Source organism: Pyxicephalus adspersus, chromosome 3 (assembly GCF_032062135.1).
Source record: "Pyxicephalus adspersus chromosome 3, UCB_Pads_2.0, whole genome shotgun sequence".
Taxonomy (NCBI): Eukaryota; Metazoa; Chordata; class Amphibia; order Anura; family Pyxicephalidae; genus Pyxicephalus; species Pyxicephalus adspersus.
Genome location: NC_092860.1, coordinates 48826817 through 48898905, shown reverse-complemented (window position 1 = coordinate 48898905; position 72089 = coordinate 48826817). Strand labels below are relative to the sequence as shown.

At 37.7% G+C, this 72089-nt stretch overlaps 5 protein-coding genes across 8 annotated transcripts in view; 1 reads left to right on the top strand and 4 right to left on the bottom strand.

Annotated features, from left to right (window-relative positions):
- The window catches only part of INIP (INTS3 and NABP interacting protein), an 11917-nt gene extending 9461 nt beyond the window's left edge, over positions 1 to 2456 (bottom strand). The window contains exon 1 of the mRNA XM_072404503.1: positions 2324 to 2456. Coding sequence (XP_072260604.1) covers positions 2324 to 2402 — 79 coding nt within the window. The 5' untranslated portion in view covers positions 2403 to 2456. The remainder of the gene's footprint in view (positions 1 to 2323) is intronic.
- A 13369-nt stretch (positions 2457 to 15825) lies between these two features.
- On the top strand, positions 15826 to 40602 carry SNX30 (sorting nexin family member 30). The gene is made up of 9 exons (XM_072404502.1): positions 15826 to 16307; positions 26401 to 26589; positions 27125 to 27235; positions 30620 to 30778; positions 32272 to 32467; positions 35329 to 35528; positions 37168 to 37254; positions 38122 to 38274; positions 39734 to 40602. The coding sequence occupies exons 1-9, from the start codon at positions 16131 to 16133 to the stop codon at positions 39791 to 39793; spliced, it is 1332 nt and encodes a 443-aa protein (XP_072260603.1). The 5' UTR covers positions 15826 to 16130; the 3' UTR covers positions 39794 to 40602.
- A 4471-nt stretch (positions 40603 to 45073) lies between these two features.
- LOC140326145 (solute carrier family 46 member 2-like) lies at positions 45074 to 58391 on the bottom strand. Of its 4 annotated transcripts, none has more exons than XM_072404500.1 (6): positions 51804 to 51848; positions 49295 to 50421; positions 47792 to 47875; positions 46331 to 46487; positions 46119 to 46206; positions 45858 to 45967 (listed from the first exon to the last, which is right to left on the bottom strand). In XM_072404500.1, exons 2-5 carry the CDS (start codon positions 50325 to 50327, stop codon positions 46137 to 46139), a joined length of 1344 nt encoding a protein of 447 aa, XP_072260601.1. In that variant the 5' UTR covers positions 50328 to 50421; positions 51804 to 51848; the 3' UTR covers positions 45858 to 45967; positions 46119 to 46136. The 4 variants fall into 4 exon arrangements, 3 of the variants coding, with proteins under 3 accessions (XP_072260600.1, XP_072260599.1, XP_072260601.1); XR_011919789.1 differs by having other exon boundaries at positions 45949 to 45967; positions 46119 to 46237; XM_072404499.1 differs by lacking the exons at positions 46119 to 46206; positions 51804 to 51848 and adding an exon at positions 58255 to 58391 and having other exon boundaries at positions 45074 to 45967.
- LOC140326146 (solute carrier family 46 member 2-like) lies at positions 57706 to 64512 on the bottom strand. Its single transcript, XM_072404501.1, has 4 exons — positions 63128 to 64512; positions 62135 to 62218; positions 60578 to 60734; positions 57706 to 58403 (listed from the first exon to the last, which is right to left on the bottom strand). Exons 1-4 carry the CDS (start codon positions 64188 to 64190, stop codon positions 58349 to 58351), a joined length of 1359 nt encoding a protein of 452 aa, XP_072260602.1. The 5' UTR covers positions 64191 to 64512; the 3' UTR covers positions 57706 to 58348.
- Positions 64513 to 66323: 1811 nt separating this feature from the next.
- LOC140326144 (solute carrier family 46 member 2-like) overlaps positions 66324 to 72089 on the bottom strand; it is a 6260-nt gene continuing 494 nt past the window's right edge. Inside the window, exons 1-4 of the mRNA XM_072404497.1 lie at positions 71267 to 72089; positions 69609 to 69692; positions 68433 to 68589; positions 66324 to 66493 (exon numbers count right to left, since the gene is read on the bottom strand). The exon at positions 71267 to 72089 is cut by the window's right edge and continues 494 nt beyond it. Of these exons, the coding sequence (XP_072260598.1) occupies positions 66442 to 66493; positions 68433 to 68589; positions 69609 to 69692; positions 71267 to 72089 (1116 nt within the window). The 3' untranslated portion in view covers positions 66324 to 66441. The remainder of the gene's footprint in view (positions 66494 to 68432; positions 68590 to 69608; positions 69693 to 71266) is intronic.

The window sequence follows — 72089 nt, the reverse complement described above, 5'->3', positions numbered from 1 at the left end:
AAAAAAAAAAAGGGTGCAGCACCGTCCTCCAATTCTCGATCGCCTAGGCGATCGGGAATGAATAGGAGCGCAAAGCCTCCCGGGATACCTGCGTCACGCATCCTGGGAGGCTCTTGGGAGCTCCTTTTTGCACAAAGAAAAACAAATTGCTGATCTGACACATGCACAGTGAGATCGGCAAGTTTTTTTTCTATCCTAGATCACCTGATCTCTCGCGTGTGTCGGGTGACGTAGGATGAAAAACCTAGAAGAAGAGACAAAGATGGCCGGAGCGCCGACTCCAGGACGACGCGGGACCCGATGCAGAACATCCCTGAATGGATCGGGCTGCCCTGTGAGATTGAAGGTAAGGTAAGGTATTTTTTTTTTTGAATTTCAGTTTAGTTCCTCTTTTAATATTTCATTTTTGAAATATAAATTGCATTTACCTGCTTCTCTTCACAAGCTGTGGGAAAAACAAAGAATGTTTATAAACCTCAAAAGCTTGAGGTGAAATACAAAGCTGGCCATCATTGTTGTGCAGTCTTACTATACTCTATTTATAAAACATCTGACATTTCCTGGTGGGAATCAATAACTGCCATTGAAACACATGGACCTGGAAGATTCCCACCAAAGAATGTTTGAGGGAATGTCTGATCCCTGTTTTCTAAATACAGTCCTGTGAAACATGTGCCAGGTATTAAATATCTGTGAAATGAAGATTTTATATAGAGCAATTAGAACAAAGGAAAGAAATGGAACTATCCCCTCCTATTGTGTGTTACTTCCACCACCTCCTAGATTGTAAGCTCTTCGGGCAGGGTCCTCTCCTCCTCCTGTGTCATTGTCTGTATTTGTCTGTCATTTGCAACCCCTATGTAATGTACAGCGCTGTGTAATATGTTGATAGAATAGGATATAAATCCTGTTTATTATTAATATTAATAATATTAACTGTAACAATGTAATTACATGTGAGGCTCAGCTGGCAATGTACAAAGCATGGATGGAAATTTTGATGTCTCATTTTCTCCATGATTTACACCCATGTGCAGGGTTGGACACCAAACTGAACATAAAGCATACCTATACTCAGAATTTTCACTTTACATAAAAGGGTAGACAAGCCCAACAAAAATTCTGTTTTTTCTTTTGTTTTTTTTAGATGCAACACCTTTAAAAAAAAAAAAAAGGGTGCAGCACCGCCCCCTAATTCTAGGTGGTCGAGAATTAATGGGAGCGCAAAGCCTTCCGGGATACGCATCTTGGGAGGCTCTTGGGCGCTCATTCTACGCATGCCCAAGCATCTCAGGCATGTGCAGAAGGAGCCTTTTTGCTCAAATAGGAAAATTTGTGCATCTCACGTAAGTGCAGTGAGCTTTAGCAATTTTTTTTTTATCCTACATATCCCGATCTTGGGCCTGGGTTGGGTGACGTAGGATGAAGAACCCGGAAGAAGAGACAAAGATGGCGGAGCCCAGAGCGCCGGCTCGGGACAATGCGGGACCAGATGCCGGACACCCCCCAAGTGATCGGTCTGCCCTGCGGGATTGAAGGTGTGTTTTTTGGGGGGTTTTTGAGTATAGTTCCTCTTTAAAGCATACCTAAACTCAGAATTTTCACTTTACATAGACAACTCTTTAATGTAAGTTAAAGATTCTGCTTTTTTTTTTTTTTTTTTTTTTGTGCAACTTAGTGCAGCACCGTCACTGAGAGCATCTCAGGCATGCATAAAAAAAGCACTTTCACCAAAATGAAAATGAAATTGCCGAGCTCATACATGCGCAGTGGGATCGGCAAGTTTTTTTCCCATCTATGTAGGATTGGGTGGCTTGGGACAATCCAGGCGCGAGATCGGGTGACATAGCAAGGAAAACCCAGAACGTGCCAACCCAAAGAAGGATGCCAGGACAACACGGGGCCCGATGGAAGAAGCCTTCAGGACAATCGACTGCTCTGCGGGATTGAAGGTAAGTAGATTTCTTGTTTTGGGTCTTTTTGGGTTTACGTCCTCTTAAAGCCCTGAAGACAAAGTCAGTCAGGGAGAAATCGTTTCACCCTGACAATGGTAACAGAAGACTTTCCATGTAAAAAGGAAACATGCCATAGATAATAAATGTGTATAGGATGACAGGTACGTGTGTAAACTCTTCTATTGCAGGCTGTGTATGGTGGGACTGGGGACTATAAACACTCCATTGTAAGTTGGGGTTTAAATAAAAAAAAAAGAATGTGAATTCTGAAGTGACAGAGAAGGGCTGACTGGTGCTTAGTAATTGCTCGGAGCGTCTCACCAAAGAGCCGCCCGCTGTGACCAAACTGCACAACAACTCCACATTACCTGCTGCCGGTGGTGGGGCCGCCATGTTGCTTATCTTCTGAGTAGCGGAGGGGGCGGGTTTAGGGTTGCTAGGCAACATGAAAAGTCCCTGCGAGAATGTCCCTCTTCCCAAAATGTTTAGGAAGAGCTACCGAAGTTAAAGCTTTACACTAATGTGAAATCTCTCTTAGCATAATTTAGGTAGTAGCACCTTTTATAGACAAATCATTTGCCGTGTGAGAATAATGCCCAGATCAATCATGGCTGCTGTGGTATTCACGTTGAACTTTTATCATAGAGTTTACGGAAACGCTCTCACATGAAACAAAACATTTTGTATTACAAGCGCCCTCTGCTGGTAGGTTGGTATTTTGTCTAATTTGTAATCTGATTTTTTATTATTATTCTTATTATTATTTTCAATAGGACTCTTTATTGAAGAGAAAGTGACATGAGATGAAAGAGCCCTGTAAGGTTCCAGAGAGATACAGAGAGATTCAAAAGAAGGACACCCAGTATAGGAGCTTATTTATCAAGAAATAACAGTGGTTCAGCACAAGGACTTGGGGTGGGTATTTTCTCCTAGATTGTAAGCTCTTCAGGGCAGAGTCCTCTCCTCCTGTGTGACTCTCTGTACTTGTCTGTCATTTACAACCCCTATTTAATGAACAGCGCTGCATAATATGTTGGCGCTTTAAAAATCCTGTTTATTATTATTATTATTATTATTATTAATAATAATAATAATAATAAAATTATTAATATTTATTATTATTATTTTAGACAAACTCAAGCATGAGGAATAGAATGAGATCTACATGATGTTATATGCAGAATATAGCAGGCTGTGGGCGACATTTGGAATTAGAAGCTCTAAGGCCTGTGTTTATAAATTCTTCACCCATTTATTCACCTGTTGGATTGCGCACAGCCATTCCAATCCCCCATGCAGTACACTTTTCAATGTATATTCTGTCATCTAGTGGCCAATTATTAAAAGAGCACAGAAGTTCCAAGTGTAAACGCTTTATCTTTTAACGCGTACGAAGTAACAGGGGAATAATTCATACAGCCCTGAGTGTCTGTAATGTTAATCCTGAGTTGCTCCGACAGGTGGTAAACTCTGTTGGCACACTGCTAGGTGTGTCTGGGACTGAGTTTGCCAACCAGGGTTTCTCCGGAGGTTTCTAGGGGCCCTAGAGCTATGAGCAATTTGTGCCTCTCAGGTCAGTTTCCACTGGCACTAATGATCTTTTTAGCTATCTGTAAGGGGCAATCTTTTCATTAACTATCATCCAAATGTACTGCGATCTGTGGATATAGTAAGGGGTTCCCCAAGATCTTATAGTTATATCAAGGGTTCTCCCATGCAATGATAGAGTATATATAAGAATAGAGAAACAATACCTTCTCTAAGTAGTGTGTAAGCTCCCAGGCTGGCAACTCCTATCAATATTTTTACTGATAGCCTCAAAACTAGGTTACAAACAAAAGCAATAAATATTTAGGCTTTAAAAAACAATAATTACGGCACTCACAACCAGTAAACTACTGTGGCATGCCTTGGCATCATACCATCACAATATGCCCATCTCCAGCTAAACTTTATTACCAGCACGGAGAGAAGACTTATTTTACTGGCATTGTACAAGGCCACAAACTTTGATGAGAAAAAAACACTGCTTATTTTACAAACATTCAGTATATGATTAGACCCTGGTTAGTCCCTGTCACAGAGTACTGAAGTTCCTTATTACTTGTATGGTCTGTGCCAATTCTCCCGTTAGACATTCTCTTTTTCTTAGAAGTGTCTCAGTACCTAAATTGCTGCTTCTGCATGTATAAAACTTTTTAATTTACAAGAAAAGATAAAGAGTGTTTCTCTCAATCACAATAATCTGCATGTGAGGAGCTTTGTGATTAGTTATACACAGCAAATGATAAAAATACCTTGACTCAGATCATATAGAACCAGTAAATAACTATAACACTAATAAACCAGGGATTGTTAGCTCTACATATCCATTGGTATGGGGACAAACCCCAAAGTCAACATCAAGGACAATCTTATGTTGGGGTCCCTGTGCTAAAGGTGGAAATGCATCTCAATGAAACACAGAGCACATTCACAACGGTGAACATATCTATGTGAATAGACAAAACCCCCAAGAGGGAATCTACTTAATGGGATGCAGTTTAATCAGAACATTCACAGCTCTGTATAAATAGTGTGCTTACATTTTCTCGGTCCCCTTCCTCATTTAAATCACCTACTCTTAGTAGCTGAAAAACATATGTGAAAAAATATAGAATTACATTGCCCTCATTTTTTGCATTGCTAGCTGTAACATATGTGTCCTGGAATGAATTCCTATGGAATGAAGTCAATTGGAAAAATGAATCATACACAGCAAACATTAAGACCAATCTCATTCCGAGGGCCCTACACTGATGGTGGATATGATATTGAGTATTTAAACTAATTGTGTATTAGTTCCTGTTCTCCTGGCTCTCTTTATGCTCTATCTTCTGAAATATTGGTCCTTGCTAGTTGGAGTAACCTGGTTCTGAGCTCTGATTCCTGGGGCCTTTTCTTTGTTACTGTGAGCACCAATAGCAGAATGTGGAGAAGTAGTAGTAAAATAGTAGTAATACTGGGTTAGCTGTAGTCTGCACCTTTTTTTACAGCCACTTGCTCCTGTCTGCAAAGCTTAAAGAGGAACTATAGTTCTGCACACTGTGAGCAGGTAGGATTCTTATTACAGGGACAGATGTTCTTCAATAAAACTTACCTACCTGTTCACAATCTTACCTGTTCAGAACCTTCATGGCAGAATCATCAATTACAATTTTAATGAAACTGCTGATCTAAAATTATTTATGAATGTTTTTGACATTACAAAATTATAGGGTAAACCTTATAAAAGGTTGGAGTGATTTGGTTTTTATCTAACGTAATACTAAAATAATAAAAGTAGGAAAATCTACCATGTAAACAAAGTCACATAAAAATTACATTTAGTTTAAATAAAATATATCTGTTGTGGAAATACACAATATTTTCATTTTGACTACACCGAAACCCAGTAATCAAATTTTGTGGTGATGGACTATTCTTCAGAAAATAGGGGGATTTATAACCCTTTCAAGTCATAGGGTGCAACAGGCATCTTTGTATTCTCTTTTGTTATTTTATTTGTTATAGTTTTCCTCTAAACTTGAAAAAATGTTCACCCTAATATCCTTATTTATATTTAGGAACTATATAGTGCCATAAGAACTGAACCCCAATAGGAGATCTTGTGGACATTTTTACAGTATCATGACCTATTGAATTAAAGGGAATTAACAAATGGATTAAATATGATACATGTTTGAGGGTGCCTGGATCCAAGGTTTATCTATTCTGTATTTTTATTTATTCTCTTCCACCTGAAACTGGTAGGACAAAACTGGAAAAACAGGTTGTGGTTCCATATTTATGCTAATCTACTCTTTAATTTGCATTTACACTATTTCTTGCACTGGTTTAATGTAAGGAGTGACAGGCTACGGTTATTTTTATCAGAGTTAATCAATCCCACCCTTTTTGTTTTCACTGTGTCAGAATGTGCCAAAAATATTTGCCTTGACATTTTCTGACAAAACAGCAGGGCTGCGCAATCTGTCACTTAGATTTTTTGTTATTTCTCAGCTAGAAATAAAAATCTGTTTGTGTTAAGGCTGCTCTTTTATTACAGAAAAAACAATATTACTGAGTTTCCTGTTTGTTAGCTTACATTGTTTTTGCTCTTTTTAGGTATCAGCTGTAAGCTAGATCACGTGCAATTACAAAACAGAGAGAACTATCAAGAACGATCCTGGAATCTTGGTTGGAATTTAGAGATCAAAGGTGCTCTGTGAATTAAACTGGGTAACAATTTTGAACAAATATTTAGTTGACTTCAATTTTTAAGCTTATTTACACTAAAATATGTATGCTGATTCTGAAAGTGAAGTTAGTTTTCTTCTATCATGTCAGGTTTTTTCTCTACCGTTTATATTAATGTGATTACTGTAGCTTGGATTTGTATAGGCTATTCATTTACACGCAAGACAGTGTGGTCAGAGGTTGTACGCTGCTCTATGTAGTGAATAAGCAAAATTTATTTTTCAATTTACACACGTATTTCCTTTCTTTCAGATTATGTCTGGCTCTGCTGTTTCTTGTCGTAAGTGCCTAAACAACCCCAATTCACTGTTCCCAGTCAATTGTGGCAATTTCACCATTCCCAGTCAAAGGGGATCATCAGCACATTTGCCTATTTGGCATATTTCAAAGTTAAACTGCCCCTCATAAGGTATGCAAACAGTGTGTTGAGGGTTTACTAATGTGGACAAAGGGAACACATGATAGGATGCCATTTGGTATACCTATGGTTTGGCGAGAGCCAGGAGATCATTTCAGTGACTGTTACTTTTGTATAGTAAAAACTTATATATTAACACAATTTAGCAAGAAAAAAAAATGTAACATAGAGTATCCTAGTTATCATTATTATTATTATTATTATTATTATTATTAATAATAATAATAATAAACAGGATTTATGTAGCGCCAACATATTACGCAGTGCTGTACAATAAATAGGGGTTGCAAATGACAGACAAATACAAACAGTGATACAGGAGGAGAGGTGAGATGCCATTTGGTATTATATGGTTTGTCGAGAGCCAGGAGATAATTTCAGTGACTGTTACTTTTTGTTTAGTGAAAACTTCAGGATATAACAAGAAAAAATAAATCTAATATAGAGTATCCTAGTCTACCATCGGCTATACGCCCAGTGGCTCATTCTGATGAAATCCCAGTGCCGGTTTGCGTTACACTACCCTCTCTTGAAGAACATGATTATGGTGATGAACTAGGTGACAACAATGATGAAGAGTTTGAAATTGAAGAGGACTCTGTTCGTAAGGTATTTGAGCAACATGAGTTGAGTGATTTGGGACTATCGAAGAAGGCTTCAGAACTCCTAGCACCAAGACTGCATGGGAAAAACTTACTTGAAAAAGAAACGAAGGTATCATACTTTCGAACCAGAGAAATTGCATTTCTGCAGTACTTTAGAACTGACAGTGGCTTTGTGTATTGCCATAACATACCTGGTTTAATGGAGGAACTGGGAATTCCAATCTATAGCTCAACTGAATGGTGATTTTTCATTGATAGCTCATAGCGATGCTTAAAGTGTGTCTTCCTTCACAATGGAAATATATTTGGGTCAGTCCAAATTGGCCATTCAGTTTCCCTTTGTGAAAAATATGCAGACATAAAGAGAGTCATTGAGTTGTTGCAATATTACCAACAAAAAAGGGTCATCTGTGTTGACCTTAAAATGGTGTGCTTCCTTCTTGGTCAGCAACGCGGATACACCAAGTATCCCTGTTATCTGTGCATGTGGGACAGCAGAGCTCGTAAGAGGCATTGGCTGGAAAGAAATTGGCCTCCAAGATCTGCCCTAAATCCAGGTGATCCAAACATTCTACATGAGCCACTTGTTGATAGAAAGAATATTATATTCCTGCCTCTGCACATTAAACTGGGTCTGATGAAGCAGTTCGATGAAGCTTTGCGAACTGAAGGAGAATGTTTCAAGTACCTCATTTTTGGCCTTTCCTAGCCATTTGAAAAAAATAAAGGCCGGTGTATTTGATGGTCCACAGATTCCACAGCTCATCAAGGATGAACATTTCATCAGGACAATGTCAGAAGTCGAAAAGAATGCTTGGTTTTCATTCAAAGTCATTGTCAAGGACTTTCTTGGAAACACACGAGCAATCTGAGCATCAAGGTGCATTTTCTGCATAGCCATCTTTCTAACTTCCCGGAAAACCTTGGTGCAGTAAGTGATGAGAAAGGTGAACGATTCCACCAAGACTTGAGGGTCATGGAAGGACGATATCAGGGTAGATGTACATATGATGGCTGACTATTGTTGGAGCATTCGGTGGGATTGTCCTAATGCTGAACACTCCAGGAAAAGATATAAGTGTACATTTTTACCTTACCTTAATGCCATAAAATAACAATAAATCCTTTTTATGAACAAAATAAATATAAATAAACAGTACATTCAATGTATTATTTCATTATTTTTTCAATATATGTAAAAGTTGTATATTTTACCTTGTATTGTAAGGTAAAATACAACAAAAATGCATTCCCCAGTGTTATAAATGATTATCCAACCATAAAATAGATTCACCATTGCCCAGTGTAAATCAGCCTTCCGAATGGATTACAAGGGTTAAGGTGCATGTATTCCAAAAGACCTACTATTTACATCACATTTCTAAAATTATTATTTACTAATATTTATATAGTGCCAAAAGATTATGCGGTGCTTCACAAAGTCCATGTCATGTCAGTAGCTTTCCCTCAAAGGGGCTCACAACCGAATTTCCCTTACCATAGTCAAAATGTCATTACCACTGTCCAAGGACAATATTTTTGAAGGGAAGTCAACTGCAACCTAACTACATGTTTCTGTGATGTAAGAGGAAACCCACCCAAACTCTATGTAGATGGTGTCCTGGCTTAGATTTGAACCTTGGACATAGTGCTGCAAAGGCCAAAGTGCTAACTACTGAGCCACCATGCAGCCCAAAGACATCGCCATCAGGTAGCAGAGGACCATAATTAAAAATTAAAAATTTGACTGCCAGGAAAATCCATTCCTAACTTTGGTCAGCAAGGAGTGAGCACAGAAAATGGCCAGTAATGGCCTTAGATTTCACGTTTTGCCAGGGCCGGGTCATTATATTACATTACAGTAAATTGCTAAAGAAGTCTAAATCTAAGAATAAAAACAAATATTTTGCAGTTTACCAGTTTTTAGATGTGATCTCTGCATTAGTTTCTGTTTTTGTTTTTTTTTAGGCCAAGTATATTTTATTCAAATACAGAAAAAAGACCTTTTTAATTATATCAGCTTTCATAGCAATATTCAATGAACTACAGAACACCTTCCCCTATGGGATGATGAAAGTAGTAGGTGTTTTCAGGCCAAATCAGAAGAACAGCTTAGGTTGACAATGATGCACCTCCATAGATACTTGTGGTTTCCACCTGGATCCACCTCCAAGGGACTGTTAGCCTTGTTGGTGCTGCTGTCCAAATATATTACCATGGTCTAACTGAAAGGGAATAACCAAGTACTGTTTACACAACTATTTGTGCTTTGTAAACCTAAGCTATTCAAAGGGGGTGCCACAAGGTACATTTTACCAAGCAAACACAAAGAGTTAATGCTCTAATTTTTATTTACAGCAACATATGCTTAATGAGAAGTCAATCCAGATTGTAAACTCTTCAGGGCAGAGTCCTCCCCTCCTCCTCCTCCCCTCCTGTATTCTTCTGTTATTTGCAACCCCTATGAAATGTGCAGCGCAGCGTAATACATGTTAAAGCTATATAAATACTGTTTAATATTGTTATTAGTTTATTATTAATAATATTATTAATAATAATAATAATAATAATCCACCTTAACCCCCCTAGCGTTCTAATTCTGTCATTTTTTGATGCAAAAAGTGATCCTATTTTTTTTGCGTAGAAATTTTTGTTTATATTGTGGGCCTGTAATTCTTAGGATTAACTCCCGGGTATAATTATCATATTTATTTATTATTATATTCATAATATCTACTAGACCCCTATTCGGACATATTTCTGTAAGTTACAGGTCTACAATTTAAAAAAAAAAATTTCATGAAAACCTGTAACGCTTTTGGTACAGAAATCTAGACCTCAGTGTAACGCTCAGGTGGTTAATATTATTAATAATAAACTAATAAAAATAATAAACAGTATTTATATAGCTTTAACATGTATTACCTGGGTGATCAATGAACCTGGGTGATCCAGCCAACCTGGAATACATTTTCTAAAAGTAATTTGCGCTTTGATGGCAAATGTTTTCAATCCTACACCAGATTCATTCCAGTTTCACTGATGAAAGTGTTTTTTCTCCAGCCCTGAAGAACTTTAATAAATCAAGCCCAATGTGTTAACATGTAGCATGCAAAAACAGACTGATATCAGAAATTATACTACCTTTAATAGGAGAACTCTGGGTCTGAGCAGTGGGTATATCAGACCTCTATAGAGAACACACACAAAGTAAATATCCTGCATTCTGCAGTATGCTGTTATGGGACAGGCTTTTCTACTTAAGTGTTGACAGTTTCTGTAGCAAATCAACTAAAGGTGGTTAAATAATATGAGTATCGCACACACCCTTTCACTTGTTTTCCACCTTTTGTATATAGACCCCTTTGACCAGGGGTAGGCAAACTCCGGCCTTTAGGTCAGATACGGCCTAGCCAGTAGTCTGTTTCCGCCTAACGCCCCCTGGTCAATCTGACCTAATCCCAGCCGGCAGGGGTCCGCAAACCACGGCTCTGGAGCTGAATGCGGCTCTTGAGCCTCCTTGTATGCCTCCCTTACCTATTTACCACGGCCGGCCTTAACACTTCCACCGCTGGGGTAAGGGGACATTCCCTCTCCTCCGTATGCATTGAGGAGGAGAGGGATTTTCTTTCAGAGATGTTCCCTCTCCTCCGTATGCATTGCGGAGGAGAGGGATTTTGTTTCAGGGGTATTCCGGGTGGGGGCGGAGCCATCAGTGCGGGACTCGAGAGAGAGTCTGGCCTAGTGTGCTTTCTTGATCTCCCTAAATGGCCTAGTAGCCAAAAAAGTTTGCTGACCCCTGCCTTAGACCTTTGCATTTGTTGTTTTGATCATCCCATGATGTAATTGGCTAAAACTGAAAATTCAGCTGAGCTTTAATAACACAGTATATTGAATAAAGGCCAAGACATGTTAGTCCTGATTTACCAAAACTCTTCAAGACTGGAAAAAATAAATTATCCTGGGTGAACATGAGTGATCCAGTAAACCTGAGTGATCCAAAACATTAAAAACATTTGCCAAATAACACCAAAATATTTTAAGAAATCCATTCCATGTATTTTGAACTTGAGCACAGTTGATAAATAGATTGTCAACTTCTAGATCTGAAACTCTTTTTTTGCCCTAGCAAAGCTGCTTTTCTCAAAAATGTAGATTTTAGTACAGTAACTTTAGATATAAATTGTCAAATATCAAATACGGTATTTTGTTTAAAGTTATTCTGAAGAGAGATCCAATGAACAAAACCTGCTAACCATATAGTAAATGTGACTTTATAAAATAATCAATATCCAATACAGTATGAGATGTTAAAGAATTCCATTGGAAAGCGGGTATCAGGTTGATGGGTCTAATAGGGGAATTCAAGAAAGGTATTTGGATACTAAAAAGGTTTTTAGTCAAAATAATAAACTATTAAGTACTAAAATAAAATGTAATAAATATAGCTTTTAGTAAACAGGATGTTAAATGTTTTTGGCAGCTCATGGACCTAAAACATAATAAATCATCAGATTTAGAAACAAAACTGTAAGAAGCAGGGCACCTTGTTCCTATAGGGCAAAGCGTCCGGAGAACTGGCAAGGTAAGATAGCGTTAGGTTAGAGTGTAACATTTGCATAAATTATGTCACTTTGCCCTGAATGGCTGGAATTCAGAAAAGTCAGACTTAACTTGCTGTGTATGTGTAATGATTTTCTAAATTGTGAAACCATTATTAGGATGCTAGTAGGTGCATCTTAAATAAAAAATAGCAATGGCAACTATTTTTCTATCCTCATAATTTTAAAGGTAACATGTTCTTAGAGTAACAGATGACGTAACTACCTGTAAAAAATGCTAGTTGCCTGGCAGTCATTCTGTAGCTTTTTTGGCAACCCTAATACCTAAAGTCACTTACCCAGAACAGGTATAGAATAATATGGAACCAATTAGCTAACTAATGTGCAAGCGCGTAGGTAGGAGGTAAAACATTCCCAGCATGCGCAGGGGGAGCCAGGATCGTCAGGTATCTTGGCATCCACAGCACATGTGCAGCTCAGCGGAATTTGACAGCTAGGCGGCGATCAGGCAGATAGGAAGGATTATGGAAAAGGGACATTGCCTGTCTCTTTCTGCAATTATCACCTGCCTGATCATGATTTTTTTAAAAATGGAACTTTAGCTCTGCCAAAAGGTTTTATTATACACAGATTCCATAGAGTCTGGATCAACATGACAGCACTTCTTTGAGAACAGGGCCTGATTTATTAAAGCTCTCCAAGGTTGGACAGGATACACTTTCATCAGTGAAGCTGGGTGATCCAGCAAACCTGGAATGGATCTGTTCCAAGATTCAAAACATTTGCTAGCATATGACTTTCCATCCAGGTGTGTTGGATCACCCAGCTTCACTGATGAAAGTGTATCCTGTCCAACCTTGGAGAGCTTTAATAAATCAGGCCCTTTGTCTGACCATAGTTTTGCGGATTATATTGCCTTATATGTAGATGTCCACTAAAAGAAACATTTACATTGAAAAACAATCTGCATGTAAAATACCATTTCTAATTCCTGTTAAATGCACAAACTCAATACTAATGGGGACTTCAGTCTTATCTGTGTAGGTAAAGGAGAAATCCTTCATTCTTGGCATTAATTAACCTAAAGCGTGGTTCATTCATTATCATATCTGTTCCATGAGAGCTCAAGGTTACAAACCCATAACCACCTCCATTCCACTTCTAAGAATACTACAATGATTATTATTATTATTATTAAACAGGATTTATATAGCGCCAACATATTACGCAGCGCTGTACATTAAATAGGCATTGCAAATGACAGACTAATACAGACAGTGATACAGGAGGAGAGGACCCTGCCCCGAAGAGCTTACAATCTAGTAATGATAGAAGGGGAGTTGTGACTAAATAAAAGTAAGATGACATTTCTTTTTAGTAAGTGCCGTCCCGTTCAATAGATGACTAAGATGTCAGGCAATGACCAAACTTTTACCAATGGAAGCCAAACAGCATGGTGTTATAAACAATACATTCTGTATGCAGAACGAACATTACTTAAAGCATAAACTAAACTAGAGCGGTCAAAAGTAACAAGGAAATGTTCTTTTGTTTTCAATCCTTAAGTAATTGTTTTACAACAAAACTACAATCACGAGTATTGGCAAATGATCTAACAAAGGATAGACCAGCTACTGTTCCATGTATCATGTTCGCATAAATTAAATCTCATGTAATACTCAAAATCAGTCCATAGTAATCAAATTGATAACTGTAAGAAAATAAATATGGATCCATATGCACCTTATGGTTTACCATTTACCAATTAAGCAGTGTATTACGCAATGCCAAATTAAGTGCCAGGTCATTTCTAACAAGTGAGTATGGCCTGTTCCCACTATGGCAATGTGCCGCGTTTTACAAAATGCAGCGTATTGCTCTTCACGTTGGTGTGCACTCTAGGGCAGCCTGTGCTTTTCAATATAGGTAGTCCCTGGGTTAAGGACATCTGACATACGGACGACTCCTGGATATGAACAGGGCTTCCCTGCTTCCTTGTGTGCAGGATGGAAGCTTGGAGGGGGCAGTTTGCATGAATTGCAGAAGAAATCCTTTGCTAAACACAGCTGAGGTCATGGGTGATCTTAAGAGCTGAGCTGATGACGAAGACAAACTCTGGAGTTGTTTCTTTTTGCATATCAAAGCACAGCTTGCTGCAGTAATTAATATATGTCTAGGCTCCATAGAGTTTTTTTTTTCCTTTGTTTGATTAACTTATGCCGCGTACACACTTGCAATTTTTGTCGTTGGAAAGGATCTTTCACGATCCTTTCCAACGACAAGAGACTGCATGATGCATGAATGGTGCTGTACATACAGCACCGTTCATGCTCTATGGAGAGGGGAGGGGGAGAGCGACGGAGCGGCACCCTGCTGCACGCTATTCCCCTTCCCTTGCATTATGATCAGTTGTCGTCCATCGTCCGTGGATCCGGCAGGACGGTCGTCCGGGCGATGGACGACACCCACTGTACACACGGCAGATTTTCGCCCGATAATTGGCCGATGCCGATTATCGGGCGATAAAAATCTGACGTGTGTACGTAGCTTTAGAGTGAGGATTTTTTACAGTACCTGACACCATGCTGCCTAATAATATGTTGAGATAAACATCTGTCCTAATTGCATTCATTAAAATAATGTACCTGTTCTGATATACACACAAATTCAAGAACAAACTTACAGTCCCTATCTTGTATGTAACCCAGGGAATACCTGTAATGAACTAACTCAGCGTACAGCAACTCAGCAACGGTGGCTGCAGCTGTGGTGAATTGCAGCAAAGTTTGCAGAAACTAAAAGTTGCTACTGGCTGCATGGTTACTTTTCCTCCTCTGGAATAAGAACCTCACTGCAAATTCAACCTCATTAAAGTGCATGACATAAAGCAGTTATCAAATGCTGCGGTTGACACTAAATACTCCATTGTAAATAAAAAGGGATGTCTGGGAGTGGCTTATATTTTTGGACAGCAAGTCTGAAACGATCCCAACAATCTGGTCACTGGTGGCAAAGAGCCAGCAAATAGATGACAAAGGCTCCTTGCATGTAAAGTTGCCCAACTGGCTGCTCCTCGGCACCACAGGTAACACATCTACACATAATTGCAGCTTTGGTTGCATGCAAAACAATGTTTCCTAACTTCTCCTATACACCCGAATGGGAGCAGATGGTTTGTGGTCAAGTCTGCAGCAAAATTGGTTTTCACTGGTGCACTGCCCTAAGACCCTGAATGGATCTAAATGGCCCTAAGGTGACTACTCCCTGCTGCTACCCCATGATTCCCTCCCTGACCAAAATGCTGCAAAATCCTTATTGACACTGAGCAGTTATTAAGCAAAATGTTCTGGACCTTGATCCATCTCACTGCATCTGATCTCCAGCAGCTTCTTCCTGTCTGTATACAATTGTTTAGCTATTGATGGTATAAAATACTTCATATTTACTTTATTGGATACTCATATGACATGATAATACAATAGGACAATACATTAAATAAAGCTCATCACATGATCATGATGTATTATTGATATGTCAGAAAAGTTTAAACAATTTTGAAATAACATAAAAATGCAATGCAGCCTCAGATACATATCCCATTCCATAGCCAAATATCTGACCCCTTGTATGGTGTGTTAAAGGGGAGCATTATTATTAAACAGGATTTATATAGCACCAACATATTACATAGCACTGTACAATAAATAGGGGCTGCAAAAGACAGACAGTGACACAGGAGGAGGAGAGGACCCTTCCCCGAAGAGCTTACAATCTAGGACCATTACAGGATGACAACATTGATAGCACAATTGTAGGAGTGTTGTCACCCTATGGCAGCCATTTATTGAAGGTATGTATTTAATAACTGGGGAATGTGGCCTATGAGTCATGTACTAATAAAGTGATATGAGTGTGAGCACTTCCTGTATCAGGGGCCATACAACAAAACACTTCCTGGAATCATGGCTGAAGGTATCACTTCCTCTGAAGTCACACATAGTGGGAGGGGGGGACATTCGGGATGGAGGAAAAAAAGAGAAAGCGAAAAAGGAGGAGTCTCGGGAAAGCCTGAAGTGTCACAGCTGTTGTTTCGCTTGCTTTACGCCCTTCGTTCCTTTTTCGCCATAGAAGTGAGCTCCAGGGATTTGTGTAATCACACGCCTGGGGATAGGAGGGAGGCTGAATGATGAGGAAGGAGCCCCGGTCACATAGCAGTACATAGAGAGTACCTGGGGTGCAGCCATAACACCCCTCCCTCCTCCATTATCTCATGTCAGCTGGTTGCTAAGCAGTGTTTGCAGCCCTTCCTGCCATGTCAGGCTCCAGCACTCCCAAGTCCCTGCCATCCTCTGGACAGAAGTCTCTGCATGACATCAAGCATCCATTAAGTTGTTCCCCTGGGGCAGAAGAGGTGGCGGGGGTATTTGTTGTGAATGACACCCCCAGCCCAGAGTTACCCCACACTGATCCCAACAGCATAGCAGACAAGGTAAGGACATGAGCACACTCAGATGGCAACAGTTGTCTGTAGGAAGACATGTGCTGTGCGAATAATGTGCATCAATATGCTTCATTCATTGACATTCCCTGCTGCGAATCAATCAATTCCCACCAGTCTGATTCCCTGTTTTATAGCTAGTGCCCCATTTATTCTGTATTATATATGATCTGCAAAAATAATATAAAGACCAGTGAAGCTACAGGTCCAGGATGCTTTGATTATTCTCAGTACCTAGCATTAAAACATGCATGTAGTCCATGGTATTTATACAATACAGAATTTGTGTTTTGAAAACATTGGATACATTAAATATTGTAAGGATCTCTATAGTATGTTTGTAAACTCCTTTATTGTAGGCTAGAGTTCAATTTACTGGCAATCTGTATGTTTTTGCTGCTTCTGTGCTGACCAATATAGTTTTCTAGCCGGTGGTAAGGCAGATTGAAATGTATTAGAATGTGGGTGGAATATATATTTGGAGGTGATGCAGAATACATTGAGGATGTGTAAAGTGCATTAATATATTGCAGCCAAGCAAAAATCTTCTCCTAATGGATTAGACTCTGAGAACCTGAGATCTGCTCATTGCCATTGCATTACTTAATGAACAAACCTAATTATCTGTATGGATGTGTCATTTATAATATTATTCTTAATATTAATAAACAGGATATATATAGCGCCAACATTTTATGCAGCGCTGTACATTAAAGTCATATATATATATATATATATATATATGTATATGTGTGTGCGCTAATTCAATGTGATGTATAGGCAAAGGTTGCCATCTGTAAAACCATCACATCAAAATATTAATATATTCATCAATACTGGTGGCTAAAGTTAAATGCTCATCTCAATTCCACCTCTTAGATTGTTAGCTCTTCTGGACAAGGTCTTCTTCTCCTTCTGTGTCATTGTTTGTATCTTTCTGTCATTTGCAACCCCTATTTAATGTACAGCGCTGCGTAATGTATTGGTGCTATATAAATCCTGTTTAATAATAATAATGTAGGAGATGAGTGCCCATCACATTATAGGACCCATAAGCCAAGGCCAACCCAACCAAGTTGTCTGTATCATTGGATCCACAGGTGGGTTTCAATGGTGCCCTTGCATTTGTTCATTATATACTTAGTTGGATTTGTAATAGCTTTTATTTCATTGACCTTTCGAGATCTTTGCGGTCCGTTTGGGTTCTTAACTCATATATGTTGCAGTACACAACGCACACTCTTGTGTTACAATATAAGAAACCTGTTGCAATACATATGTGACCATTTTACATTGATTGTAATTGTGTTCATTCTTTTTTTGTAAATGTCCATTGGCACATTGCATGTATAAGGAAGGGACGTTATTTCTGGTTGAGCTTTTCATTTTCCCAGTAGAATTTTCCATCACCAGCATCCTCATTCTGCAAGTTCATTGTTTGTTCAACAAGCAGGAGACATGGAAAGTGTTCAAACAGGCTAGGCCAGTGTTTCTCAAACTTTTTAACTGCGAGGAACCCTTTATATAACTTTCAGGTCTTAGGGAACCACTTCTATATTTAAATATATCCACAACTCACAGTATAATAGTGTGGTAGTTAGTGGGAAGAATGTCTCTTAAGCTACATACACACGTCAGATTTTTATCGCCCGATAATCGGCATCGGCCAATTATCGGGCGAAAATCTGCCATGTGTACAGTCGGTGTCGTCCATCGTCCGGACGACCGACCTGCCGGATCCACGGACGATGGACGACAGCCGATCCTAATGAAAGGGAAGGGGAGAGCGCGCAGCAGGGTGCCGCTCCGTCGCTCTCCCCCTCCCCTCTCCATAGAGCATGAACGGTGCTGTATGTACAGCATCGTTCATGCATCGTGCACTCCCTTGTCATTGGAAAGGATCGTGAAAGATCCTTTCCAACGACAAAAATTGGAAGTGTGTACGCAGCTTTACATTGCTGGCAGATAAGAAGAATATCACTTGTACAGACAGCCAAAAAGATCATTGGTATCAGGTAAACAAATGGATGCCCCCAATGATTGTCCCAATCATGGGGAAGCAAGTCACCTGTGCCCCAGTACTTGGAAGCATTGTTCTTTGGCCGCTACAAGCTATAGGGGGTGAAGGGGTGAAGAGTTTAGGAATATTCGTTGTCTTTGAACCACACATAGTGGCTTGGTTGGCCCTCCATCACATCACACCAGACAAGCCACAAATATACCTGCTCCTGCTCCGCCAAGATCTATTGTATTCATGAGCAGTGATTTCCACTCTTCCTGGCAAAGTGTACACTTTCCAATGGAAACATAAATCATACCATGCTAATAGGAGGAGCAGACAGATGTTTATGATGAGGCTGTGTGCTCCAGTAAAGAAGAGGGAAGACCGGTAGGTATGTCATGTCAGAGGTGATGGAGCGGGACATCCAGGCTCACTAGAGTACAGGTACTCTTGTTTTACGTTTATGGTTCATTTTTTAGATTCAAAGTATTCAATGATCTCAGGGGAAAGTTTGCAGATTAGTTGTCCTGACTTTCCTGTCTGCATGCTTGTTCCCTGTCAGTATTTAAAGTAATAAAGCTAGAGACCGGGGACTAGAAATTTCAGAAGGAAGTATGCTATGACAGCTTCTAGTTTTCTATTGGCACACATGTCTTTAATATTACTATACTGAGCTATTATAAAGAAAGAAAAAAACCTTGTGTATTTGAATATGAAAAAGATGTAGTTAAGATGATGTATTTTAATCTTTATAAAAGCAAAACTCCATCTGCACATAACACTCGCATAAATAGCCCATTAAAAGATAAAATGGCAAAAATCACCTCATGGCGATTTTTTTTTTTTCCTCTGTAGTATTTATTCTGCCACTAGGTGTCCTCAGTCTGATGAACAGCATTGCTCACACCACTTCTTTTGAGCCCAGGTTTTCCTCTAACTTCAGCTCTGCTATACAATATATATATATATATATATATATATATATATATATATAGCAAGAGGCTGATATTCTAAAGGTAGTTACACTGCTTTCATTTAAAAAATATTGTTAGTGATTTATTGAGACTACAGGGCTGCATCAATTTGTGTCTTTTATATCTGCATAGAGTTCAGCTTTAATGGCGAACCAAGGGTGTGTTAGATGTAGAAACTACAAAATGTGTCATGGGTGTTTTGCCAACAGATTAAGAAATACAGATAGTAAGACATATGAGTGTGACTGTTTGACATACCATTTGGAAGGTTCCACCCTTTAGTTCTCATTCACTTAATAGATTTGTGATCTTCCGTTTTGGCAACTACAAGTATATTATTGCAGCATAATGTGCTGTTTGAAAACCCTTTCATACTGATTTCATATTGATACCTTTCATTGGAAAGCAGTTTGACTTGAAAAGCTTCCCCATCTCAATGTAAAAATATTTTTTTTTGTGCTTTGTTTTTTGTGAATTTTTTTTCTGCCCATTTTTTCGTCTTCTGCAGCTTACGTGAGTTTATTTCCTGCTGCGGGCTTCTGGGATACCTATTTTGTATATTTTAGAAGGCAGCGGGTTTCAACATTCCTAGTATCAGATCTTGGCTTGTGCATGTTCAAAATCCGGCATGGTGTCATCTGGGAATGGGCTGTGCTGCCTCATCAGGGGGCTGCCTGCAGTAAAACCAGGAAGAGACAGACAGCACCCTTGGCACAAGCAGAGGCTAAGATTACTAGATTTACATAAAGGTTCTACCTGTAGTATTTCAGGCTATATCAGAATATTTTTTAGCTGGCCAAGAAATGAATCACTAGAGGTCTTTAATACAGTATTTGTAAATATGAAGCAAGCTTTAAATGTTTTTTTTTGTCTAAAAAAAATTAACCACAGCCTTGCCATGGTTTCTGCATCAGTATAGTGTACCACTTCTATCTGCAAGTGTCCATTGCTTCTCACGGCCCCTTTGTTCAGTTACAGTTTTGAACAGATCCGCAATGAAGGTGGCTCTGAAATTTAATTTGCAGGTTGAAGGCAGAATAAAAAACCTATCATTCGTCTCTGTGGCCCTACTGAAGTAACAGTATGTAGGTTAGAAAAGTGTGCAAACGTCACTGTTGTCACCATGGCACAAGCAGATATACAAGCACAAAGATTCTGTTGTGTGATGTGCTAATATGTACTATACAAAGTGTGTGTGTATACTGAGCAAAGTTGGGAATGGTTGTCAAATGTGTATGGGTTCCCACAGATCACGTACTAACCCAGACAATGCCGTTTCCTACTTTTCTTTTTAGAAGGGTAGTGCCATATTGGGCTCTCCAGTTTCCAATATTTGCATCTTCATAAGCCAATAGAGCAGTGGTTGCCAAACCTTTCAGACCTCACAGACCACTAAATCCACGGAATCAGGACCGTGCGTGAGCGGTGTGTCACTCAAAGAGGAAGAAACTTCCCCCAGAGTGACGTCATGATGCCAGAACCCGTCCACTCAACAAAAGTTGTGTCCACAGCCCTGCGCTACGGTCCCCCCAGGATGTTTAGCAAGCAGGTGGGCGGGGAGTGGACGGGTTGTGTTCACAGAGGGAACAGAGCCACGGACCAATGGTGACTGCTGAGATAGAGGACACAGTTCTGAAAATCTCAGCTGTATTCACAAACATCAGACACAGTTATTATTATTAATATTAATATTCATAGACAGGATTAATATAGCGCCAACATATTACACAGTGCTGTACATTAAATAGGGGTTGCAAATGACACACTGATACAGAGAGTGACACTGGAGGAGGAGAGGACCCTGCCCTGAAGAGCTTACAATCTAGGAGGTGAGCCCAGCCCAAAGATGAAGCCGCATAGCCTCTGATTTGCTACAATGTACTGTGTTGCAGTTTGATCACTAGTGAAGAGGAGATGGAGGAAATGCTTCTTCCTGGCTGCAGCAAAATACTTATATTGTGTGAGCTTGGGAAAAGTCACTTGAATAAAAGGTACATAGTTTCTGAAAAACTGCTTCTGACTTGTCAGGAATTTAGGAAAGGTACTGGCATGAGTGGTTTGGAATGATGTATCCAAATAGTTATAAAACTGGCAGTTTTAGTTTGTCCCTGGATCTTCTTCATCCTTTGGACATATTTTCATCTGAAACTTGTCATTACAGACCTTTAAATGTTGTCATTTTCTTACGGCTTGTCTGCTGCAGACAGGGATCCTCCGTCAGACATTAAACTGACATTTAAGGTAATGAATGTGCTGGATTTCCTCAGCTTTGTATTTTGTTGTGCGTTCATTTTTTGTGCCAGTTTTATAAACATGTACGTGGTTCCACCTGTTATCTAAAGTTGGTGAAACCAGCTTTTGTGTTTGATTTACTTCTATATAGGTCGCCTAACCAGATGGATCAGGAACTTTAAAATAAACCCTGCCAAGCATTGAATTGAGATCAATTGAATAGAGTTTTTGTTGTCCTAAAGCATACCCTATGTGATGAAAACATTGAATCAATTCGAACAATTCTATTTACCAACATTATCTTCAGAATGTTTTAAACCATCTTTTTGTGTTATGAAAGAATATCTTGCATTTTTAATATATATGTGTGTATGTATGTGTATATATATATATATATATATATATTTATAAATATTCAAACAATTCCAAAAACAATCATATATTTGATCAACAGATTAAACACCCTGTAGACCTCATAAGAATATACTGATGTGGAGGTATCCAACCACCAAGAAGTCTTTCCTTAAAACTTTGACTTCCTTAGCATGTATCTACATTGATATACGCGAGTGAAAGACAACACCGCTATCACAGCCCCTAAATTAGGGCTACATAAAATTGGAATTCGGTGTGTGGATTAACTATAAATTGTACTTTCGATATGTGGAAAATTCAATTTATGGTTATGAACCTAAATAGAATATTATGTTCCTTATACATTCATTTGCCCATGTTTGATATAAGGACAGGAGCAGGTAATAGAGAAAATAAACCAAATAACAGTTATTGCACTTTTTTTTTATTACTGTACAGTGACATTCCGTGGAAAATAAATACACATTCAGACAACATTCTAAAGAATGTGACAGTTTGTATAGACAAAAATTATTTTGGGTTTAAAGCATATGTAAATTCTAACACTGCGTTCCACCAATTTTTTTTATAAAAATTATTTGTTGCCAAATGTTTTCAGTTGTGGCTTAGATCCATTACATGTTTGATAAATCGGGCTCAGTGTGTTCTTCATTCCAGTTGTTTCTGTCCCAGGTAATATTAAGGTGTGCAGGAACACCTGCTTTTAGATCTCCTCTGAAAGACTTAGACATAGCTGAGAATACAGAAAATACCTTAATTTGTCTAAAAAGCTCCAAACGCCCCCACTGAATCGAATAGGTGTCTGTGGGCCATTTTTAAGTGTTTATGGGTGTTTTCCCTTATTGTACCTTTTTGTGACACACAGCTTAGTTCAAAAATCCTTTGTAAAATATCATACAAATGAATACCAATGGTATACAATCATATACCAATCATAAAAATGGTAGGCTTGCAGAAAATGATCCAATTTCTAGTTCAGTGTCTAATGGGTAACTCCAATGATCCTTACCAAGCATTGCATTAAATTGTGAATCATATATGGATTAGGATAGGACAGGGGTCTGCAACCTGCGGCTCCGGAGCCGCATGCGGCTCTTCAGCCACCTTGTTGTGGCTCCCTTCGGCTGCTGCGGGGAGATCTCTGATGGGGGATCCCCTTCCTCCCAAGACACTGCGGAGGAGGGGGATTCCCTATCCGGTGTTCTAATGAAAAAAATCTACCAGTGAAATAAATCTACAACTTTTAAAAGTTTATAAACTGTGTTATGTTTTGCGGCTCCAGACTATTTTTCTTTAGTGGAAGAGGAGGCAAAATGGCTCTTTTGAGAGTAAAGGTTGCTGACCCCTGGTCTATACTATAGTTAGTTTCAAAACCACACTTAATTGTTGCATGCAGTGTTCACAGATGAGACTGACTATTGCAATGCTAAAAGTTAATACTGATGTGCAAAATACAATGTATTTATTAATTTTTCGAAATGGTCATTTAACTAGAGTGCAACTGCCCCATGTGTACCTTTACTGCACACACTGCTGGGTTCTAAACAATTTGCTACCCACATGCGAGCAGTGTAGCTATAAATAAATGTGCCAATAAGTTCAGCAGCCCTCTGCTCCGTTAATTACAACATGATTGGCAGCAGAAATCTGTGCAGTCAGGAAAATAAATCCAGCTCCTTTCTAAAACTATGCTGTCGTTTTGGAACCGCATCCAATTAATTTAGCTGGATTAGCTTAACTGGAGACCTACATTTTGACATGTCTTTAATACAACAAAAAAGCAGTTGTCAAATTCAATTTAAAAGTTTCTAGCTGGAACAAGAGAGATCTTTACTATGGGAGTTATACTTGGTGGCTTTGACTGGACCTCTTTTTGCTGTTTTTAAGCATTTGGTGGGTTTAGAACATTGAGTTTTCTATGCTGAAGATGCTGAGTACTAGACACAGGAGTTTTGCTGCATCTGCCATTTCAACAGATACAGTCAGGCTGTGTATGGGTCAGGGATGACTGAATCAGAGTTTCTTAGTAATCTTCAAGCTAATTAAGGTCATATGACTGTGATGTAATTTTAGCTTGATCTCAGTAGTGAACTCTGTGCCATTATTCATAATACATACAAGCAGTAACTCCAGAGTTTTACCCAAAAATGACAACTAGGCGAGATGACTTCTGCCCTCTACAGAATTCACAATAAAAAATGGGGTATTAGCTTGCCTTAAGCTTTTAGTGGTAATTTACACAAAATGTAATATATTGAAGCTACCAGAATATGAATGTAGTGGCTGCATTTTTTTTTCTTTTTGTTCCAGACCTTTTACCCTTAAAAACCACACACACCCACTTCCTCTTCTAGGATGACATGCTCACTCATTGCACTGTATCTAGGGACTAGGACTAGCAACCCTTTTCTCTTCTCCATAGGAAAAGTCTGTCATGTGTCCAGCAGTCAGGATACATCCATGAACAATAATTGGGAACAATCACTTTACAAGTTCAGGTGGGAGAGCACAGCAGAGTGCTTCCTTCCACCTTCCCTCTCCCTATAGAACATGATGGGCGCTAACTAATACTTGTCAGCAAAAGTCGAGAGTTTATCAGCTCACATGTTTTCTAGGAGGGTCAGCTGGTATTTTCTTGCACTGAATAAATTGGTATATCAAAAATAATTTGTATAGTTTGTAATAGACACAAAAGGGGTGCAATTACAAGACATTTATTTTTTGCATTTACATACCCTTTAAAACAAAAACATTTGTCATCCACATGAAATGTACCTAAAGTATTAGGCATTAGTATCCTGGTACTCTTATTAGTAGTACAGGCTTTTAAAATATTTTAGATGATTGACATTTACTATCTTGTTAAGCAGCCTTGTGACGTGTAATGTAACGTACAGAGGAAGTGTTTTCTTAATATTAGCCTTGGTACATTCTTTAAAGGCAATCCTTTAGCTAATATAAAACAAACAAACCAAGAATTATCATTATTGAGGACATTTTTCTTCTCCAATTTAGGTACATTTTGTAACAAAGTCTTGCATTTCCCAAATATTAGGCAAGCCTGCTCACTGGTTGTACTTAGGCTAGAATCAAGGCTAAGCTCATAGAAGACTGTTGGTTACTTGTCTGTCTCTAGGTTTAGCTCCATACAGATGTCAGATTACTGCCACCTGAAACCAACTTTTGTGATTGTTTCCCGTAACTGATGAATGAACGAGTGCTGTACACACAGTGCCGGGCTGGAGGAGAATGAGCAAGCAGCACCCTGCTGTGCTCTCATTTGTAGGGATCCACAGTAGTTGTTCCAGAACAGTCATTGATAAATCCACTGTGGCAGATTGATGAATGACATAGGTGACTTCTGTACATCTGTCAGGTTTTTTTCCCAAGAGGAGAGCAGGATTTCTCATCTTGGGCAACTATTGTCTGATTTGTGTAGGTAGCTTTAGTTTCAGCTTTTTAGTTTTTAGAACAAGTAATGCAGATCGTTTCCTGTAATGGCCCTTTAAGTACTCTGATTAAGAAGGGGAATACTTAATGGGACTTACCCCTAAGTTTAGGAAACAAAATCGGAGAGGCACATAGAAGAGGGTTTCCTGATTTAGGGAATCACTGGTACCCAGTGATACCTGCACCTTGTCTTGACAAAAAGCTTGAAAATACTGACAAACTTTATTTTTTTTATTTTGCTTTAGTTTGCTTTTAATATAAATAGTAAGAGCCTCTTCACACTACTGCTTTGTATTAGTGCAAAAGCAGTAATGTGTAGTTTTAGGGTAGCTCTTTCCACCTTTCATTTGAATACCTTGCCCAATGCAAAAACCAGACAACATTCTAGTTTTTAGGGGAACTCAGAAATGAGGAATGTTGGATTGCTTTTTAGAATGAATGGGTAACATACACTTTATGTGCATTATGGTAATGTGTGCTTTCCTGCAGCACCATAAAATAAAGGGGCTTAGGCATTTCACTGTACAGAAATGGTTGAAGTCACTTAAAGAATGAGGACTTGATATTGTTCTTTATGCTTTTCTGGCAGCCTGACACCGTGTTGTACCATTATATGTATGTCACCCTATTTCCTTCTCGTTTTGCAATGGCACAATATTTTTAGAAAAGTAAAGACTTTAAATATATAATATTTTAGATGACTTTTAATGTAATTGTTAATCTTTCTATGGTTATACAGCTATATACAAAACTGTGTGCTGTGTTTATAGTGCATATGTTATTCAAGTCTAGCAGCATTCAAGCTAAAAAACAAGCCCCCCTGTTACGGTTTTTATGCTGACTTAAGCTTTGTCCTCTCTTGTTGTTTCCTTTTAACGAACTGAAAGTAACTATTTATAAAGAGTGAGTGTATGATGTAGTGTAAACAGTGACAGGCCTAGTTTAGATACTCCAAAGAGATGGCTTTTAGCATTTGTAAGTTAATGAATATTGTACTGTTCCTTTTTTTGCATTCATCATGTTATCATTATTTATTGTCTTTGTCTCCTAGGACCTCAGTTTACCCAACGGTACCCCAGCTGATACTTCAAGTCCAGCATCATCCTCTTCACTTCTTAACAGGCTTCAGCTAGATGATGACATGGATGGAGAGACCAGGGACCTCTTTGTTACTGTTGATGACCCAAAGAAGCATGTATGCACTATGGAAACTTATATAACCTATCGTATTATGACCAAGGTAATCCAAATATATATTTAATGGCAAATAGTAGCCTAAAATCAGATTGATTGCTTTTTTAATGTAAGGGCTGTTTAAGGAGGAACTAGTAATATAAAGCCCCAAAACCAATGCCTATAAAAAAGTAAGTGTGCATTTAGTTAATGGGGCTGGAGAAATTAGTGAGGAAGGTCTCTGTGCTCCCTTTTAACAAAATAACCTTGATTCCTTTATGTCAATCCCCACTACATTGATTATTGTTGCTGGAAATATATGTAGAAATATATGTTGCTCGGAAAACTGAGGCCTTTCCTGTTGGTGGTTTAGTAATCCAGTACAGTATACAAGTATGTCTTGTAAATCTGCTACAGGAAGATGCAGGCAGTCTGCCGAAAATGTAATAAGGTCATTTTATTTCAGAATTACCGCTTGCAGAAACCCAGGGCTGAGGATAACTGGCTTCACAAATACGTTTTAAACATCTACTTTTAGGATTTTAGTAACGCCAATGGAAACATTGGAGATAATACCTAAGCTATGTTTTCCTTTCTTTCAGACAACACGGGCAGAGTTTGACTTTCCTGAGTATTCTGTACGTCGAAGGTACCAGGACTTTGACTGGTTGAAGAATAAACTTGAAGAAACCCAGCCCACTCACTTCATTCCCGTAGGTAGTATGTTGCTGCTGTTTGGATGAGCTACATAAAAGTAGTAAGCTAAGGAATCTAAGTATTGACTTGCTGATGCCGCTGCATATGTCCGTTTGTTGTGTGTGACTGTGTATTAACATCCACTACTATATGGAGCTTGGTTACAGCTATAACACTTGTTTTTAAATGGAACATTTTTCATTTGGTTTATAGCAGGGAAAGGTAAAGCCCCTCTTAAATCATGTTTGCTGTCTACACCCAGCTAGGGAGATTTCCGATTACTTTCTGGAAAAAGAGTATATTTTTTTAAAGTGAACAAAATACTGATCCTGGAGAGTTATTGCCAAAATAGGTGTTCCTGTTGGAGGATTTTCCATTAGCTATTGCTGTGTCTTTGGGCTATTTCAGAGCCACATTGAACTGCAGTGCTACATTTTGGTTTAGGAGGTGTTTGGAAGGGAATCAAATTCATACTACCGGTTTTAAAGCCTGCGAGCCTCAGTGAAAAAAAATGTTAGTCTGATTGTACGTAGTTCTATAGGAGTTACTGTATATACTCATGTTAAGTCGTTCCGTGTATAAGCCGAGGTACCTATTTTTAACTTGGAAAACGGGAAAATTGATTGACTTGGGTATAAGCTGAGGGTCGGAAATACTGCAGCTACTGGCAAGTTTCAATATTCAAAATAAATACCAATAAAATTGCATAATACTGCCATTACAGCCATTATACGGTAAACAAATACCATAGTGAGAATTTAGTGGTTAGGTAGGTATACTACTTACTGTACCCAACCACTAAATTCTCTTTAACCTCCCTGGCAGTATGATTCTGTCTGGAAAAAGTGGCTGAAAGCGGAACTGCATTCAGCCACTGTAGCCCCCCCTAGCGTTTTAATTCTCTCCGTATTTCCACGCAAAAAGCATTACATATTTCTGCATGGAAATATATTTTACATTGTAGGCCTATAATTCTTAGACATAACTCACCAAAATATGTACAATATTTATTACATTGAATAATAAACTTTAAATAAAAAAACACAAAAAAATGAAAAATATCTGTTTAAAAAAATAAAATAGTGTATAATGTAATATAACTGTACAGTAGCTTGTGTAAAATTTATATATATATATATATATATATATATATATATATAAAGATTTATTTGTATTGGACTCGATACAGCTATTTTGTATTGAATCCAATTTCCCTGGAAACCCTGAAGATCTTCTCTGCATTCGGTGGCTGAAGACAGAAGAGAGAACACCAGAGGAGCTTCGGGGACCAGCAGAAGGCCATTCTAACAAGGTAAGTGGGTTTTTCAGTACTAATCTAATGTCCTACAATGTTGTATGACAGTCAGATTGTACTGTAACGGTATTTACTGCCGTTCACTTTTTTGAATTAGGCCCCAGAGATACGCTGGCGTGTAGCCGCCGTAATTCCGGCGTACCCTTGCTGGCTTTTGCGGCCAGCGTATTTTCGCCGCAGTCTGATGGCATTGTCATTAGGGGGCGGAAACAGCTGAACTCAGCTGCCCGATCGGGTGCTTTTTGGAGGGACCCATGCACCTGACTGGCGTATAAGCCGAGGGTGACTTAAAAAGTGCTGAAAAAGTCGGTTTATACGCGGGTATATATATGGTATCAGCAAATCTGTATTTTCTAGTCAGGCTGTGCTGTGCTGTCAGCCAGATTATAAATGCTGGCCTGGCATTACAAACAAATTGCCCCCTATTAAAAAAAAAAAAGCCCTGAGCAGTAGACTGCTGCATATCCATCAGTAAAGCTTTCTCATACTGGCTGCAATTGAGAATAAGTGTATCATGCATCCTCTTGTACATACCTAATGAATAAATATAAATAATTTAGGCTATACAATATTAACTCTGAAAAATAGGTAATGCTTACTGTTGATCTGTGCTCTAGCCAATGAAGCTACTGCTTAGTGTTCAACAAGCAAAATAATACCGTTTAGATTAATCTTACATTTTTACCACTTTTCAGAAAGCTCTTGGATGTGTTCAGGGATCTGTGATAGAACATGTCTAATTACTGAATGATCCTCCTAAATCTGAGAAAGCAATATTTTATAGTCTTTATAGTATATCCGTAGTTCTCAGACTTTTCATGCTCATTTGTATCATCTTGATAGTATGGGATGCTGTGATTAAACACAAAGGTCCAGTAGATATGTTTTAGAAAAGCTTTGTATAATATAGCATTTTGATTTCCAGGCGGTTGGGTTAACATATATTGGCAACAGTCAGTTTGCGCATCGCTGGTTGTGAGTCACTGCATTTATTACCCAAAGTGAAGTCTGAGTTCCTACAATCTGACAGTTTGACAGCCCCAGACAAGACATTTATGCTGCTAGCTTCACTTTATAAGAACGGTATGTCAGACTTCCCAATTCAAGTCAAAAGGGAAATCATGGCAATGAATAATGAAGGATTATAAATATTTTCACATATTGGCTGCCTTATTCTACTCTCCCCAAATTCCTCTCCTGCTTTACAGCTTTCATATAACCTCCTATCATCATTGTAACATCCATAAATTAATGTATTTCCTTGTGAAACTATTCCTAATTTGTGGAGTTTAAATGTATATAAACCGTAACAAATGATTTATTTTTTCTGCTCCTTTTGGTATGTAAGATATACCAAAAAGGTGATCCTGACATAAATCTGAGCCTTTACTTTTTGTACACATGCTGAATTGTAATTAATTAAATTAATATTTTCAGCCCAGCGTCACGTCACTATGGGCGTTTGTTTTCAGAGAATTCCTCGTTTATCGGTGTCATCGGCCTGTTGCTTTTGTTAAGGATAATCAAACATTCGGTCGTTAAATGTTCGCTTCCAACGACAATTATTGCATGTGTGTGTAGCCTAGGTGTATTACCAGAAGAATCACCAGGTGTTAATAAATGGGAAAATGCTTGGAAAAAGAAATCTAAGCACATCTAAAAACTGGTTAGCTACAAAAATTAAATGTTAGTGCTTAATTTAGATATACTTTATGTTAAATATATATCCCAATGGTGTTATCTGAAACCTGTACTACATTTCCAGTTTTCTTGAAAAACTGCTACTTACCTACCATTTAACCAAAACAATTACAGATTCAGATCGAAGGCAAGGTAAACAGGATTGTTATATTTCCATGCCCAAACTTGGGCTTTATAGCTGCTTGATCAACATGATAACCAGGCAACTAACATATTCAGATGATGAGGTTACTAGCTGTTTTCATATTGTCTTACTAGAGGTTTGCTCTACCTTCTGCTACGTGGAAACTGTTATTGTATTATGTTGCACTGTATGTTTGCACAGTGCATATAACAAGCTTTATATGTATTGCTACATATTTGTGGTTTTCTTTCTGCATTTCAGCCTCTACCAGAGAAATTTGTAGTGAAAGGTGTAGTTGACCGTTTTTCTGAAGAATTTGTGGAAACCAGAAGAAGAGCTTTGGACAAGTTTCTTAAGAGGATTGCAGACCACCCAGTTCTCTCCTTTAATGAGCACTTCAGTGTCTTTCTCACATCCAAGGTTGGCATTTCATTAATTATCATTTTTTTTTTGGTAGCTATAGAGGTTCTGAATTTCTGCCAGTTTTATTTTTATTTTAAATGGAATAAGGAAATGGTTAGAACTCCCATTCTAGTTTTCATTGCTATTTGTTTTAGGAGCTTTTCCCTCATTACTTGTCCAAATGACAACCAGTGAGTAATGATCTTATGGGGACTGTAGATTAGAATGCCCCTGTCCTAATCTTTTCCTTACTATTCAAAAGTACAATAAATACACTGAAAATTTGACAAAATAGCATGTTTGATATTAGCACATACGCAGCCTATTTGTAGGGTCGGATAATTGGCAAACTGCAAAATGGCTTGCTGCGTCAGCAGGACCCTAATAATGGTGAAAAAGGTATTCTTACCTGTTAAGTAGTTGGAAACAAAAAGCAAGGTCAGACCTGCTTACCCACGCACATGCAACAATAAATCTAAGTGTTAGAGGGGAGTAAAGCTATAGTTAGAATATATAATCATAAAAACAATGCATTTTTTGGAAAATTCTTTATTTGTGTAACTTGACAAGTTCCTAGGTGTTGCTCTATAGGCAAACATTTTTGGTTTATAGTATATGAACAACTTGAATATATTATCTATTCGGCACTGTGAAGAGTCAACATACCTTCTATGCGTGGTAACAGGAACTAGGTTACTCTTTGTGGACTCCTCACAAAAAAAGCAAGATTCTTACTTTGATATACAAATCTTCTATTAGCCAAAAGTTTCAAGAAATTGGATACAAGATTCTGTTGCAGTGGCATGGAACCCCATAACGCCTCCATTGCTTCCTCTCTTCCATATATAATGGGTGTTGGCAATTTGGTGGAGAAGTTGGCACTATGTTGGATGTCTTCTGGTCATGTCTGGTTATAAGCCCCTTTTGGAACACTGTACAATCTATAATGCAAAAACGTATAGATCCAGGTTTCTTCCTGCTACACCACAGCACTCTTTTTCTGTTAAAATATATGGAGGGTTCATTCTTGGACACCCTATTACAGTGGCTAAATCGTGCATCCCTACCTACTGAAAATCCCTTAACCCACCCTCAGTTGGTCTATGGGTATGCAGAGTTACCAATATTATGCTCATGAAGGACCTCACAGCTTGTGTTCATTTAACTGGAAAAATCCTCAAATGTAGAATGTCATAAAAAAGAGCCAACATTTCACAGGCAGTTATATAAGAGATAAGTCCAATAAAAGACTCTTGCATCAATTAATCAGCTAGTTTGGATCTACAGTTTACAGGGAAATGTATTTGCACATATTTGTCCAGTTCTCTTGATGAATGAATATTGTTTGTTTTGTTATTATTGAGCTATTCCTGTTAAGTCATGTGCACCAAAAACAGCCTCATAGCTTTTATTTTTTAAAATGATCTAGAACAGTCATCTCATATCTTATTCTAATATATTTTATTCTAAGTAATACTTATCTGAACTAATCATGTTGTATTTGCATATAGGATCTGAACAGTCACAAAAAACAAGGGGCCACTTTGCTTTCTAAGATGGGAGAGTCTGTGCGATACGTAACAAGTGGACACAAGCTCCGGAGTCGCCCTTTGGAGTTTTCAGCCATAGGAGAGTATTTGGACATGTTTGCGCTAAAACTTGGAACCATTGACAGGATAGCACAGCGCATTATTAAAGAGGAAGTAGGTGAGTTCTCTCCAGGGGTTTTAAAACTATATATATATAGTTAACTATATATATACACATAAAAATGTGAGGAACTAAAGCCTTTTTTTAACACAATCACTTCATTTCAGGGGCCCAAAAGTTATTGGACAAATTTAAAAAGCTGAAAATAAAATGTTCATTTCTAATATTTGGTTGAAAACCATTTGCTGGCAATGACAGCCTGTAGTCTTGAACTCATGGACATCACCAGATGCTGGGTTTCCTCCTTTTTAATGTTCTGCCAGGCCTTTACTGCAGCAGCTTTCAGTTGCTGTTTGTTTGTGGGCCTTTCTGTCCGAAGTTTAGTCTTCAACAAGTGAAATGCATGCTCAATTGGGTTCAGATCAGGTGACTGACTTGGCCATTCAAGAATATTCCACTTCTTTGCTTTAATAAACTCCTGGGTTGCTTTGGCTGTGTGTATTGGGTCATTGTCCATCTGTATTATGAAATGCCTCCCAATGCCGCCTCAATGTGATGCATTTAGCTGGATTTGAGCAGACAGTATGTCTCTGAAAACCTCAGAATTCATTCGGCTGCTTCTGTCCTGTGTCACATCATGGATAAACACTAATGTCCCAGTGCCACTGGCAGCCATGCACGCCCAAGTCATCACGCTGCCTCCGCCATGTTTTACAGATGATGTGCTATGCTTTGGATCATGAGCTGTTCCACGCCTTCTCCATACTTTTTTCTTGCCATCATTCTGTTAAAGGTTGATCTTAGTTTCATCTGTCCAAAGAATGTTTTCAAGAACTGTGCTGGCTTGCAGTGCACCCTCTGTATTTACTTTCATGCAGTCTTCTCTTTATGGTAGACTTGGATATCGATACGCCTATCTCCTGGAGAGTGTTGTCCACTTGGTTGGCTGTTGTGAAGGGATTTCTCTTCACCATGGAAATTATTCTGCAATCATCCACCACTGTTGTCCTCCGTGGACGTCCATGTCTTTTGGCGTTGCTGAGTTCACCAGTGCTTTGTTTCTTTCTCGTGATGTACAAAACTTTTTTCTGTTTTTGGCAGCTTAAGGATGGCTTGTTTCACCTGCATGGAGAGCTCCTTTTTCACCGCATGTTGTCTGTTCACAACAAAATCTTCCACATACAAGCCCCCCCCCCCCTAAAATTAACTCCAGGCCTTTTATCTGCCTAATTGATCATGACATAATGAAGGAATTGCCCACAACAGCCCAGGAAATAGCCTTTGAGTCAATTGTCCTATTACTTGAGAGCCCCTGAAATGAAGTGATTGTCTTAAAAAAAAAAAAAAAAAAAAGGCTTTAGTTCCTCACATTTTTATGCAATTTTTTTGTTCAACCCACTAAAAGTCTACAGTTCAACTGCATCTGAGTTGTTTCATTTAAAATTAATTGGGGTAATGTACAGAACCAAAATTAGAAAAAGGTTGTCTGTCCAAATAGTTATGGACCTAACTGGTGTGTGTGTGTGTGTGTGTGTGTGTGTGTGTGTGTGTGTGTGTGTGTGTGTGTGTGTGTGTAAAGTGTATTTAAACCTGAAATAAAAAATGTATATTGCAGCTTACTAATTAAAACTATTACAGACATTGCATTTACTTCATATTACATACAACTATTTTTAAAAACAGAATACCTGTTGATCTTTTCGGAAATTATTTTCACATTTCTTTCGTATTCAGTTTAACAGGTTTTTAGTGAAATCCATTTTTTCCACAACATAATGGACCCACCACTCATGTTTAACAGCTGGCAAGGTGTGGTGTGGGTACACACAGTTTGAATGTTTGACATTTTTAGTATCCGTTTACTTGAAGGAGTCTCAAAAAATGCGAATGGTATTGTTTGTGTGCACAATTACGTTTTTTTTTTTTTTTTTGTTTTTTTTACTAATTCAGGTTTAATAGGCAATTTTTCAAATATCACACACAACTATATATTTTTTTACAGGTTCTTTGATATCCAAAAATAAATAAATAACGTGGGGGTTTATTGTAATTTTTTAGGTCTAAAATGCATGTACCATATGTGAAAAATAGAAAAAAAATGCATGGGAAAGTGGTTTGTTAAAGAACTGTTTTCCTAATTAGTAATCTGATTACTGGGTGACTAATTATAAATTGATTATAACGGATTATAAATACAGGTACAGTTATTATATGTCAGGTACATGCATTAAAGATAAAATGACCTGAAAATCTATGACTTGTCACAAAATTCCAATTTTTCAACATATCTAATGTTAAAGTTGGGCAGCAAGGCATGTGGACATCAGCAGCAGATGACGGTTACGTTGATCTGTTTTCAAGGATTAGATTGCTAAAATTGTATTGACTCTGCCTTGATCAAAGATGAACACTGGGATTTCTGGCAACTCCCAGTGTTGTGGATAACATTGCTGGTATTCTACAAATCTATATATCCACTTCATATCAATATCAAAAGTCCAAGAGCTTCTTTGGTGATAGGTGAACTGCCCACAACCAACAAAACCCAGCTGGCACAGATATACATCACTGGAATGAAGAAGAGCTACTTTTACAGAAATTTTAACCATTCATCTGTTATAATAATAAATATTTATGCATATTTCTAAGTACCCTTTATTAAAGCGGAAAAGGGAAGTACCATCTGGTACATTCAGGTACGAACGATTGCATTTGCTAATATAAATAAATAACCTAATATAAATATAAATAACCTGTGAGTTTCACAAGACGAGTACATTTCAGTATGTGTATTTGCTAAATATTGCATCAAAATGTTATTAATAGTGCTAACACAGTGCTGTACATTAAATAGGGGTATTTGTTGTTCATCATTGCTCCAAGTGTGTGAAGTTGTCTTTTGCTATTGTCTCTTTTAGAATACCTAGTGGAGCTTCGAGAATATGGCCCAGTCTATTCTACGTGGAGTGCCTTGGAAGGAGAGCTAAGTGAGCCATTGGAGGGAGTGTCTGCCTGTGTGGGGAACTGCAGTACAGCCCTAGAGGAGCTCACGGAGGACATGACTGAAGATTTTCTGCCAGTTCTCAGAGAGTATATCCTCTACTCTGAATCAATGAAGGTGTTTTTTTTTTTTCAGACAACAAATATTATTTCTTTATATATGCCTTTTAAATTATTCCTTTATATATCATTTACTTTAGCCTTGTTGGCTTTAACTTTTTCAAGTCAATGTGCATGCAAAAGAAGCGTAAAGCATGCAGAAGCATCCTAAAAAAATGCCTTGTTCATGAGTCCAAAAGGATAATGCAGATCAAATTTGAGTTAAACTAACCAAAATACATACTATATTTGTCTTGCCTTCTGAAGCCTGTATGCACTAGCTGCATTCTGGCCAGGCTATCCCCCAACAAACAATACCACCCTCTAGCTAACTAGTAAACTAGGGGACTGCTACAGCTTGACATGAACAACTTTTTTAATCTCTGTTGGTTTATCAAAGAAGCAATTCACCTGCTAACTTCTATAAAGCATGCACTTATAATGTTAAATACAATATTTAGTGCCATGGCCATGTATTTTTAGGCCTTAGTAATCTATTTAGCTTTGGGGAAAAAACATTAATGGGTGGCACATGTAACTTCCAATAGTTGCAACAGGTAACTCTTGCCCTTTGCTTTAGATCCTGTATTCAGGATATTTCTAAACGTCAACTTAAATATAAAGCAGCACTCTATCCTACAGGGAAAAACTCATCAGTAAAGCGGTGCATTGTTATGAGGATTGTGCTGGTTAATATGCAAATGGGTTTGAAGATATGCCTCACTCCATCAGCACATAATTATTGTAGTACATATGCTGCTAGGCTCAGCTGTTGAGGGGGGATCAGAAGCCTGGGGTGTATGAATAGCCAATCCCCAAGCACCAGTGTTATCTCACAAAGGTGAGATAACTTGAAATTGCATACTCTCCATACCATGAATGCTAGGCATTCATCTTCACTTCTAGTGGCTAAATAAAGCAATGAATGTTTAAAAGAAATGCAAGATAAGCTGCTTGTGGGGCCACCAATAAACTGAACTTTCACCTGCAGTTCTAACTAAAAAAAAAAAAAAAATCCACAGGTATTATAATATTATATTGATAATTGTGCAAGATCAGTTATATCAATCTTTTTTCTAAAAATTATCATATTTGGGCAATGGCTGTTCTCTACAACAAATGCCTTCTAAAGATATATTTGGAAAAATCCCGATTGTACTTTTTCATATATACATGTCTACCAATTGAGGTATGTGTTGCATTTTGACATGAATTACAGTAGGGCTTAACCTTTTCTAGTTTGTAGCCATTAAGGCACCTTTCATATTTGTGCTAAACTGCTTTCATGTGCTCAGAAGTGGCAAACCATGTGCATGGAAATGGGTTTGCACACAGCTGCTTTATGGTCCCAGTATAGTAACCACACATTTAATGAATTGCATGCAAAAAAGGTTACCAAGTGCTCCTATTCACTTGAATAGGAACAGTTTATTCTCAAGTACAACGCTCCAGGTCTTAAATGGCCCTAACAGTGTGTGTCAATGCCAGCAATCAGTCGTCCAGAATAAGGAACATAAACATACAAAATTATACATTTTCTTGCTCTTTCTTATCAAGATGTTATCATTTTTCTATACTGTATCTTCATATTGTTGCAAGAACACTTTCTATAAGTTGATAACTAATACCTGGTTTTGTTAACATTTATGTATTTCTAGAATGTATTAAAGAAAAGGGATCAAGTGCAAGCAGAATACGAGGCCAAAGTGGATGCTGCAGCCTTGAGAAGAGAGGAGAGAACTGGAGTGAGATTTTTATATTTGACCACATTTGTTCCAGTCATTTTTCATAATTTTAGTGACTACAGTCTTTTAGAATTTGATTTGATGAAAGTGGACATCGGTTTTCAGAGCAAATAAATCGTGGACAGGGATGCCCATCACATTGTTTGGGGCTCCCTGGTTGATGTTACTTTTCTGGTCACCAAACTGAAAGACTGAAACTTGGTAGTGAAATCTCAGTATAATTGGAATAATCCATGTCTGTGTTTTAAATAGTAAGCTACATAGTAAAAGTGGGGCGACTATTGGACAGCAACAATCTTCAGAGCATAACCATAGTTCTAAAATGTGAATGGAGTGTAGATCCATTGTAGCCTTTGTTGCCATATGTTCAATTTAAGATTTTTTTTTTTTTTAAGAAGCTTTTTACTGCCCATTCAACCAACTATGATCCCTCTAGAAAAGCACAGTGGCCCAATGCCTAAATTATGTATGTTTTTTTTTTTTTTTACATCTTGAACATTGAAAACATGGTAATAAAGAGGGAGAGGAGAGAGGAACTAGGGAGAATACAATACAAGCAGATTAACTATCCACTTTTATTTTTGACTGTTTCTCTGCTACAATTTTCATAAAAAACACATAACCAAAAAAGGGACCTATATGCATAAAAAAGAAAGTTTCAGTGAATCATTTCGGTAAACAGAGCAGTCCGAAAGTTACTGTTGATTAAACCGCTGCATACCAATGCTTCAACATTTGGTCTTCTCCCAAAGGTTTTGATTACTGTTAGAGATAGTAAAGAGTTAACCAAAATGAATGCAGTTTTTTTTTTAAGTTACTCTAGCATTTGCAGATACTTTAGGCATTCATTATTCTGTTAATTTTCAGGCGCCAACTGAAGTCGAGAAGTGCCAGGACAAAGTAGAATGCTTCAATGCAGATTTGAAGGCGGACATGGAAAGGTGGCAGAATAATAAGAGGCAAGATTTTCGCCAACTACTTATGGGAATGGCTGACAAAAACATCCAATATTATGAAAAGGTAAAGGGAATGAAATGTATAATCTGTAAATATAATTTTTTATGCTGTGAAATTTTTATTTTTGACTAGACTTCATTAGAAGTATGTGTGCAGTCTGTTTAATATCCTGTACAGGCTCAGTACAGTTTTTCAAAATAATATCACATTAGAGTGGGGAGAATCTAAAGTCAAGATGGATGCTTTTTCTAGAATTAATTGATTCACATTGGTCCCTGTGCTAATCTAAAAATACAAGCAAGTTTCTCACTAATATAATAAAATAAAGCTGTTCTATACTTATCTGTCAGCAAGTGGCAGCTCCAGTTTTTACTCTCCTGCAGAGCTACAGGCACTGCTGTTATTCAACACTACTGAATATCCTTCACTTTGCTTTCCACCTGCCAGCTACTTTGTCACTAGCAAAGTAGTGACACAGCAGCCAGGGAAAAGAACCCTGAATCGGCGGGTGGGAAAATGTCAGATAGTGGCAGAGAAATAGCTGCTGCTATAGTTCTTTACCTAGGTCTTCAACTTACTACCGATGAGTTAATTTCCACAATTTGGAAATGTGGTGTCTGACATTTGATTCGATATTATTTAACTAGGGTGGAAATTTTGGTTGTAATATGAGTGTCGTTGTATATGTGTAAATTTTGCAGTACTTGTCTCCAGAACAATGCTGACTGGTTCGGAAACTAAATGAACTAGATTTAGCAAGTCAATAGCAAATGTGGATTTAAAAATGCCTGGACTTGGCTCAAAGCAACTAGGTTTGCTTTATTACCCACCTTCCCTTCAGTACATACTCACATTTCCTTTGCTCCCTAGCTATTGCTTGTATCCCCCAGGATAAAAGGAGTAGCTAGGTTTCACAAGGAGTCAGGAAAAAAAAACCTGTGTAAGCTCCTGGTCACTCTAGCTTTGAAACAGGAATAAACAACGGCCACTACAGATGGATATATAAATGCTTTCATTTCTGAGCTGCTATAGTAATCACATGATCAGATTAAGATGATTTGTGATAATTGGGAACAGCCAAGATTGAGAGCAAACTGACAGTCAGCTGCTTGCTTTTAAAGAGGAATGAACATTTATGTTCATTGGCATATCCTTGGCTCAGGGCATTGTACTGGGAATCATTAGTAAAGATTTGGGGCAGGAAGTTTTTGGCATAACCAGTCCCATTTAGTAAAGTAAAAAAATAGGTAATTTGCACCTTATGAAAATTTGCATTTTATATTTAAATCATATTGTGAAGCACCGCTTCCTCATTTTTCCCATTTGCAACACAATTTCTCTCCACCTGGTGCAAAACATAATAAAAACATAAATAAAAAGTAAATTGCAAGCAAAATATGTTTTCTTTCTGAAATTATTTTTTATAATTTACAAAGACAAGGAAAAGTCACAAATTGAAATTTGTGATTCAACATAGATCTGTTTTCCTTACACGTTTGTTTTTTCTTTGTCCCTCTTCTAGTGCCTTACTGCATGGGAGTCTATCATACCGCTGTTGCAGGACAAACCAGAGCCTAAATGAAGACTAGCATTCTGTTCCAGCCTGTTGCACAACTTTCATACGGTGTGACTAACAACCTGAAGGACCCTTCCTTTGTTGTTACAAAGCAAATATACCAAACTTTAACTTTTCTTGACCCCATTCCCTTTTTCTAAGTTTATTATGTGTGTTGACTGCTCTTCTAAAAAAAAAATCCTACATGAAAAGCTGCTTTAAATGAGCCGTGAAAAATCCTGGACACCTGAAACTCACACCAACCACTTCAGCCTAAGGAGCTTTTCACTTATGTAACACTAAGCAGAAGAGACTTAACCAATTACAAAAAAATCCACTGAAGGCATTTAAAATCTCACAACAATGCAGCTTCCTCCTTTTCATTTTTTTTCTTCTCTAAGTGTATTTCCAAAAAAAAAAAACATTGTTTCTATGGTGTTTACCTCTTTTTCTATGTATCTTTCAGAGGACTGACATCACAAAATTTTGTGTACAGTCCTGTTGTTTCCCTTTGCTTCTTACCAGGGGATCCTGATGTTCGCATGAACTGTGTTGGTGGCATGAAGTTCCCCCTTGATGTGCTTCATTCTTTTCCTCTGAATTTAAAGCTGTAAAAACTGCAACATTTCTCATTTCTCATCCTATAGAACCAGATTGGAGAGGGAGAGTTCTGTTTACACTGGGGCCTTATCTAAACCAGAATAAAGGGAACATCTGATCCAGAACTTATTTTTTTTTTGTTACTGGTTTTGAATGTCCATGCAAAAAAGACAAAAATTTAAAGTAAATATGTTTATGACTCTTTTTTTTAAGTAATAAAAATACATCTGAAAATATCTTGCACATGTTATTGAGAATCCATATACAGGTTGCCCACCAAGTGAACGCAACAAGAAATTTCAGATGTTGAAGTGAAGAGGATTGCCACCTTCCACTATAAATAAAAGCAAATTTTTGGTTAACTAACCTCTATCTACCTATCTAGAACAGCCCATCTGTTAGAAGAAGACATGTATTGCAAAAACATCACAAATACACAGTTGTTTAAGGGTTTTGCAGGACCCCTTTTATTACTGGCAATGCTTTAAGTCGTCTCACAAATGTTATACTGCTAAAATTCAATGCTATCGGTTTTTTATATATATATATATATATATATTATTTTTTTTTTTTGTACAATGGTAACATTTTTATTGAATATGTTCTAGTTTCAGAAGTTTTTTGGAATAAAAGAGGTGGTTTTGTGGATAAGTATCTTCAAATACGCAGCCAATTTCTTGTCCAGTAATCTAAAAATAAAAGCCACCAGTACCTGCTAGGGCAGCTATCATAAATCAGCAAACATTATTTAGAAGTTGTATAAAACATAACTATCCTGATTTTTTTTATTTGTTTTTATTTTGGCACTTTCTCTCAATCAGCTAAGACACTAGTATCTCTTGTTTCTGTAACATATTCATTCACTTATTTAAAAGCTGCCTTTGTGGGTACATATCTTGGATATATCCCTTTATCACATTACATAATGTGAATCCATTGTATGTCAGGCAAAGGAGTACATTTATTTTTTTCTAAATACTTTTTTTTAGAATATATAATCATACTTTTTTTAAAGTTATTTTGGCATGCCCAAGTGGCGTTTTATATTTGCCAGTGGCAGAGACAATGAATTGTCCTTCAATTTGTTATTAACCTTTAGCTAAATCCCAGTAACTTTTATAAACTACCCTTTTCTTAGCTATTTTGTTGTATTTTTTTTTTTTGTTTAAAAACCATGCATCAAACCATTCATCAATGCCATTTTTAATTCCCTGGACCAAAACATGACAACTCCAGGGCCAATGCTCAGCAGCTATGTCCAGCATAACATAAGCTGGCCATATAGTTTTCACAATCTAACTGTAAAATGCCAGTAATATTTAGTTATCAAAAAGTGAGGCATGCCCAATAAATCAATGTGGTTTGTATACTCTGCACTGTAAAGGAGATTGCAAGGTAAATCATCCAGTTTATCCTATCTTTGTTTCATACAACCTTGGACAAGTATAAACGTTCTGGGTGTTCTGTAAGCCCAAAAACACAAAGTGTAATAGGTTACCACATTCCCTAGCTTTTGTATATGTGTCTAATATATATTTAAAGTACATGTAGCTAATCATTTTAAAACGCCTCCATTTTTATTCATCTTTCATAGAAGCTTGCTAGGTTATGTTTGTACACTGTGCTGGCCATGCCAAGGTTTGAAGCCTATCACATTGTTTTTTCTTTATTTCTGACATATCCTTGAGGTATGTTTTTGTGTTATCTTGCTTTAGCATTACTGCTTAAGAAACAAGTTGTATACCAAAAGGACATTGCAAATTCTGTGGTAGGCCTTGTGGTTTTACAGTTTCAGTCACTTTGTGTAAGCTGCTGACTCTGGGATCCAGCATTTGATTCTTATACTTTTATATTTCCTCTTCTATGTTTCACAATTGGTGTCACACACTGAGGATCCACTGTCTTGTCTATTCAACAGCATGCAAAAACCTACAATGAACCAAAAGTTTGGATTAATCGGTCTATAGGACATTTTGGTTTTTAGTCGACATCTGGTGGTTCTTGGCTAAGGCAAAGCTCTGCCTAATATTGTGACATTTTAGAGATTTTTTTTTTGTTTTACAAAAATTTGACTAATAAAAATGTATTGAAACAGATGGCATTTCTAAACAATGTTTAATCAAACTGATTGTAAATGTGCATTCTTTGCCAGATTACGCAGTGAATACTCTTCCTCCCCTAGCAACAACCAAGCTGTGCACCTATCAACCAAAGTTTAGCCACCTTACGTTTTATCCCCATATGTTGACCCAAATTCAAGGAATTGGAGCACATATGGTTCTATTCACAGAATCGATTAATATTGATAATTTGGGGTAACTATTTTTAGTTTTTTTTTTAAATTTCTTTGGTTGGTTTAAAAGTAGGGGGCAATTAATATTTTTACCTCCTTATCTAGCCCTAACTAAAAGTAACTTTTGTAAGTGTTATCATTGGAATAGATGATTTCCAATGAAGCTTTATAACCAGTTGTGACAATCATGAATCATCATGTTAAGAATATAAGGGACATGAACTGAAGTTAGGGGCAAAACCCATGTTTCGGAAGCTTTAACCCTTTCCTATACTATTTATAAAATAATGGTTGCAGTAACATATGCGCCACAATATGTTTTTCTTTTTATTGGGATTTGTATGGGGTATTGTTTCTCCTGCTCTATTTTGTCTTTCATTGCAATGCGCATGTCAAGGTGCATTGTGGCAAACCAACACATTGCACTGTGCTTGATTCTATATCGGGTAGGCAAACTTTTATGGCCACTAGGCCATTTCAGGGATGAGCGGGAGTACATTAGGCCGGACTTTGAGTCCCGCCCCAATGGCTCCGCCCCCCACCGGGGAATGCCCCCTGAAGTGAAATCCCTCTTCGTATGCATTGCAGAGGAGAGGGATTTCCCTCTCCGGCTCAGGTAGTTCCTAATGCCCCCCCTGGCCAGGGGGCGTTAGGCCGGAATGAACTACCGGCTAGGCCGTATCTGGTGGACCCGTTCTAAATGGTAATGCATTGTTTATCAACAGTATTTATATAGCGCCAACATATTATGCAGCACTTATATTTAATAGGCATGTGGTTTACTGCAATATACTGCTGTGTATGGTCCTAAAGAAAGAAATGTAATACCTGACTAAACTCCGGTAATCCAATAGGTTTATATGTGGTTGTATATTACTTATATGTAGCCTCTTGGCGACATATAATTTATATCTTAGAGCGTACCTATACTCGAATTTTCACTTTACATAAAAGGGTAGAAAACCCTTTTATTTAGTCTCACTCGGGGTAGGTAAACCTATGGGAAGGTAAGTAAACAAGCGCTCACCTCATGGGTCGGCAAACTTTCATGGCCAATAGGCCATTTCAGGGGTGGGCGGGAGCACACTAGGCCCGACTCTGAGTCCCACCTTAATATCTCTGCCCACCACCAGGGAACGCCCCCTGAAGTGAAATCTCTCTCCTCCATATGCATTGTGGATGAGAGGGATTTCCCTTCAGGGGAGCGTTCCCTATTTACAGCAGCGGCGGAAGTATCAACGGAAGGCTCCGGCAGTGTGTATGTGGCCTAAAGGCTGGAGTTTGCCGACCCCTGGCTTACCTGATCCGCCGGCGTCCTGCGTTGTTCATCACCGCGATCCCTGTCTTCTTTCTTCTTCCTCCGGCGTCTTCTGCACACGATGACTGGGGGAGTTCCTAGTAATGTTGGTGCGTGTGTCTGTTGCTGGCGGGGCGGGCATTCAATATGAAATACCTGTATTGAATGCAATACATTGGATTTATAGGTGTAAAAGCAGTACATTCTTTTCAAAAACATTTATTTTCAAGTATGTACAATAGTATGAGTATATTATTTTTTTTTATTTAAAAAAAATATATATGTATATTTTTTTTTATTTTTTTTAATGAATTATTTTAACATGCGTTTGTGTTTAAAATTTTATTATACTATTAAACTTTAATATACTATTTATATATTATGTTATACTGTAAAATAAATTTTCATTAAAAACAATGTACCGCTTTTAGACATAAATCCAGACAGAAATGTACCGCTAGGGAGGTTAAAGAAAAAATTCTGTTTGTGTTTTTTTTTTTTTTTTTTGTGCAACACCGTTTATGTAGCTCATTAAGATATGTTGGCAACCCATTCAATTTCAATAGACAGTGCAACATAATGCACAGCCTAAATCTAAATATGGAATTTAAGTATATAATAATATTGCCCTAAGGCTTCTAATTACTTCTTTGTAATATTTACAATGGGTGGTATCAAATTAAATTGCAACATGGTAGAGGTTTTATATTGTATCTGGTTGCAATCCTTGCTTAAACCAAATGAATGAAGGCAAGAGCACAAAAAGTGCCTTTTATTGATTTTACTCCTGAATATAGAGCACTTCACTAAGGAAATGAACATTCTTTACTCTCTTCAGAGTTAAAGAGCACATGAAGAGCTTTTTGACTACACTTTACTTCAAACTTTCTTTACTTCAAAATTACTTTTAGAATATTGCAAAAGAAGCTTGCGTCACATGCTCAGAAGGTTCAAAAAGTGAAAGAAAGTGGTCTACTAAATAATCCATTTCAATAGATCAAACTCTGTAATATTTACATGGTAATGAACATGTAGCTCACAATACTTTAAGCATAGTTTTTTTTTTTTTTTTTTTTTTTTCTTTTATAGATCCAGCAAGCCCAGTAAAACGATAGCTGATCTGCTACAGATGCACCCAGCCCCACAAGTCTTTTTCTAACTGAAATTTCAAGACATGACGTCTGTGTTGTCTAGTGGTCTTTTGTTAAAGCTTTATAAAAGCCAGGGCCACTTAAAAAGTATCAGCAAAAAAAAAAAAAAAACATTGCAGTAGGGTTCCATGTTTTCAGTGTTTGTTAGTAGTAGTTTACACCAATGTTGTGCACCACTACATCATTTAGCAAAACATTACAATACATGATGGACAGAAACTTTACATGTAAACTAAACACAAAACAATGCACAGTACTTTTTTTTTAATTTATTTGTTAAGCAGTGAAATTTAGTTTTCAGTGTCATTGTCATGTATAACAAGTGGGCTATATTCATAAAACAGGGAATCTGACATTATCTCAAACATGCCCTGGGGGCAGTCAATTACTGCTAATTGAAACACATGATCCGGGAAGCTTCCTTGTTTTTTGAATTGAGCCTGTGACTTCTATCATTTTTGCCTAGTTAAATTAAATTAAATTTTTATGTTATGGGGGAGTACATCCTTAAACATTTCCCAATAACATCCATACCACTGAATCTCACAAATCAAGGCTTTTGTGTAATAATCCTTTATTTTGCTAGACAAAATATTAGACTTATATAGGGCTAGATTTAATGTGGCTGGTAGTCTTACTATGTAAGACTTTGACATTTTAACAAGGTCTGGGTATAAGGGATTCCCTTTTTAGTCATATTCATAGTGGTGACACATGATCAAAGTATTGGGATGTAGGCTAGAGCTCAGCTTTCATCAGGACTCAGGTTTGGATTGCTTCTGCCATTTCTTAGATCCATGTTTGGATTGCTTCGGCCATTTCTTAGATCCATGTTTGAACACCTATTGCAGGCTGCAATGCTAAAAAAAAACAAAAAATTAAATTATATGCAATATATATTCAGCAAATACATCCCTAATTCCCTACAGAATCAAAATGTATCACATTTTTTAAAGATCCATACTTTAGTAAAAAAATAGAACATTTTAGAAAACAAAATGAAACACAAACCCCAAATCATGAGTCTCATCAAGTCTCTTTGCCTCCCATCCTTACTATGGCCAAATGTGAGGGTTCTTTCAGAAGGTTTTCAGAACCTCTAGTAGATAGATTTAAAGTCTTTTTACTTCCTGCTTGGAATATTTAAGTAATGTGTATAGATTAGGCATTCATGTGTGTTTATCTGTAAATGACATTTGTGTTCAAATCTTGAATATACATACCCAATAGGAATGATGCTGAGAAATCCCAGGGTACCAAATACGATGAAACTGAATCCACTGTACCAATCTAAAGTAGCTTGATAAAGTTTGTTGAAACCAGCTGAAGCACTCACTGCTACAATTTCTATTGCCAGCTGAAGTACGACAAACACTTTGCCTGAAAAATAAGAGCAACACGTTACAAATGTTTTTTTTTTGTAGGGTACGTGTACACCTCTCTCTTCAATGTACGATTTTGCTGGCACCTTGACAACCTCGCTAAGCACTCGCTCGGCAGCGCTGGTTCAAAAAGAACCAGTGTCTGCACATTTACCACCTGACGTGTAATATCTTCTCACACGGCAGTGTTTTCCGATGTGTGAAAGCTGTAAATGCACCACAACCTTATTGCCAGTGTGAATAAGCCCTTACTGCCAAAATAAATTTCTTTTTCTATACAGTGTAGATGCTAACGAAGTACAGGGCAAAATAGTTCATATCAAGCATTGTACTAATTCAGACACCTATCTGGATTTACAAGAAAGCCCCTTCTAGCCCTGGAAGGCAGTGACATAGCCAAACATCTGCTCTACCTACCCAATTTGTACAATGTGCACAAGTACAGCAGAATGCACATGCTCAATGTGTATATTGCACAAGTAGTCACAATACACAAGTAGTGTGTGTAACCCCAACGTTAGAGCACCCCAGGGAACACTTTATGGGATCTTGTGAATTTTAAAACTCAGGACTGTGGTCTTTAAGGGTCATTAATAGCCATGGATAGAAAAAAGTGTTTTTTTTGGTAGCAGCTTAATTGCAATATTGTCCACCTTAGCCTTAACTACCCAAAATAAATGCATGTGGAACTGTATTTTTAGATACATTTGCATATTATTATTCTTTATGCAGACCCCATTTAGCCTTTTATCCTTTCAGTAATTATGGTAATAAAATTCATAATGCTCTTTTTACAAACACTTTGTATATTATGTAATAAAGGAATTACTGATATTTACTGATACACTACTGTATACTGTACAGTCCATCAATAAACTTAATTGTTTCCTGTTATGTAAAGGAGAACTTCAACCAAAGGTTTTCTCTAGCTTGGGATATTGGGGAGAGGGTTAAAAACTTTGTAAGGTTTTTTCCACTATTTGCACTGGGAAGGTTCACTATCACTTCAAAAATAAAAAGGGAAAGTGAAGTAAACTCTAACATATTTCAGAAGAAGAGGAAACTCACAAGAGAGTCTATCCCTACTCTACTACAGAGAGCCTTGTGATTCTTATAAATAGCACTCTTTAAAAAAACATTTGATTCTAATGTTAAATTTGTATTGTTAAAAAAAAGTCATAAATAAATGAGACCTATTAGGTCTCATGATTCAACACTTGACCCCTGGTGCTGCAACAAATCATATTACATTTATTATTTTTGATTTTGTATTTGAATTGCAAATAAAACATTACATCTCACCATATGATGATCCTTGAATTTGTTTAGATATCACTGATCTGATTGTTGGTGTTGGTATTTGTGAGAACATCATTATAATTCTAGCTTAAAAAGAAAAAACATGAAAATTCACTGATACAGTTATAGAGAGGAAAACATACAATAAGACACATAATAGTGCATCAATATATCTTTATGAACATCACAGAAACCATCATGTGAAGTGTGTATGTAGTCATTGCTTTTGGGTATCAGTAACATTCAAGTAAAGGAAAGGCCACACTGTCATGGACAGCTCAGAAGCAAGCAGGGGATTTTATTATAAAGTGGAAATGTACTAATTTTTATTAAAGGCCCCAACTATTTGGAACCAGCATCTTCATGTTAGGAACCCCCATTCATATGTAGAATACCTCTTTATTTTAAACACACATCTTCACATTAGAGTCCTACCTTTCAAATCAGAGTTCTCCCCACCTCCATATATGAACCCCCCCCCCCCCCCCAATTCCCATTAAAGTTCCCTCTTTACATCAGACCATCCCCTCACATCAAAAGCATACATTTTTTTTATTAGTTTGCCTACCAGCGACTTTACCTTAAACAGCCAATCACTGTTGTAAACAGAGCTGGCAAAGGAAACATTCTACTACCATCTTCCCTTGCAGGACTCTGACTTCGAACAATGGCAAACCAGGAAAAGGAAGCCAATGGTAGACGATCCTTTGTACAGTAAGCAGTCAGACAGTAGTCATAAGCGGGGCCCCTACAGATCCACTGGATTAAGGAGCCTGATGGTGACCTCTGCAACCCCCATGGATCTGGTGGTGCATTCAATTTTAGTTCCCCATTACAAGCTACAATCACCAATTACAGCTAATATTATGGGCTCCTCTGTGCAACAGTTAGTGACAGGTCTACAAACTACTGTATGTAAGCACCGCACAATATGTTATCACTATAAAAAAATATTTATATTGTGTAAAAATGGCTCATTTTCCAAGTGATACAATAAACACAGATTAAGTTCAGACGCACCGCAGGAACAAGCAGGTTGGAACATCCCATATGGTTCTTGGTGCTGCTACCATTCATTGTCAGTGGGCTGACATTTAGCTTCTTACCAAAGGAGTTGGTTCAGGTGCAGGAGGAGGCAGTAACCCCATCACCAGTCTGAACATAGTCTAAACAAACTTTTGTGTGCTCCTACTCCTAGAGAGGATATTGAATGAATGAAAAAATAGAAGTGGGAAAGGTACAAAAGAAAGGAAAAAAAATGTTTTTTAGGAAGTGAGAGCGAGAAAGGAAGTAACCAAGGAGGCAAAGGAAGGAAGGTTCAGATAGGAGGGAAAGAAAAAATGAAAGTAGAGGAATTAAGAGTAAAGAATGAAGGTAAACCTGTTCAATATGAGTTTGCCTATCCTATAGGTGAAATATAAAGAATTTTTAAAGTACTTATTCCAGCAAAAAATTGAATAACTATTGATGAATATTACATACCGTTTCAAGGATGCCTTTACTTACCAACATAGTACATATAGGTGCAGCTCACAAAGGCCATTATCATAAGTCCAGAGCTAAATGAGATTATTCCAATGATAATCAGTGTCAAGTCTCCCATACATGGGTTCAAAATTAAAACTCCTAGGAAGCTGGTGATGTATGTCAAGTAAGCTGCCGCATTACCATACCCAACATCAACAGGACCCCAGCTCAATGGTGCTTTCAGTACAAAAACATTGATCACATCATCAGCTGCAGTGAAAGAAATATTAAAAAGGATTGCACTAGTAAACATAGTGACAAGTATAAGTTTGGACGGGGACACGTATGTAGATACATTTACTGAGTTCACCTGTACCGTAGTATTATTAGTGTCTTTTAACAATGGTGTAGTCTCTGAGCAATTATCTTCTTCAGGTGTCCGTAGAACAAACATACTATACAGAAAGCAGAAGGCATAGCAGCCAGAGCTACAACACACAAGGATAGTCCCTTCACGGTTTGCAATATTTAAATTGACAAAAATGTGTCCAGAAACCAAACTTCCCACAAATCCAGCCAAGCCATACACCATCTCAATGATAATGAGTCGAAGAGAACGTTTCCTCTCTGAGGAGCATAGGGAGGCCCAGGCCATGACCCCAGCCCAATAGGTTGTGAACCAGCCAGTTAAACCATTTAGAGCAGCAGAGCCAAACATGACTTCTATAGGCCATTCCCAAAGAATGATAAACAGCAGAAACATCCTCGATAGAAGATAGCCTAGCAATGGCACACAAATAGTCACTTTCCTGCTGGTCTTGTCTCCGATTTTTGCCAAGATATAAGCAAACAGTAAAGGCGTAATTCCCATAATAACATTGTAAATGATATAGAAGTTTGAGATGGCTCTCTGCATCGCATCATCAGTGCTAGAGTTGCAAAAAGCCTGTTGGTGGTTGATGGTCTTGTTATAGTGATTTCTTACAACCATAAGCAGAGCAGTGTCATAGAAGGAACTGGCAATCTGTGCCCCAGCAACGACAGGCTCAATCCAGGTCCTTGCTGCCTCCATTGTACCAGAAAAGACTAATGCTTTAAATATACCGAATAACTGCTATGAAGAATTCCTTTGTGTCAGTATTAAGGTTGCCATTGCCCATCCTGACCTGCAAAGAATATTTGTTTTTAATAAAGACAATTTCACATTATCATTATAAGTAACAGATATTCTGCAGAAAGACATAAAGCTCAAAAAGTAACACATTAAAAACAACAGTTTGCTTAAGGAGCCTGATATATATATATATATATATATATATATATATACATTTAACACATTAACACAGTAACACATTAAAAACAGTTTGTTTTTAAATATATATATGTAAATATTTAAATTGTACTTAAGTCATCAAGAAATACAATAACCATATCAATGCATAAAAAGGCTAAAAACTTGAAAAGGTATACTTCATATTAGTTTATTAGGGGTATGTGTACACTATTCATTTTAATATACCAGTAATAGAACACCAACAGATGTGGGCTGACCACTTCAATGAAATTACAAGTGAGTAAATTAAAGTGAGCGTGAAAATGCTGCTCCTCCATTGATACAATTAAATGAGTGTTGTCACCCTAAAACAGGAAGTGTATTACTGTCTGGATAACCGAGGAAAGCCAATGGACTGGTAACCGGCAATTTTTAGTTTTAGCAAAACATGGAAGAGCTAGAATGTATGACAATGATTTTATTGCTATCTGTTCTTTCCTGGCCAGCCATTCTCTTATAATGGGTTATTGGAATAGGACTTGGGTGGGAAATTCTCTACAACGGGGTCAAGAAAATTATTTGGCACTGTGCCATTCTACCGGTAACAAAAAATTGGAGTTGGAGACCTAAGAAACTCTGTGATTTAATTCAGCCATTAAAGAGTTTCAATGGGGTACAACAGTAATGTGGAACTCACTAGAAATATGGTGGGTCATAAATCAGTTTAAAATTATTTATCCCTGTTACTTTTGCAGAACTCCCCATGATTGTGATTCGATCAGGGGTTTGTCATCTAACAATGACAGGAAATGGGCAGCTACATGCATTAGATGATATTTTCTACCAGCCTTTTGGCTGATACATCTGGATGCCAAACATGGTAAACCATTAAACATCAAATAATAATTATCTATATTATGCCTTTACTGATGTACCTGTTGTTAGTAGGCAGTCACATAAAACATAAAAATGAAATACTCTGTAACTATTTAAACTAATAACACAATGCAATAAAATAAAAATGATATAACTATGGACTTTTTAAAGTGGTGCATAATAGGCCAGCATTATATAAAAACAAGTTAATAATCATAAAAATGCAATCGTGTAAAAAGTAAAGAAAAAGCATTTTCCATAAACTATATTCAAATAAAAAGTGATTATGCAAGCAAATATGTAGAAACACTTGCTGTAATAGCCTTAAGGAATATGCAAAAATGAACTGCCACGTTTGTTGTATTCAGCAGCAGAAAATGCAAAAGTTTTTATACTCACTTTCATGTTCTGAAAAGACAGCCAATACACTGCCATGCAGCTCTGAAATACCATTCTTTGGGATTTAAAAGTTCTGACTGCAACAGACTCTGCACTATTTAACTTCCTGACTTGTAAAAAAAAAAATAGCTGGATTTAATGGGAAATCCCTCCCCCTGGTGTCATTTGGGTAGGAGAAATATTGAAGCATAGAAGGTGGAGAAAAGTTGCAGTTTCTTGTTTTATGTTGCAGCACTCATGGCTAACTCCTTCTTGCTGTACTCCATTATTTGGGATTATTCTGAAGCTACTTGTGTCAGAGGTCCAGAATTGATCATTTTATGTGCTGAGCATCTTTCTTTTAATTGTGTTTATCCATCATATCTAATCTTTAATATTGTATTAAAATTGTTTTTCACTTACTATTTGACATTATATAAAAATCTGAGAATACCTGAAGACAGGTAGGTGTTTGATGAAGAGTGATGGCTTTGGAAGAATCTTCCTGCCCCTGTTCATAGAGCTAAAATCTCCAAGGACTCGCCATGTTCACCCCAACTCTAGCAATCTGAATACAACATGTGATCAAAAGTGATTAGCGTCTGGTCACAAGGTTTATGGTAATCTCCACCAAATCTCTAAATCTTAGAACTGTCACACTGCTTGTAACTACACAGCTTGGAAAATGCTAGAAAGACCTCTTTTGGTGTGAAGAGTATTTTTTTCTTTTTGTGATGAAAGTATTATCAGAACTTGTACAAGATTGTCATGGATCTAGCTTGGTAATCAGGACTATTTAACAAGTATGCACATACTATGTGCCCTTTGATTTAAAGCATACCTAAACTCAGAAAATTCACTTCACATAAATTTGAAGACAATCTTTTTATGTTAAGTAAAAATTCTGTTGTTTGTTTTTTTTTAATTCCAACACCCTAGGCAATCGGGAATAAATGGGAGCGCAAAGCTTCCCAGGATACCTATGTCACGCATCCCAGGAGGCTCTTAGGTGCTCCTTCTGCACATGCCCGAGCATCTCGGCATGTGCAGAAGAAGCCTTTTCGTGCAAAGAGAAAAATTTGCTGATCTCACACATGCGCAATGAGATCGGTAAGTTTTTTTCCATCCTCTGTCACCCGATCTCGCGCCTGGGTCGGGTGACGTAAGAAGAAGAATCAAGAAGATGAGAAGAAAATGGCGGCGCCCGGAGCGCCGGCTCGGGGATGGATGCCGGGATGACGCGGGACCCAATGGAAGACACCAATCAATTTTTATCGTTCAAAATGAACGACGAACGAACGATCGATTGGGCAAAAATCGTTCGTAAAAAAAGTAACCAACGACGCCGACGAACGAGGAAAGTCGTTGGAAATTAACGACCGGACCGGCGGATCGGATTGGACGGCGATCGTTGACCATCGTTCCTGTGTACGATCGTTCATTGATCGTCCATGGTCTGAGCATGCGTGATGAACGAACGTTCCTGTGGTGCACGTAACTTCCTGTATCGTTCAAACGATCGCATCTATTGTGTGTACAATATCTACGAACGATCGTGTCGTTATCTGTATGTACAGGATCGGTGCTATACGATCGTTCGCAGATATCGTGCAGGATCGTTCGTCGTTCGTTTACCAACGATAATAATTGGAAGTGTGTACGTAGCTTTATATTCTTTGAGATTTTTCATTATATATTTTTACTTTCAAAGCAATTATTGTATGTTTTAATAAATATTTTGCGTCCAATGTTACTAGTAGCTCTTTATTTTTTTTTTACAATTGTTATACCTTGTACAATCTGTACTTTTTTGTGGGGTTTGTGAGCTTATTTTAAGATGGGTAACATTATTCTAATTTATTGGAATTTTGTCAGAAGTGAAATTATTTAGTTGTATAAATGAATTGTGTGACATTGTGGAGAGTACCAGTGTCTGATTTCCCCTTAAAGGTACAACACTAGAGGCTAGAGTACTTCTTTATTGCCTGTGTCTAACAGTATAGACACGGGGAATACGTCCTTATCAGGTAACTCCACCAGCACATCCTTCCAGATTCTTTATTTTACCATCATATCTTGAAGAATTTTAAGGGGACATTCTCTGAATTCATATACATTTCCTACAATGTAAAGTATCATTATTATCAATGATATTTTGCTGGGGTCAACACAGAGATCCAGATTTTGACTAATTGTTTATAAGCTGTGTTTTTTGTATAAGCCATTGTAATATTTGTTAAGTTCTAGGGCCCTTCTATTTCCAATAGACATAACTACAAGTCAAGTGCATATGTTGTTATATAGAAACTGTGTTATTTTTTCCAATATCCACAAATTATTGGGCATTCCATAGAATAACCTTGTTGTACCCATGATTGCGTGACATTTAAAACATAAAGAGCTTTTAGAAGGGACAGTTTTTGAAATGTATTCTGAAATTAGGTATTACCTGTGAATTTACATTTGGGTAAGCTTGCCTGACATTTTTAGAGATAAATAGGACAAACTGGTAACTTTATTATTTTATTGCATTACATAAATAGTATTGGGTCGTGTTTTAGTTACAACCCATCATTAAATTGACACTACTAGGTTCAATACATACCTATGATCTGGATAATAGAACAAATGAGTTAGAAAAAAGAATTTTAAATTAGGATCACGTGACCAATCCCCTTGGAGTGTCCTTATGATGTCCTCCAACTCTGATGAAGTTCTGGTGCTAGGGATGAAACATATCAGGCTGTGACATCCAATCACTATCATGTCTCAGCTTGAATATTCTTCAGGCAATGGGCAGTGTTAGATTTGTACTTATGGTTTTATGTTAAAGCCAAAACTTTCATTTTGTTTTTATTACACCAGAAAACTTATTCATCAACTTGAAAATCTGGCATGTGGGGGTCACATCGAGTGGGATTGATTTTTTTTTCTGGCTTTTGTCTTACCACTCCAATATAAAACCAGGCATTCTTAAATATCAAAGTGACATTTGTCAAATGTACAATTCTATTCATTGATTTTCAGCAGGTACTTGCCATTGGCTTATTGACATCTGTCATTAATATCCTCTAGGTGTGGGTTCTTCCACAGAATTTTCTCCCAGACTTGTTTAGGCAGAAACGGGATTATTGATTGTAACATCATATGACATTTTAATTGCACCAAGACACTCAGTTCTAGTAATTATGTTATTTCTAAAAGCATTTTCTACCACCAGAACTTATTTAGGGGTTTTACATCAAAGGAAAGTACGTGTGCAATCAAAGTTTTCAGGAGTTTAATTGTTGATAAAAACAGGACCTCCTAAGGCAGGGGTCAGCAAACTTTTATGGCCGCTAGGCATTTCAGGGGTGGGTAGAAGCACACTAGGCCAGACTCTGAGTCCCGTCCCAATGGCTCCACCCACCAACAGGGAACGCCCCCTGAAGTGAAATCCTTCTCCTCCGTATGCATTGCAGAGGGGAGGGATTTACCTTCAGAGAGCTTTCCCTCGGCAGAGGCACAAGTATCAGGCCTGCTGTGGTAAATAGGGAGGCCACAGCAAGGAGGGGGCACCAGAGCCTTCTGTAGTTCCTAACGCCCCCTGGCAGCTCCGGCCGGCAACCACAGCCGTGGGTTGCTAGCCGACATTAAGCCGGATCGGCCAGGGGGCGTTAGGCCTGGAATGAACTACTGGCTAGGCCTTACTAGGTTTACTAACCCCTGATCTAACTAGTCAATTTATGTACAGCTAGCCATAACCTGTAAAAACAGTAATGCAGGCTTTCTCCATAAACATGCTGAAATATTAGACTATGAAATAAATATGCATGTTTCTGCATCAGCAATAGGTTATACAAAACAACTATAAAGCAACTATCGAGGACAATCCATTTCAGAAAGTCTATTATTTGTTTATAAGTTTGGTCCAATCAAAGAATGTCTGCTGAGATCTCAGTGTCTCCATAATCATACCGTGTGCTTTACCTATGCAGAGAAAAGCAACATGTTCACTTTACTGCTACCCTCAATAAGTGCACCTGTTCAGCTACATATTGCATATCAAAAAGAAATACCCAAATCAAAAAGAAATACCCAATACTTCCAGGCACATAGAGTGTGTAAATTACACTCTGCTGAGTATCTGCGCTTGTGTTAATAATTGGGATGGAATAAAGTCCTTATCTATATGTAAGATCCAAGGTATGATTTGTGTACTATACATGGCTTCATCTCTGCTTCCAGGGGCTGAATTCAATGTTAGGAAGCAAACATATGCAAACTATGCATCCAATCATTGGATGGTAACTATAACTTTTCTTTATAAAATAATAAGTTATAGAATCAATAGAGGGATGTTCCCGTAATCTATTTCCGTCCACACTGCCAAAAGCACACATTATTTCTTGCAAGATGTACAAGTAGTTTTTAAAAGATGTAACAAAACATGACATTTGTAGCAGACATAAACAGGGTAAACAGGATATATTCACTGTTAGAGTTTACAAAAAGGTTAAGGCTTTGGTTTGTATGCTTATTTATTTTTCTACTTTTAAATTTGTGTAATATTAAAGCTGACAATGCAATGTAAATGGTAATCTTGTATTAATTAATGATCAATTATTTTCCCAACAACTTCATAGTGTGGGGACTTAGGTAGACAATACATTCCAATATATCTAATCAGGCAGGTCCAGGGAATTTATAGTTGTTGGTACATTTTATTACTGGCAGACTTTAGCTTGGAACAAGCATGTACATAGAAACGTGAATCAGAATTTCTAATCTGCATTGTTATTCCAGGTCAGTGACTCAAAGAATACTAAAACCACTGGATTAGCATGACAAAGAACTAATGTGTGGCTCGGGGTTAATTTTCAGTACCAAAAGCGGTAACCCTGAGCCACACTCGGGGTGAAATTGCAAGGGAGTTTTAAAGCTTACCTGGTCCCCACGTACCCGGGGCATCCTCATCGGTGCCTGGTATTTGCTTTCCCTGGCAATGTCCACCCGACATCTGTGTAGCCTGGCGACGCCCACCTGGCATCTGCATCCCCGGCGTGTAAACATGGGGACACAAGGCCAGGGTAGGCAGATGCCGGCTTGGTACGAGCGAGCATGCGGCTAGGGAAAGGACCAGTAATATTAAGTCATTTTAAATGTACCCCTTTGACATTTAAAAATACTTCAGACCGTTCCATTTTTATCCCACATTCTTCAGATCGCACACAGTCTATCACTGACCATATTATATGAAGGTACCAATTATTAGACAAACACAAGTGCAGAGTAAAAAGTGTCTTGTGGCGCAATATTATTTTATAAAGATTTCTCTTTTGATATTTTTAGGATGGTTTGGTTATTGTGTGTGTTATACACATGATATGCCAAATATAGCCAAGGATATCCTTTGTGAGTTGATAGAGGACCTAAATGATACTTTAAAGTTAATTAACATTACTGCACACACTTGGGTTTAAAAAAAATGCTGGTAAAACATGTATTTTTTGTAAAATGCTTAGATATCTTTTAGAAAAATGTTTGACATGACATCTTGCTTTAGCGACCGTTTATTTTAAGTGCGCTTACTGTGACCAACATCTCATAGCCCATAATAAGTTCCTTTGTATAGACAGTTGCTAAACACTAAGGGAAGGTTCAGACCTACTTTGGGACCAAGCAATCCCATGCAGCGCCCTGCAGCTGGCACATTCACAGCTGGCGCTAGCACTGCCATTACTGCTCACTGGCACCCCCATTCATTCTCAATAAAGCTGCCACGAGGGAAATTATCTTGTATGAGGAACCAGTAAATGCACCGCAACCTCATGAAACTCACAATTTGCAGAATATTAAAAGGACCAATTTAAAAGTACTTATGCCTCCAAGGTAGAAACCTGTTATTTTCATCAGAATACACTGCACCAGATTGCAAAAGATATGTTTGCTTAATGATATCACTTTTAGTTGATAATATCCTAAAAATGGAGCTCATAGCAGCTGAGATCACACATTTATAGTTTATCAGAATAAACTTTCACTATTGCAATATCCTAAATTACCACTAGGGGATGGTATTGTCCACTTGTCACTCATTTGTTCCTTATTTAAAACACTTTACAATAAAATGTCACTTTTGCTGTGTACACTTCATATAATGCATAGGAAAGTTTAATTTGATGATTTTCAATCTGTGGATTTATTAATATTATTAGATCTAATTTGATGGAATTGTTTTTTATGACAGTAACCCAATCTTACAGTTTATCTGTACTTTTTGAGAATTTATTGTATTTATTGTATTCAGTTACTAGAAGATAATTTTCTGTAATCTGTTTTAGTGGACCAAAGCAATTAATCCAATCAATCAATAAACATATGCTAGTCCAAGAGCACCACAAATATGTGGATTACAAGATTATTCACATATTCATTTTCTCAATTCAAATTTCTGATTCAACAACCAGATACATGTAATTTTTTTCTTTACCTATTTATATTTTTAATACATTTCACACGGCACTCAGGAATATACTCTGTAGCATAATAAATTATCTTTCACTTGAGCCATATACTCTCGTCCATTATTCCTGGGTTATAAGCGAATCCTTTCCTGTAAATGTCTTGCAGACAATAAAACTGTAAAATAAAAACGATAACAATAAAAGATTTACCAGCAGAAAAATAAACACCTATTCATGTTATACATAGTAATTTATACCAATAGATATACATGCAATAATTGCTTAATAATTGTTGCTGGTATATAAGCCTGTTCAGCCAATGTTACGTCAACGTATTTATAGACAAGACAACGGCAAACACTTCTTCTTCCTATCTCAGTTTGGGTAGAGTATGGATATATTTACATTTTTTCTTTTACGGCTGTCTAGGGCTCCAGAGTTTGCCCTAGATCTCTACTGATTTACTAGACAATAAAATCTGCAAAATTAGGCTCAGGGTTTATCACTATTCACTATTCCATTCAACTGGTTTAAATTACACACTTTCAAGGATGATTTCATTATCTTATTTTAGTTTAGCATAATTATTTTTTAGAACATTTTTGAATGATGGACTTCAGTGTACAATGTGGTTGCTCTACAGTCCCCATGACAAGTAAAAGGATGATTGTATGCTCATTTACGGGATTATGGTGATAGTGAGTGACACATGATGTACAGCTTAATAGAAAAGTAGAAATATATATATATATATATATATATATTTAGAATACATATATAAAAACATTTAGAATAATATTTAAGTAAATTTAAGGATTAATAAAAAGTGAGTGCTTAGAACTTGTTTGTTATGCTACAAAAATATGCTGTGGTATTTCTAAAAGAAGAGTAATCTTGGATCGGATATTCATTTTTAATATGTCAATAATTGTTATGATGTTAATGCACGGGGTCATTATGCTCTCCACTCCTATTGATATGTTAACTGTCAGGGCAGCAAATCTGAATGACCCCCCATACTGTCCTTCCCCTCTGTCTGTGTGCAGCTTCATAGGATTATTAGAAGTTAATAACAGGGCAAATTACTTATACTAAAGTTGTAATTCTAATATGTCTCATCATTTACATGAATTCATGGAATTGAATGAATTTTTAATGGTTTTAATATCTGACTGGAGAGCTATTTAGACAACTTTAAAGCCATTGCTTTATTCAGCTTACATGTTAATGCAGGGCCCGCAAACTTGTGGTTAGATATACAGCTGACATAATATATCAAAAGAATAGAGAGAAGGAAAAGAAGACTTCAAATAGCCCTGAATATATTGTACAAGATTTAAATCAATCCTTCCCGGTGCCATTCTTGGCATCTCTCATCATGCTTTCGTATTTCATGATGCTGAAGGAGATTTCTGGAGATTACTGGCTGTAGGATCTAGGGATGAGTGAGAATGCCTCTGACATTCTTGCGAAAATTTCCTCGAACTTCCGATCGGCGAACAGATTTCGCAGACCCATCGGAAGATCGAGGAAATCATTACAGGAGCAGTACTGCAGCTGCGTTCATGAATGCAGCCATAGGAATCCTCCTGTGCGCGATCCCCGGGCACTACGGGTTAAATGAGGGCTTGAATCCCGTGGCTATGCTCATCAATAAATGCACCCATGGGAATCATCACAGGATGATTCCAACAGCTGCATTCATTCATGATGAGCACAGCCGTGGTATGCCTGTGTTCTTGTGTAGAGAATCTCAATCCAAGAACACATACTACAGGGCTGCAAGAGCAATCGGGGGAGCCAACCTGTCAGCTCCGCTTCCCTGATTGCTCTTGCAGGTCCTAAAAAATTTTCCACAGCTGAATTTACACAGGCCGTTCTCGCTTACATGTTCAGTAAGCGAGAATGGCCTGATTTGCTGCGAGATCGAATTTTAAAATTTTGCTCGCTCATCCCTAGTAGGATCATATACTTGCTATGTCTCACTGTGTAATAACAGTCTTCATGTATCCGTAATAGCCCGTATTTGAATAGCCTCCTGATGAAGAGGTCACCTGCTGCGAAACGTGTTGTGGATACATTTGTGGCTTTCTATCCTTATATATGAACCTAAAAGATCACTTTAGAATGCATGTATATAACAATTTGGCAATATTCCATATGCTATGTGCTGGAGTATTAATTCTCTTTATTTATCATTTTGAAATTACCAGTTTGGTCTTAAATATTCATGTGTGTTTTGGTCCAAGACTCATTGTCATCACAGGCATACTGAAATTTGAATACAATTATGCATAACCTCAGCCCTCTTTGAATATATAATATAATACCGAAAAAGTACAATGTTACCTGATTGGAATAAAGCTTATAAAGGCTACGATGGAGATCAGAATAAAAATGAAGCCACTGAACCACTCTAAAATAACCTGATATAGTGCAATATATGCTGTTGATGTTGCAACAGCCACAACACCCATGATCATCTGAAGCATGGCAAAGACTTTTCCTGAAAAAAAAAAACAATCATTTGTCAGTTTGTGGTCATCTGTCATCTGCTATTTGTGGTATACAAACAAATGTACCTTTGTTTCTCAAAGCAAACTTCTGCAAAGAGCCCTTCCCCTCCATCCCAACCCTAGGGGGATATACACCTGTTCAACATTCCCCAGCCCAATTCTAGCAGGATACAGTATACTGTGCAACATCCCCTATTCAGTTCCCAGCTGAATATACAACTGTAAATCTTCCTCCATCCCATCACAGGCAGAATATACCAAGCTTACCAGCATTCTTGATAGATTGTAGAAGGGAGAGTCGGGTTAGTGGAATACCAGAGAGGAGGATGTTACAGTAGTCCAGACGAGAGATGATAAGAGTGTGTACAGGAGTTTGGTGGTCTCAGGGGACAGGTAGGGGCAGATTTTGGAGATGTTGCATAGGTGAAAGTGACAGGACCTGGAAATGTTCTGAATGCGAGTGATGAAGAGTGCAGAACCAAAGGTGACCACGAAGCAGCATACCTGAGGGGAGGGATGAATACCTGTCCTAATTATAGGCGGATGTCAGGAAGTGATTTTGAAGGTGAAGAGGGAATGAGGGAAGCTGACAAGTTTTGTTTTATCCAGGCTGAGTTTATCCAGGACTGAGGGAGACAGGTCAGGGGTGGACAGATAAATTTGAGTGTCATTAGCATACAGATGGTACTGTAAGCCAAAGGAGGATATGAGACTACCAAGAGAGGAGGTGTACAGAGAAAAGAGAACCGGTCCAAGAACTGACCCTTGGGGAACACCAGTAGGGAGTAGAGTGCGATAAGGAGCGCTACCCCTTGAAAGGAGTAGTCAATAGTAAACAGACCAAGACAGAGCACAGTGTCACCTATACCAGGATATGAAGTAAAAGAGGATGTTTGACAATGTCAAAAACAAATGAAAGTTCTGGATCACCCTAGTTCTCCCATGACCGACTATATTTTCCAGTCAAGTCGCTTTAAAGGAGAGCTTTAGAAAATCAAGCCCATTATGTATAATCATGTAAAAGCCCCTCTACAGAAGAATGGAGGGCCTCTGGCATGATATAATTGTTGGGAATTAGATGCTAGGAAAAATTCTCTTAAATTTCCCGTAGTATAAATCCAGTGGGGACAAAAACATCCTTTCTCAAGCTTTAAATTTTGTCTGTATCTTTTTGGGAAGATCACTGAGCATCAAGACTAATGCAGGTTCTGCCTCTTCCCTTCTCTACTGAAAACCCGAACATAATGTTTTGGCTGGAGCTGGAGTTCTAAAATATAATTCATCAGTAAGAAGAATTGAATAACTATTCACACATCATATTGATGATAGACTTTAGTGATTTGTCTGCTTGCCAAGCCTATGTATGTAAGTGTAAATCATATTCTCTTACCATAAGATGACTCCTTTGTGGCTTTGGATAATATAGCCCTGATTGTTGGCACAGGGATCAGAGAAAACATCATGACAATTCTAGCTGAAATATAAACAACAATAAAACATTAGATATTACTAGCAGATATATCATGAAGATTTCATTGTGACATATATTTAACTGAACTATAAATTTAGTTTGCTTTAATTTGATGTATAGGCATGGCATAAATCATTTTTCTGCAGCGTATTCTAACAATCAGGGAACTAAATGTGATTTATATAAACCTAAAGGTGATTGGGAATTTTCTTGGTATAAATTATGTACACATATTTCTTTTTATAAAACTCAAGGTTCTTTGTCTTATGTAAAATAAAAATGCTGTACACTTTTGCTGTCTGTGTAATATGACGTAATGATGGCCTATCAGCCAGGGGAGATTTTAGGTAACCTTGGACTTCTTAAATAGATTTACATAATTTGGAAACAATGGCATAAAAGGCTACAAGGTCTGGGATAATATTATTATGCCACGTGAACTATTACGTGGCTTATTAATTTTTACCACACCAACAGTTCACTCATCTGGATCACTTGTCATTACTCCTAATAGGGAACAGTGGTCATCAGCAGACAAACTATTTAGCTCTGAACCCTTTTTGCAGCAGATGGTCTTCTTGCTGACTGCCAAAGCTACACTCTTATGTTTCAGTCCCTCTACTCAAATCTCCCTTGCTGTCAATATCTGTAGGGCAAGGTGTAGAGAGGTAAGGATTTGCAGGTGTGAACTAGAGATGGGAAAGACTGGAAAGTTTGGCCATTGAGTTATGGACACATATGCCCATACCCCATCTTCATCTTGGCACCTGATTCCCAAAAAAAAAAATGTTATACAAACAAAAAAAATGTAACACGTTTACACTTTCACTTGTAAACACAGGTAAATTGCAGTAAACTGCCACACAAACTTAAATGAATAGCTTCAGTTGAATATATAAGTTATTTACTTACCAATATAATAAAGATATGTCCTACGCACAAAGGCCATGACAAGAATTCCAGCAAAAAATGAAAACATTCCAAAAATAACCAAGCTTAAATCTTGTAAACATTTGGAGAAAACACAAACCCCAATAAAACTGGTAATAAAGATCATGTAGGCAGCAGCATTTCCATAGCCAACTTCTACTGGGCCCCAGCTCAGTGGTTTCTTTAGTACAAAGAAATTGATCACATCTTCGGCACCATTAACAGCAGAGTTATATAACGTTGCACTCAAAAACAGGAGGAAAATTGTGCCTTTAGGGAAAGGTGTTGTTATATTTGTCTGTTTGTGAGTTGCTTTATCACTGGATGAATGAATTAGTCTGCTGCGTTCTGTAGGAACCTCTTCTTGGGGAACATCTTGGTCTTCAGCTATTCCAGAGATAGTCTCCTCTTTGTTAATACCCTCATAATGAGGAGTCTTTAAAATAAATCCTACATAGAAGAGACAAAAAGCATAACTTGCAAGGCTGCAGCATACCAAAACTATACCTTGGTGATTTGCAACTTGATAAACAAATAAATGGCCAGAAATAAGGCTTCCAATGAATCCAGCCAAGCCAAATGTGCATTCTGTGATAATAAGCCTGAGAGACCTTCTCTTGGAAGAGGAGTCCAGTGAAGCCAATGCCATAACTGATGACCAGTAGGCTGTGAACCAACCACACAAACCATTGAAAGCAGCTGTGCCAAACATGACTTGTATGGGCCAGTCCCAAAGATTTACAAAGAGAAGAAATAGACTGGATGTGAAAAACCCAATAAGTGGAACACAAAGAGTAATCTTGCGGTAGCCTTTATCTCCTATTTTTGCCAGTATATAGGCAGAAGGCAGGGGAGTCAACTTGATAATGAGGTTGTATATGATGTAGAAATTAGAGATAGACTTCTGCAATGCATCCTCACTGGAACTGTTTGATGTTCTGCATGTCTGGTTGTAATAACCTTTCACCACCAAAATTAAACCAGTTTCATAAAAAGAGCTGGCCAACTGAGATCCACCTACCACCGGCTCAATCCACGTCCTCATCTTTAGAAACTTTGAAATATTCCTAAAAAAAACTGTTTTCTTCAGATGACTGTATACCCGCTCATAGTTGGAGTTTCTTTTGTAGCCAAGCTAACCAGTAATAAACTAGCACAGGCTTTCCACAGGCTAATAAAAACTAAAGTTTAAATGTTACCGTGGAAGAATTTCAACAGGTTGCAACTTTAAATATTTCTTCTCCCTTTCCATCTTTTCCTGACATCTTCTAAAGCACAGAAGCAGCCGTTGTGGATCACTGAGAACGATATCTTCCCGCATTACAGTGATAAATGTTTGAAATAATCCAGGCAGCTTTGCTGCAGGATAGAAGTGGTAATTATGTGAGCAAACAAACTGGTTTTTAGATAAGTAAAACTTCCTCTTTTGCCAGCCTACAGTAATTGTTGGTTCTAAATGAAGAAGTAAGTACAGCAGTTTGGAATGAGGAACAAGGAAGAGATAAAAAGGTTACGAACCCATTTTACAAATATTCGTGTAGCAGAGGTTTAGTTTATAATCATAAAAGATGATGGTAGCCTTAATGTGGAACTTTTAGGGCTAAAATGTGTTATCCAAATCCTGAGGCAGAAAACACAATTGTTCATGTAAACAATATAGTGAAACTGAACGTTAGGCAGATATTAAAACTTGTATACATAACTTAAAATATTTATTTTATTGGGATGCAATGTACTGTACATAAAATAGTTTTTATACATTTGTCCTCCTTTTTGCCTCCTGTAATCTCAGTAGTAGTAGATTGGAAGAGGGAAGTTGGTACTCTGGGCCAATCAGGCCCTTCGTATAGACCCTGCCAAAGAACAAGGTGTAAATCTTAGGAATGACTGAAAAAAATTACAAATTCTTTGGCAACTATACAGTCCCCATATAATTTTAGCTGGGTATTAAACTGTTTGCTTTATTTAAAGCAAAACTTTTATATTTTTAAAGTAGAATCAAAATGTTATAAAACCAGATAAGGGGTTGTGCTAATTGCATTCTATACATGCCTAAATTTATTTACCTATTCATCCACTGCAGAAACAGTTTTTTTTTGCTTTTTAAAATAACATTTTGGCAGCAGGCAGCCACTGCATGAGATCTGGAGGAAATGTGTAGTGCCCAGTATAGTGGTACCTTTATATATTGTGTCAGTGCACCCCTTCCCTCCTCTACCTGTATACTCCTCCTCTTCTCTCCTCTCCCTGTATACTCCTTGTTACTGATAGGCATTTTTGTCTTTTTATTAAAACTCGGTAGCTAAGGCCTTATTCCCATCTCTAAACACACCTACTGGAAACTAGGAACAGGAAAGACAGAAGTGTCCTATTCCTGGGTGCCAGCCTGGTTTCACCTGCTCTGTGCTATGCGGGGGAATATCCGAGTGCCTGTGAATACACTAAAGTAGAATTATCCACCGGTGAGTTTAAGGCTTTTATTTATTGCATCTGCGGTATGGTACATTTGGCTACTGTTATTACTCCCCTGAGACCAGAACAAACCATCAGAATTTCTTCCACATTGATCACAGAATTGATCACACATCCTGAACACAGAATTTTAGGACAGATTGGGATCAGCCCAAGAAGCTAACAGTGCGAATTCTAATTAGGAGTACTGTTACCCAGGGATGAGGTTTAGGTCAGCTGCTACCACGGGTTTATGGCGGTTTTCTTGGATTCATGTAATTCGCAAGTTGTAAACCTTTGGCCAAATGTTTAAAGGTTCACCTTTAGAAATAAGCTTTTCTTCAGTTCATAAGTAAGAAACAATCTATAATGCAATGCATAACTTTAGTCCTTGATTAGCAGACTAACAAGAGCCAAAAAGTCAAAAATTGTTCAGAACGGCCATATTGTCAGTGTTTGTAGGACCAATCAATATTTTGCATTGGTTCTAGTCCTTCATGGCGGTGTGTGGCGGCATTGCATGTCTTTTGTTTGACAATAGCTTTCTTATTTTTGAGAACGTAATAAAAAGATTTGCCCCATAGACTTTATGGCACCACAGGTTCACAGATTTCAAACATTAGCCAGGAACCATGAAATTGTTCACAAATTGAATACATACTGAATATCTGATTCCTAAGAAACTGCTTGTGTGAACCACACTACCAAAAGAAACAGAAAAAGTATCTTACTGGTAAACTATTTATTTGGTAAATTATATATTTACAATGTAATTTCTTGTTTGAATTTATACACAGTATAAACACACAACAGTAAATACGTCTTTATAGCGTGATGTGTTCAATTTATTCTGTTCTGGCATGAAGGAATCCTGAAGAATATTTATAAGCAGCCACACTGAAATAGAAAAAAATAATTTTAGTTAAATATTTGAGAAATAAAGTATTGTAATGTGTAATTATATTGATTTTAACTTTGACATATAAAGTTCAACTTTGAACATATAAAGGGCCAACACACAAAAAGTTTGATGAAATAATGGGAACTTTTATGCAGGAAAAGTGAAAGCTACAATTGTAGACCTCCCCTTAAAATGCTGCTTTGCTTTTTTATCAAACTTCTGGCTTTGATAGTTGAAGTCAATTGTTTAGAATAATCATGCACTGTGACTTCTGGCTGTTCTTCAATTTTCCTTTTATGTATATTTGCTGTAGGTCAGTGGTTGCCGGGCCACTAAAATCACCGTCTCCCGACCGTGCATGAACGGGGAGCCGGGTCTCACTCACTCCCCCAGAGTGACGTCATTATGGTATAACCTCTCCCACTCTCCCATTGCAGATTTGAGCCTGCAATGGGAAAGTGGGCGGGTTGTGTCCAGAGACACAGCCCGCCCACTTCACCGAGCCTGGGAACTGTACTGGGGGCGTGGTCCACGGCCATGGCGGGTGCATCCCCCCAGTGGGGTCCTTTTCCTGACCCCACTCAGGGGTGCACCGACCAGAGCTGCGGACCACCAAAATTTTCTCGGTTAGTGACCGCTGCTCTAGGTCACAAAGTATGTGTGCCTGTGTGTTAGTAATAATGCTAGGCAACTAGAACTTTCAAAGGGTGGTATACAATGGCAGTCCTCATATGTCTTTATAAAGGCTTCTCTTGAAAGGAAACCTGTTTTAGAACAGTACATAAGCTACCCGAGCTGACCTATATTTGGAAATACCAATTGTGTGGTTGGTTTAATTACTTACTACAGTAGCCACTGGAATGTCTCTGGAGAACAAGATCATTAACTTTATTGGCTTCATAATCTGGATATGTTTTAGACAGTGATTTAGAAAAAAAAAGTCAGGAGGGAGGGAGGTCAGCAGTTGAAACCCTCGAAACTTAAAGGGAAATTGCTGCATTTTCTCCTAAATTTACCAGTTTACAGTTAATTCATATTCACTGGCCTGGTACTTTTGTTTACATGATGTTTTTGTGTACTAGCTTATATGGTTAGGAATTATGCAAAAGGCCTGATTTATTGAAGCTCCCTAATCCTGGAGTAGATAGACAATCATAGAAGAACCTGGGTGATCCAGCAAACCTGAAATAGATCTTGTCCAGGATTGAAAATATTTGCCAACTAATAGCAAGTGAGTTAAAGGAAATCCATTCTAGATTGTCCATGATAGCTTTAATAAATCAGGCCCATTGTTTAGAAGACATTTTTAAAGTAACACAGATTTTCAGTGACCATGATCACTGAATGACGGTACACACAATAGATTACGAACGATCGTCGCCCAATCAGATCCACTGGGGCAGTCGTTCGTTCGATTCCTCGTTCGTCGGCCTCGTTGACCAGACGTTGTGCAACAATTATCGAACGATCTGTTGTGGATCGTTTGTTTCCAACGACAAATATTGCAAGTGTGTATGCAGTCTAACTGTGCCATAATGCAAAATAAGAACCTGGGCAAAACTACAGCTCATGGGGCCCTATAGACAAATGTTGCCTTCCACCCTTCACAGTTACTTCTCTCCTGTTATTGAGCTTAAAATAAAGAATATTTAAATCCAGGTCAGGTAGCTGACCTGGATTTAAGATGTAGGAGATCTTTCGGCATAGTTAGTATTCTACTAACAAAACAGCTGTGTATAAAAGTTTGCAGAAAACAGGAAGGTCAGCAGTGCAGGGAATTACCATTTAACCTACCGAACTTATTTAGGGTATGGTTATGCTTGCATCTTATATTGACCTACGTGTGACCTAAATAAACCACCTCTAAAATTGTATTATCGTTTGTTTACTTAGCAGAAGCATAATAAAATTGTTCATAGTAAATGGAGTGCTCACCTGATGGGGATAATGCCGAGAATAGAAAGGATTCCTGATATAATAAAGCAAGTTCCATTAAATGAGGTTAAAGTGGCTTGATAGATCTCGTTGAATACAATTGATGTCAGAACTCCTGTAATTGCTATTGAGAGCTGGAGTACAACAAAGACTTTCCCTGGAAAAGAATTATCATATGAAAGATACAAAACTTTTGGTCCTATATAATATATACATATATGTATATATGTTCTGGACATTAATTCTTTTAAATACCAATTTTTTTTATTGTCAATACGCAGTGACTAATCAACATATGTTTGGTCTGACTAATTTTAAATTTGGATGACAGCTTTAGGGTTATATTTACCAATAGAAACCAGAACATTTAATGAAGAATTTCTGCCTATTAATCTAATTGTAATTTCAATCATAGTTCAAGCATTTTATCTGATTAAGACTAACTATCACTACCACAACATACCATAGGGGTGTAGATTCTCTGGATTGCAGCTTCCACTTGACAACCACAGATAAATGTTTGATTACTCACTTTAAATAACCTCCTAGCCAACTGAGCTTTGGGAAGTTGCAGTGAACTTTCAATACACTGAATTGCAGCAGGTAGAAGAATATGAATGAAGTGTCTAATATTAAAGCCATCAATATTGTAGGCAGACAACCCACCCAATTCAAGCTCCCTTAAGCCACACAACCTTCCCTGGCTCATATAGAACATGAGATCCCCACTCCATACATGGGAATTAAACATATGAAGTATCAATAGTTTTCAAACAGGGATACAAAAATTGTAAAGTACAATTTACAAAAACTGTATATGAATGTATTTATGACTGTACTTTGTTATATATAAAACAGAACTATAAAACCTGAAACAATCAGCAACATGAAATGTTATTTATATGAGGCCATTTAAACATGATGGAGGTACCATATCCAATACTGCTCAGTGGTCCAGGTAGCTTTCATTATACTCAGTAAGGCACAATCTAGCCAAGTAATTTATTCATCTAGTAAATCAATTCCATGGTGACTTTGCAATGATCTTTGGTTTGGCATGAAGAAGAGCTATACAAAGCACTCTCTATCCCCACACCATTGTGTGTAGGACTCTGAAATGGATAATGGATAGTGAGCTAAATATTAGAAAGAAAAGCAATGTCAAAATCCACTCACCATATGATGATCCTCCAATATGTTTGGATAAAACAGACCTTATTGTTGGCATTGGTATCAAAGCAAACATCATCACAGCTCGAGCTACAAAGTAATGAAGAAATTAACAATATTGAATACATATTTGCATATCATTTAAACCTTTTTTTTAATCAGTTTGCCATTTTGGGGTCCTCTACAAACTAGCAAGAGACTCCTAGTGGCTATACACTCCTATATGCTGCTAAGCCATAGTGATCATTTAATAACTAAATTTTACAAATGTACATAATCAGTGACCACCCTACCTGGTGCCTAGAAGAATAGTATATAACAACTCCACCTATCCACCCCCCTAAAAAAAAGATCACATACCTTTTCCTACTTGCTAACTTGTCCTGATGATCTGCTGCAGCCCTTCTTTCTCTCTGGGTCTGTCAATGCCTATTAATGGCACTGTGACATGAGATGGGGGTAGAGCAGAAAACTTTGGCCCCAATAAACGTTATGGCACCCTTGCTACACAAGTCAGAGGAGGCAGTCCTAATGTCTAACAAGAAGACACTTTTAGCCATGGATACTGGCAATGACCATCAGCAAACAGGACAGGAGAGATCAGAGGTGATTTGGGGGAAGGGGTAAAAGCAGTAGTACCCTGACTGAACCGCCTATATCACCAACACCCAGAAACAGCCGTGCCTGACCGGTCACACACTATTCATGTAACCTCCAGCACAACTGTATTCTATACATATGCCAATAACAGTAAATGGGTAATGGTCCAGTGTGACTATGGCCAGACCCCTTAAATAACTGCCAAACCAAACTGCCTAGATTATATTACAGGGTATCTAAAAATATAAGGAAGATAAAAGTGGAAGTATGACATATGACAGCTGAATAATTCAAAATGACATTTCTTTGGCCATATTTTAAAACTAATCTAGAACCTTTCATACCATATATATTCTTTTAAATGATATTACATACATATTTTATTGGTAAATGTGTCAATGCTAATATATGAATCATAGCTGACTCTACCATCTTTTATGTCTAGAAAATCATGTGCGCTAAGACAAACAATAGAATGATTGTGGTTCAATATTGGAAAAGTAAATGTTTAGACAATGCTGCATTTCTACAAAGCATATGACACATTACAAATGATCTGAAACTGAAGTTAAAACCCAACTCCAACATTAGTATTTAGACTTGAAGAGAATAAGTACATCTCTTAAGCTTTACTTTTGCAGCTCATCAGGGGGATTTTAGCTCTTTCTCAGTCCTTGTAAATGCAGATTAGGAAAGAAGTACGTGGGCAGTAATAATAATCTATGGGATGTTCTAACCCATGCTAATTGCACATATAAATCATATTTTGTTTCACTTTTGTCGTGTTCCTCTTCTTTTCAACTTCCTGTTCTGACACAGACTTGGGGAACACCGACGAAAAATACCGTTTTTTGGTGTGAAAAGTCTGCAAATTAAAACCTGACAATTCCGATCCCTATAGTACCTTACCTCACTTTCATGATTTAGGAAAGAAGTATTCATTTGAGTTGGACCATTTGGTATAGGCTATGAAATAAATAACAATAAAAACTGAAAATCATGCAGCAAAAACAAAGTGCCTGAAGACGCCAAAAATATATTACCAGATGTGTAATTGAACTTACCAATAAAATACAAGAAAGTCTGTCGTACAAACGCCATGATGAATATACCAAAGCAGAACGACACTATGCCCATTATAATTAAAGTTACATCTTTAAGACACCTGGAAAAAATAAAAACTCCCAAGAAACTAGTGATAAATACTAAATAACCAGCAGCACTGGCATAGCCAATGTATGTAGGGCTGAACTTTAGAGGTTCATTAATTAAAAATAATGAAAGTACATCCATAGCTCCATCCACGGAAATATTGTACAATATGGCGGTGGCAAAAAGAAGAGCAATAAAACCTTTGGATGGAGTGAGAGCAGTGTGGCCCAATGAAGGTCTGTTTGTATCCCCCAGTAGTTTAGATCTTTCTGTTGGTTCAGGTGAGTTTTCATTGTTGACTTCTTCATCATCTGAATTTTCTTGCAGCGCTGGTTCATTATTTGGCTCTTTTAAAATAAATATACTATATAATAGGCATATCAAATAAATTGAAACACTGCTTATAACAAGGGGTGAACCTTGGTTATGTGTCATTGTCACAGATACAAAGATGTGTCCAGAAGCCAAGCTGCCAACACAACCAGACAATCCATACACTAATTCAATGGTGATTAGCTTGAGTGATCGCCGCTTTTTAGTGGAGTCCAAAGCTGCCCAGGCCATAACCCCAGCCCAGTAGGTTGTAAACCAGCCGGTTAAACCATTCAGAGCAGCAGAGCCAAACATGACTTCTATAGGCCAGCTTAAAAATAAGACAGGCAACAAAAAACATCTTGATAGAAAGTACCCAAGCAATGGAACGCATATTGTGACCTTTCTTCTTTGCCTGTCTCC

Excerpts from the sequence above, each read along its gene's own strand:
- SNX30 (XM_072404502.1), top strand. The coding sequence starts at position 16,131 with ATGTCAGGCTCCAGCACTCCCAAGTCCCTGCCATCCTCTGGACAGAAG. Across the intron at positions 37,255-38,121 it reads GAAGAGAGGAGAGAACTGGA|GCGCCAACTGAAGTCGAGAA; the intron begins GTGAGATTTTTA and ends GTTAATTTTCAG. Across the intron at positions 38,275-39,733 it reads ACATCCAATATTATGAAAAG|TGCCTTACTGCATGGGAGTC; the intron begins GTAAAGGGAATG and ends TCCCTCTTCTAG.
- LOC140326145 (XM_072404499.1), bottom strand. The coding sequence starts at position 50,327 with ATGGAGGCAGCAAGGACCTGGATTGAGCCTGTCGTTGCTGGGGCACAG. Across the intron at positions 47,876-49,294 it reads CACCTATATGTACTATGTTG|CTAGAATTATAATGATGTTC; the intron begins GTAAGTAAAGGC and ends TTTCTTTTTAAG. Across the intron at positions 45,968-46,330 it reads CTCAGCATCATTCCTATTGG|CATTGCAGCCTGCAATAGGT; the intron begins GTATGTATATTC and ends GTTTTTTTTTAG.
- LOC140326146 (XM_072404501.1), bottom strand. The coding sequence starts at position 64,190 with ATGAGGACGTGGATTGAGCCGGTGGTAGGTGGATCTCAGTTGGCCAGC. Across the intron at positions 62,219-63,127 it reads GACATATCTTTATTATATTG|CTAGAATTGTCATGATGTTT; the intron begins GTAAGTAAATAA and ends TTTATATTTCAG. Across the intron at positions 60,735-62,134 it reads CACAAAGGAGTCATCTTATG|GAAAAGTCTTTGCCATGCTT; the intron begins GTAAGAGAATAT and ends TTTTTTTTTCAG.